General features: G+C 43.9%; 1 protein-coding gene and 5 pseudogenes across 1 annotated transcript; 3 read left to right on the forward strand and 3 right to left on the reverse strand.

The window, feature by feature from the left end:
• Positions 1–19,399: 19,399 nt before the first annotated feature.
• On the reverse strand, positions 19,400–19,816 carry LOC148163025 (histone H2B pseudogene; annotated as a pseudogene).
• An 8,156-nt stretch (positions 19,817–27,972) lies between these two features.
• Positions 27,973–28,386, forward strand: LOC148163026 (histone H2B pseudogene; annotated as a pseudogene).
• A 5,166-nt stretch (positions 28,387–33,552) lies between these two features.
• On the reverse strand, positions 33,553–33,972 carry LOC148163027 (histone H2B 1/2-like). The gene has a single exon (XM_088028962.1). The coding sequence runs from the start codon at positions 33,970–33,972 to the stop codon at positions 33,553–33,555; it is 420 nt and encodes a 139-aa protein (XP_087885088.1).
• Positions 33,973–45,867: 11,895 nt separating this feature from the next.
• On the reverse strand, positions 45,868–46,313 carry LOC114204191 (histone H2B type W-T pseudogene; annotated as a pseudogene).
• A 732-nt stretch (positions 46,314–47,045) lies between these two features.
• Positions 47,046–47,459, forward strand: LOC114204192 (histone H2B type W-T pseudogene; annotated as a pseudogene).
• Positions 47,460–57,007: 9,548 nt separating this feature from the next.
• Positions 57,008–57,421, forward strand: LOC148163028 (histone H2B pseudogene; annotated as a pseudogene).
• The last annotated feature ends 14,668 nt before the right edge of the window (positions 57,422–72,089 follow it).

Here is a 72,089-nt window from a genome sequence, read left to right on the forward strand (position 1 = left end):
CAATGCAGGGAACACGTCGCTATGTCAGGCCACGTCACATGTGCATTTGATTGCACACCCTTCTGCGTCCCATCCACCAATCACAGTGGGATTCTGGCATCTTCTAAACTTCGTGTTGCCTCTATCAGAAACATGCCACATAGAGTTATAGGTCATCTGGACCACAAACTGGTTCATGCCTGCCATATGGAACAACAAATTCTACCTCTTTTTAGAGTGGCTGAACATTAGTTGAGGCTTTAACAATATACCTACAGATTAAGTCCTCCTAAACAAGGACATAATCCAAAGGCAGGCCACTGTCAGTAGTATCAATAAGCCACACTGTATCTAGTAAAGGCTTATTATCAGATATAAATTATTAAAATATGTTTAACCTATTTAAGTAAGCGATAAGATACCTAAAACATGAGGAAGAAATATCTAATTACTTACAAGAGCAAAGTATTTTGAAGAAACATTTATGTTCTAGAACAGAACCTCATAACCACTGGAATAAAAGATTGAAGAAATTCTGGACAGCATATAGGACACAGCTGGATAGAGAATTGGTGAATTAAAACAGGTGGAAGAGATTGTGCAGAACACCTTATAGAGAGACAAAGAGAAAGAAAAGTTTAAAGAGAGCCCAAGAGACTTAGGAAATGGCCTAAGAAGTAATAAAGTACATGTCCTAGGCATCCCAGAAGCAACACACTGGGTGAATTTTGGAAAAGGTCATACAGATAAAGGTCATCCGTCACATTGGCTGATTTATGCCTACACCATTTTCACCTTAAGATGTCACCAAAGCAACCAAATTGTACTGATTTCATTTTCAGGTCCCAGAGAGAGTGTGAGTCCCATAACTAGAGTTCCCAATGCCATGAGAATGACTCTATCAGGGCCCACTGCTGGGGCATTTTCTTTCCTCCCAATATCATAACAGTATTTCATAACAATGTTATAACAGTATAAATGATATTCCACTATTTTCAGTAAATGATATTGGGAAAACTGGACAGCTATAGGCAAAGGAATGAAACTGGACCACTTTCTTATACCATGCACAGAAATAAACTCAAAATTAATTGAAAAGCTAAGTGTGAGACTTTAAATCATAGAACTCCTAAAAGAAAACATAAGCAGTAATCTCTTGGACATAGGCCTTAGCAACATATTTATGGATATGTCTCCTCGGGCAGGGAAAACAAAAGCAAAAATAAAAAGCTTTTGCACTGCAAAGGAAACCATTAACACAAGAAAAAGTCTAACTAGTGAATGGGAGAGGATATTTGCAAATGATATATTCGGTAAGTGGTGAATATCCAAAATATATAAAGAACTCAAACAACTAAAAAAGAAAAACACAATCTGATTAAAGAATGGACAGAGGACCTAAGGAGACATTTTTCCAAAGAACACATACAGATGACCAACAGACCCATGAAAGGATGCTCCACCTCATTACTCATCAGAGAAATGCAAATCAAACCACAATGTGATATCACCCCACACACCAATCAGAAGGCGAGTATCAAAAAGTCCAGAAAATACAAGTGTTGATGAGGATATAATGAAAAGGGAGCCCTCATGCACTGTTGGTAGGAACAAGACTTGGCACAAACACCGTGGAAAACAGTATGGAGGTTCCTCAAAAAATTAAGAAGTAGAACTATCATATGATCCAGTAATTTCACTACTGGGTATTTACCCAAAGAAACCCAAAACCACTAATTTCAAAAGATGTGTGCAACCCTATGTTTATTGCAGCATTATTTACAATTGCCAAACTGTGGAGGCAGCCCAACAGTCCATCAGGAGATGAATGGATAAAGAAGATGTGATATGGGGGCACCTGGATGGTGCAGTTGGTTAAGTATCCAACTCTTGGTTTCGGTACAGGTTCTGATTTCAGTGTCGTAGGATGGAGCCCCATGTGGGGCTCTGTGCTCAGCGCAGAGCCTGCTTAGGATCCTCTCTCCCTCTCCCTCTGACTGCCCCCCCACATGCTCGTGCACACTTGTGTCTCGTGTGTGTGTGTGTGTGTGTGTGTGTGTGTGTGTCTCAAATAAGTAAATCTTTAAAAAAGAAGAAGTGTGGTACAGATATAGATAATGGAATATTATTCAGCCATAAAATATAACTAAATCTTGCCATTTGCAACAACACGGATGGAGCTAGAGAATGTATGAAAAGCAAAATAAGGCAGTCAGAGAAAGACAAATGCCATATGATTTCACTCACATGTGGATTTTAGGAAACAAAACAAATGAGCAGAGGGGTAAAAATGCGAGAGAGAGAGAGAGAGACAGAGACAGAGAGAGACAGAGACAATCCAAGAAACAGACGCTTAAATGTAGAAGACAAAGCGATGCTTACCAGAGGGGAGGTGGGGGGGGGGGATTGGTGAAATAGGTGAAGGGGATTAAGAGTACACTTATCTTGATGAGCACTGAGTAATACATTGAACTGTTGGATCACTATATTGTACACCTGAAACTAATATTACACGGCATGTTAACTACACTGAAATTAATATTAAAAGAAAACAAGAAAAAAATTTAAAATTAACTAGAAATGGGTCAAAGATCAAAATATGAGTTTAAAATATAAAACGATTAGGAGGAAACATAGAGGTAAATCTTCATGACCTCAGATTTGGCAACAGAATTTTAGATATGATACCACAAGCAATAAAAGAAAAACATAGGTAATGTGAACCTCATGAAAATTTAAAAATTCCATGCTTCAAAAAAACATCACCAAGAAAGTGAAAACCCACAGAAGGGGAGAAAATATTTACAAGTATATGTGCATATATCTGATAAGGGACTTGTCTCTACAATATAGGAAGAACACTTACAGCTCTGTAATAAAGTGACAAATAACCACATTAACAAATGGGCAAAGGATCTGAATGCACATCTCTTCAAAGAAGATACACAAATGTCCACTAAGCAAATGAAAAGATGTTCAACATCATTAGTCACTGGGGAAAGACAAATCAAAACCACAATGAGATACCACTTCACACCTACCAGGATGGCTACAATCAAAAACACAGATAATAATAACAAAGTGTTATCGAGGATGAGGAGAAAGTGGGACTGTCATTTGTTGCCGGTGGGAAAGTAAAATCACGCAGCCACTTTGTGACCAGGCTGGCAGTTCCTCAAAACGTTAAACATAGAGATAACGTATAACCCAGCAATTTCATCCCAAAGTATATACCTAAGAGAAATGAAAATCTATGTCCACATAAAATCTTATAAAAGAATAGTTATAGCAGCATTTTTTATAATATCCAAAAAGTGGGGGAAACCCAAATGTCCAGCAACTGATGAATGGATAAACAGATGTGGTATGAAGGGAATATTATTCAGCCATAGAAATGAATGGAGTACTGATACATGCTGCAACCTGGACGAAACTGAAGTCATTTTGTAAGTGAAAGGAGCCAGTCAGAAAACGCTACATATCGTATGATTCCATTCTTATGAAATGTCCGGAACAGGCAAAACCGCAGAGACATAAAACAGAAATAGCGGTTGCCTATAGTTGGGGAGATGAGGAGAATGGGGAGTGATGTCTCTGTTGCTGTGTCTGAAGGACTGCTACCCACCTCAGGGACCTCCTTCTGTCCATGGCTAACAGGGGAAGACAGGCTTCAGGTGGATGCAGTGGCAGGCTTGCCGGGGGAGCACGTCTTTCAGCACCTGGAGTGAGAAGACCTGAGTTTGAGCCCCTCCTCAGATGCTCACACCCAGCATCCTTCAGGCAAGACACTTCCATCACATTGCTACTCAAAATGTGCCCCCTGGGCTGGTGCTGATCCACAAACTGTTACCTTCCCACAACAGCGTAAACACAGAAATTGAAAGCAGCATTTACAAACCTCGACAGCAATCTGACAGAGTGGCTTTATGGATGTTGAATTTAAGAATAAACAGGTTGTGCTCATTAAAAAAAAACTCGGCGGTGCTTCCCTCTCAATCTCCCAGGTGGAATGACCAAGGAAGACACGTATTGGCTCATCTTGAGACACCTCCTCACGCATAGGAACAATGGCGGTGGCTCAGAGGCTGCAGGTCCATCAGAGGCCGATTCAGAAGCGTGGGGCTGCGCTAATCGGATGCTCCACAATACCCACAATACCCTAAGTAACTAAGGCCTGACCTTTCAAGAACAAAAGGTTGTAGCCTGAAAAGAACAGTCAGGTAAATCTGAATGACTTAAGAGTAGCAGCCTCAGTTGGGAGGGGTCCTGAATACTTGTTGTTTCTTGAACTTTTGGATTTAGATATTTCCGTACTGAGTTTGGGTCCTTGCTTATGCTTTTCAAAGAATTTCACACTATGACTAGCATTGAAAAAGTCTGATTCGTATATGCCTGTCCTATTACTGCTATTTCCCCCGTGTTGTTGCTTATACTTTGTTAGTGAAGCAGTAGCCATTCCCCTTACTTCATCTCAGTAACCACAGCATTACACCATGATTGCTCACTAGGTACCTTTTACTTCAATCATCCACTCATAGGAATAATCGGATGTACTCCTTTCCCACTCTGGTCTTTGACATCAAACCCCATTTTCCTTTCTCCTTCCCAGATTTCATGTGTATCTCTCACACTTCCACTCCAAATGTCCCATCCACAGTCCAAATATGGTGCATTTAATGTTGTTTCCCAGTCCTCCCAATTGATTTCCGAAATTACAAACGCAACACACACACACATACTCTAGCGGATTGAGGTTCTGAAAATTACATTTTACATACTACAACGTGTATGACACCGATATGCATGAGTAACTTTGAAAAGTATCCATATGTCATATTGACAAACATGGGCATTTTGAACCACTAGCATTTAGCTTGATTGAATTTAAGAGACTTAGTGAAATTCAGTTTTCCTTTTCTGAACGGTCCACAGTTCTTTCTCTGAAAAGGCAAACGGCTCCGCAAGGAGTCTTAGGCTTCTAAAATTTTCTTCACACTATATATGGCAATTTCTAGGTACCACCCACAAGGATTTACTTCCACTGGATTTCGTTGAGGCTTTTCTAGGGTTTTTATGAAGCAAGCTCTTTTTCTCCCCCCTGGAATGCTTTTGGCTTTTTCTCTCTTCTAACGGGCTCCAGAAAAGGTTGGATTGCTGTAATTTACCTAGCTTTTGTTTCGGGGAATGACATCTTTCACAGGTTTCTACATTCAAATCAAAGGTTATTTAGAATTTAGTTTAGAAGTTCACATGGAACACATAGCAAACATAAAAAAAAAATAGTGGGTTTTCTTGCAACTTGTAACAAATTGCCAAGGATTGGAGTTCCCACCCCAACCCTGCCACTGTGTTCTCTCTTCACAGGTATATAGGAAGCTAGAAATCATTGAAATGGAAAGCTCTTGGATAATCACCAACTACTTTGCAATTCAGCATGTACCTATAGGAAAAGGGAAGAAAGGAAGAAAAAAAGGCCATGCACCAAGAAGGAAAACACAATGGGTATTAAAGTGCATTACCATTATCCTAAGCCCTCCTACCCGTCAAATCACTTGAGGTTAGAGGAAGGAGTCACCTTTGTCCTCTTAATTGCCAAAGGGCCTCCTCTTATTTTGATGCAAAACGATAGGGACAGGTCCCACGGTGACATCTGCATGTTTCCACTTCCACCACCCTGGTTAAAAGGAAGAGCTTCAACAGAAACCCATAGGCAGGCAATCACACCACCTTCCCCCTCAATCTCCAGGCTGCATGACACGGGAAAGCTGTTATTGGTTCAGCCCTGGTCACCCCACCACCCTTGGGGCCAGTGGCTGTGGATCCTGCGCTGCCAGTTGCTTATTGGCTGCTGCTAGGGGAGGAGGCTGGGAGCACAGCTGCTCTCACTGGACGTCCCCGTCATCCAGGCAAAATTGCAGGGCAGGAAGCCCTTTGTGTCAAAGGGAAGATGGTAGGCTACCAAGGCGCAGAATCAGAGAAATTTGAATGAAGCAAAGTAGGCCTTTCACAAGGTCAGGGGCTTGAGCATGGCATTTTCCTAGACCGTTTGATTGAGTTTTCTGCACGGTGTTTGGGTCCTCTTTTATGCATTTATGTGAATTCGGATAACGGGATATGTTAAAGGAGTCTGAATGGGGTAAGTGTGATTGTTTTAACTGCTACTGCACTTTCATTATTGCTATACCACACATTTTGAAAACAAAATCTCTCGGTGATACGACTGTACACAGGTGGGAGAATGACAATGCGTGAGGTAAATAAAATTCTTGTGCAAATAGTTTTGACCGTAGAGATCCCTGAAGAGGCCGACCTAAGGGAATACCTAATAGAAATGACCATTTTGAAAAGTGCTGAAATGCAGTATGGTTAAGAAAAATTCATAACAAACTGCACTGAAGACATATATAAAGTTGAGCGGATAATGTTTTTAACATTTCTTTCACAATAAGAATTTTTAAAACTCGGCAGAACGGCACAGGTCCAACACTAGAGTCGACTGCACTTTGGAGGGCCACAGGTCTTTTTCTGCCATGTGAGGTGGCTCAGAAAAGAGCCTTTGGTTTGCGGTGTGGTCAGGTGCTCCTGAGGGAGCTCATTGGCCTCTGGTGTACCGAATGACGTCCTCAGTGGCCTCAGACACGGCATGCTTGCCAGTTTTCCTGGGCAAGAGCAGGTGTTCCGCTGTCTGGATCTCTCCGGAGGTGATGGCAGAGTACTTCCTGTAGTGGTATGAGGTGATGTCCTTGGACACAACCCATTATCCAAGTGATTCATAATCCTGTGTTTAGTTCTATCTTGTTAACATTTTTCTTAAATTGCCATAATCAGTATAATTATTTTATGCCATCAAAGTATCATTTACCTCATTTGCCAGTTCATTCTATTATCATTCCTTCTTACATCCCACATCTTCTTCTATCATCCTCAATTACATTCTTTACAATTTGTGTTCATTTGGTGTCAGTTGGTGTAATACTCTGAGTTATCATTTTTTCTTAAATGTCTTTACTTCCGAGTTAAAGTCTTAAGGTAACCAGAATTGAGATGGGGTAAGGTGTGCAAGGCATTAAATAGGTATTTAATCTTCTGAAATCCTGAAAGGTGTCAATTATGTACCTACCTCTTCTTACGCGATATTCCTACAGAGGCAATGGTGAAAAATGTTAACCCATGGGAAATGGAATTAGACAGGGTCCATATCACTTTGGGTGGCTTTGAGGCTAAACCGGGTATATTGTCACACACCCGTGGGAATTTTGGTTAAGGAAAAACCACGTGCATAATTATTGTGCTGATTATAATAATTGGACTGGCATAATGAATATTCTTTCACTTTTAGGAACTCAGTGTTCTTCCTCACATGGGGTAATTTCAGACATTGGAGAAAAATGGAGATATGGGGATCTCAGCTTTCCCATTCCTCGACAGCATCAGTGATTAGATGGTGGTTCGTGAACAAAACCCATCTGGGAGACCTCTCCATTCCACTGAGGCGGCGCTAGCCCTAGTGTCAACCAAACAACCAAGCAGAGCAGAATTACACAAGAAGTGAAGGAAGTCAAATTCCTTTTCCCTGCATCATTCCATCCCTCAAGCTAGCATTGTTCTGGGCCAAGAAGAAATGTCCCAGCTAGTAAGAATTCCTCTCACCAGGGAAGGAAATGTGGAGTGAGTGCCCAGCTTCTCTAGACTGTCCTGGCACTGCATGAAGGTCTACCGTCAGTTTTACCGCACCAGTGGCAGCAAAGAGAGTTGGCGAGGGACAAGGAATAAAAGCAGAGACTATTATTAGCACATACACAGCTGGACTGACTGCAGTTTATGGAGAATTTTGTGCAGACAAACTCAGCAGCTTCCACCACTGATGGATTCACTGGCTGGGTACACAGATGCTGACAACCATCCCCGTGATATTTAGGTTCCTAAAGCCAGGCATACGTCAGCATGTGGGCCTCCCTTGCCCCGGACCTCTCTCCAAACAACACCCCTACACAGACCCCACCCTGCCAGTGCCCAGAAACACATGAATAACCATCCAAACTCTCTGAAGCTGCACAAGAATAGAACAATAGCCACCTGGATCCTTTCCCACCTCAACCAGAATCCAGGAGTTAAGCTTACAGGCAATCCATTTTTCTAGCAGCTGTGCAAGAGCAAGACACCATCTTAGGTACCCTTGTCAGACCCACCAGCTTGCATGCACTTGGGGCTAGCCCCTCTAACTATCTATGCACATGCATGCCATGGCCTGGTGCCTGTCATTGACATCTGCTATGGCAGGTATGCACACAGAGGGGACTGTGCAGTGATAGGTGAACACTCTAACAGCCAGGCCCCTGCCAACAGCTGCTTATGGATTGGAATCATGCTCAGGCTCCTGTCACTGCCCTGCAACACCATGCCCAACTACAGAGAGCACCTCTAGAAGGCTCACTCTGGCAGATCTCCCACCACTGGCACTCACTGTACCGCACAGGCACAGGAGAAAGATGGTGTGGCCACAGGACAGCATACTGACATCTAGGAACCCCCTCCCCCAATGTCCTCGTGGGTCTGTTTCAGGCCCTGTCATCTGTTACTGGCCAGCAATACCACACACACCTGTAGATAGTCCCTGGAGCTGTGTACCTTTAGACCCCGAGCCCTACCTCCATCACTGGCTTTCAACTCAGTATGCAGGCCCAGGGGAAGAGACTGCAGCTGTACAAGAGCCCACCATCATCCAGGGTCCCTGTAGCTGACTGTGGGCTCAGATCAGGCTCTGCCATCTGTCAGTGGCTGACATCACCATGCCCATGGGTAGCTTTTCCCTCCAGGTTTGGACCCGCATGACCCTCAACCAGACCCCATCACTGGACTCCACTGCTGTCTCCATACCTGGGGGTAGAGCATGAAGCCACTGGCACCCAGGCACTCTACAGATGCCACTGAATGTACAGTTCGCCTTGGCTTTTGCTACCTCCCTGGCCCCCATCACCACAAATGTGTCTGCAGGTGACACCTGCAGTAGACCCTCACAGCCTAGTGTGTGTACACCACTGGCTCTGGCCACCATTACTGCCTACCCTGGTCCCTAGCTATGGGTCCTGGGGTCACCACTTATGAGCCCAACAGCCCTTCTAGACACTGCATTCTCTCTGCCATGCTCATCGACAAACACACAGATGTTGACACTGTGGACACTCAGTGCCCTGAACTGAAGAGACATCAAGCCCCCTATGTCCTGCTGCTGCCATGTGCCCCTATACATAGCACCTTGTGCCAGTAGATGCAGGGGCATAGAACAAGCCAGTATGCTGCACATCCATACTGCATAATGACTCCATAAAGTCTGGAAGACCTGACTGCTTCCTCAAATGCACAGACACTTACACAAGGCAACAGTGATGAGAATGAGGGAAACCTGTGTCTACCAAAGGAATACCATAAACCTCCAGTAATTGGCCCCAAAGAAGTGGAGATCCGGGAATCCTCTGACGAACAATTCAACCCAAATTGTTCTATAAAGACTCACAGGGCTATAAGAGAACACAAATAAACAAATTAATGATATCAGGAAAACAATGCAAGAACAAATCTGAGAAGTTCAACAAAGAGAAAGAAAAAGAACTAACCTGAAAATTTGGAGCTAAAGAACACAATGAACTGAATAATTCAATAGAGAACGTCATCAGCAGACTTGAATGATCAAAGGGGAGACTCAGTGAGCTCAAAGATATATCAATTGAAATCATACAACTAGAAATGGGAAAAGAATAAAAAACAATGAAAAGAAATGAAGAAAGCCTATGTGAGTTATGGGATACCATCAAAAATAATAATGTGGGAATCATTGGCACCCCAAAGGAGAAGAGAGGGAAAAAGGAGTACAAAGCTTATTGAAAGAAATAATGACTGAAAACTCCCCAAACATGGGGAGAGATGTGGATATCCAAGTTCATGAAGCTAATAGGTCACCTCAAAATTACAATCCAAAACATGCTTCACTGAGACACATAACAATCAAATTGTCTAAATCCAAAATCAAAGAGAGAGTTTTAAAAGCATCAAGAGAAAAAAATTTTTTCTCTCATACAAAGGAAACCACATAAGGGTATCAGTGGAGGGCGCCTGGGTGGCTCAGTTGGTAAGCGACTGCCTTCGGCTCAGGTAATCAACCTGCGGTCCCAGGATCGAGTCCCGCATCAGGCTTCCTGGTCAGCGAGGAACCTGCTTCTCCCTCTGGCCCTCCCCCCTCTCATGTGCTCTCTCTCTCTCATTCTCACTCTCTCAAAATAAATAAATAAATCTTTAAAAAAAAAAGGCTGTCGGTGGATTTTTCAGCAGAAGGCTTAAAGGCCAGGAGAGGATAGGATGATTGATATATTCAAACAGGTAAAAGAAAGAAACTGCCCACCAAAAATACTTGACCCAGCAATGCTGTCCTTCAGAATTGAAGGTGAAATAAAGACTTTCCCTAATAAATAAGAGCTGAGGGAACCTGTCATGACTAAACCTGGATCACAAGAAATGCCGAAAGGAGTTCGTCAAGCTGAAAAAAAAGGACACTAATTGGAACACCAATACATTTTACACACTGGTAAAGGCAAGCATATAGTCAGATTCAGAATACCCAAATACTGTGAATGCGCAGAGGTACTGACTGGGTAACCTAAGAATAAAGGATAAAAGATAAATGGATTGAAATTTGCGTAGTTTTAACAAATTGTTAATGGATACACAGACACACACACAGAGACACACACCCAAACAATGATGTAATAAAAGTAAAAGGGTGGGGAATAACAATATGGAGTTGGGGCTGTGACCAAAGTTAAGCTGTTCTCAGTGTAAAAGAGAATGTTATACCTACAAGATGTTGTATGTAAACCTCACAGGAGTCACAAAGCAAGGATCTACCATAGATACACAAAAGGTAAAGAGAAAGGAATCAAAGCACACCAGTATGGAAAATGGTCAATTTACAAAGGAAGGCAACAAGAAAGGAAGAAGGGAAAAGTAGAATTACAAAACAGCCAAGAAACAAATAATAAGGTGGCATTAGTAAGTCCTATCAATAATTACTCTTTTAATGGAGTGAATTCTCCAATCAAAAGACGTACAGTGGCTTAGTGATCAAAAAGCAAGATTTAACGAAAGGCTGCCTACAAGAGACTCACCTCAGCTCTAAGGACACACAGAGGTAAAAAGTGAAGGGTTGGCAAAAGATATTCCATGCAGGTGGAAACCAGAGAGAGCAGGGTTAGCAATACTAATGTCGGACAAAATAGACTTTAAGCCAAAATGTTAACAGGAGACAGAGATGGTCATTAGGTAATGACGAGGGGATCAATTCTTCAGGAAGATATAACAATCATAAATATGCACTCCACACTGGAGCAACGAAATATATTGAGCAAATCCTTAAAAAACCGAAAGGAAAATAGAAAATAATACAATAATAAAAGGAGACTCCAATATACAAATTTCTTAAATTTTATTTATTCATTGGACAAAGAGAGTGGGTACAAGCAGGGAGATTGGCAGGTAGACGGAGAGGGAGAAGCAGGCTCCCGACTGAGTAGGGAGCCCAACGAGTGGCTCGATCTCAGGAACCTGGGATCATGATCTGAGCTAAGACAGACACTTAACTGACTAAGTCATCCAGGCGCCTCCAATAGCCCACTCTCAATATTGGATGGGTCCTCCAGACAGAACATCAATAAGGAAACATTGGACTTGAGCCATTCTGTAGGCAAAATGGACTTAAAAGACATATATGGAACACTTCATCCAACAACAACAGAATACACATTATTCTCAGGTGCACACAGAGCGTTCACCAAGATAGATCGCAAAACAACCCTTAGCAAATGTAAGAATATTAAAATCATACTATTTTTTCCAACTACAAGTGTATGAAATGAGATATCACTAACAGGCAAAAAGGTAGAAAATTCACCAGTATGTGGAAATTAAACAACATGCTTCTTGATAACACTTGGGTCAAAAAGAAATCAAAAGGGGAAATCCAGAAGCAAATGCAAATGAAATCACAGCATATCAAAGCATATAGGTTGCTGCTAAAGCCGTTCTAAGAGGGAAACATACAGTGACAAACACCTACATTAAGAAACAAGAATGACCTCAACCTAACTTTTCACCTCAAGGTGCTAGGAAAAAGAACAAACTAAACACAAAGGCAGGAGAAGGGAGAAAGTAACAAAGATTCGAGAGGAAATAAATGTACCAGAGAAAGGAGGAAAGGATGGACAACATAAGTGAAAGTAAGAGCTGGATATTTGAAAAGAGAAATAAAATTGGTGAAACTTTTGCTAGGCTAGCTCTGAAAAACAGAGAGAGGACTCAAATGAATAAAATCAGTAATCAAAGAGGAGACATTACAACTGACACCACGGAAATACAAAGGACCATGAGAGATTACTACAAATGGTTATATGCCAACAAATGGATCACCTAAAAGAAATGGATAAATTCCCAAAACACACAACCCACCAAGACTGAATCATGAAGAAAGAGAATCTGACAGGCCAATATCAAGTACAGAGATTGAATCATTACTCAAAACCTACCAAAGCAGAAAATCCCAGGAACAGATGTGTCCCTGGTGACTTCTACCTAAACTTTTAAAGAACCAGCACCAACAGTTCAGAAATTCTTCCCAAACACTGGAGAGGAAGGAATCCTCCCAAACTCATTTTACAAGGACAGCATTACTCTGACCCCAAAACCGGATCAGACCACTATAAGAAATGAAAATGACAGACTAATATCCCTGATGAATATTGACACAGATATCCTCAATAAAAGAAAAACCATTAGCAAACGGAATCCAAGAGCACATTAAAAAAAAATCATTCACCAGGATCAAGTTGAATTGATCTCTGTGATTCAAGGATGGTGCAACATAGGCAAATCAATAATTGTGATACACAGCATTAACCAGACAAAAGATAAAATCATATAACCGTCTTAGTAGATGCAGCAAAAAGTATTTGATAAAACTTAATACCCTTTTCTGATTTCAATAAATAAAAATAAAACCTCTCAGGAAGTGGGGATGGAGGGGACACACCTCAACATAGTAAAGGCCATGTGTGACAAGCACAGAGCCAACATCATACTCAATGGTGAAAAGCTGAAAGCAATTTCTCTGAGATCAGAAACAAGATCAAGACGCCCAAATTGCCACTTTTATTCTGCAAAATATTGAAAGTTCTAGCCAGAGCATTTAGGCCAGCAAAGAAATGAAAACCCATCCAAATTGTAAGGGAAGAAGTAGAACTGTCACTATTTGCAGACGACTTAATATCACATATAGAAAACCCTAGAGACTCCACCAAAACACTGTTACAACTAATAAATGCATTCAGTAAAGTTACAGGAAAATCAAACTGCAAAAATCTGTTGGATTTCTGCACACTGAAAATGACCTATAAGAAAGAGAAATCAAGAAACCAATCCAACTACACTCGTATCATAAGGAAGAAAATAACCGGGATTAAATTTAACCAAGGAGGCAAAAGACCTGTGCACTGAAAACTATAAGATGATGAAGAAAAAATTGAAGAAGACACAAATAATTGGAAAGATATTCCATCTTCGGGGATGGGAAGAGTTGGTATTGTTAAATGTCTAACCTACCCAAAGCAATCTACCAGTGCACTACCCAGTGCAATCTTTACCGAAACTCAATGGCATTTTTCACAAGAACAGAATAAAGAATCCTAAACTTTGTATGGAACCACAAACAATCGATCAATCAAACAAACACAAACCCGAAAATAGGCAGCGCAGTCCTGAGAAAGAAGAACAAAGCTGGAGGCCTCACACTCCTGCATTTCAAACACTTTTACAAAGCTATAACAAACAAAACAGTATGCTATCGGCATAAAAACAGATGCCGATAGCAACCGATGAGACTATAGAGAGCTCAGAAAGAAAGCCATACATATACGGTCAATTAATTTAGAAAAGGAACCAAGAATATACAACGGAGGAAAGAACAGTCCCTTCAGTGCTATTGGGAAACCTGAACAGCCACATGCAAAAGAATGGAATGGGATCACCGCCTTACACCATGGGCTAAAGATTAAACGTAAGACGGGAAACCATAAAACGCCTGGAAGAAATCATAGGTGGTAAGCTTCTTGACACCAGTGTTGGCAATGTATTCATTTATTTATTTTGGAGCTGACGCCTAGCGGAAGGACAATGGCAACAAATATAAACACATGGTGCTACATCAAACTAAAAAGCTTCTGCACAGCAAAGGAAATTGTCAACAAAATGAAAAGGCAACCTGTCCAAGGGGAGAAAATACTTGCAAATCATGTATCTGATAAAGGGTTAATATCCAAAATACAAAATGACGTCCAAAAACTCAAGAGCATGAAAAAGAAAAATCAAACAACTTGATTAAAAACTGGGCAAAAGATCCGAATAGACATTTTTTTCATAGAAGCCTTACTGATTCCCAACAGTTACGTGAGAAGGTCTTGTATATCACTAATCAAGGAAAGACAAATGAAAAGCACAACAAGGAAAAACTTCCCACCAGTTAGAATAGCTATAACCAAAAAGACTAGGAATAGCAAATGCTTGTGAACAGGACGGAGGGAAAAAGGAAGTCTCGGGCACTGTCGGTAATGTATGCAATGTAAATTGGTGCACCACTGTAGAAAACAGCATGGAGGTTCCTCAAAAAATTAGAAGTACCGTGTGATGCAACCATTCCACTTTGGAGGTATTTACCAGAGAAAACGGGTACAATGGGCACTAACATGTACATTGCAGCATCATTTACGACAGCCAAGATATGGAAACATCCTAAGTATCTCTTTCAGTCCGCAGGATATAGCCTGGTTTTACATGATATGAAGTCAGACCGACCTGGGTACAAATCCTAGCTTTACTATTTACCAGTTGTATGCCACTAGGGAAGTTGCCTGAGCCTGTGCTGTCTCATCAGTAAAAAAGGGAATGAAAGTAGTACCCACGTCAGAGGGTGGTTATGAGCATTAAATGAGATGGTGGAAGTAAAAGGCTTAACACAAAAGAGGTAATGAGCACTCAATAAATTTCGGCTGTACCATTTCCTCCCACATGGCACACGAAGTCAGCCCATTGACCCAGCCCTGGCCTTCCTCCCCAAGTCTGGTTAATTTCCCTCAACCAGGTCCCTGGGAAGTGGGTATAAGGAGGGCTTTGTTGGACGCTAAGCACCCTCAAACACTCCCTTCACCTGTGAGGTTTTAGCCTTGGCAGAAAAGGTGTACATGGCTTGCTTTTGCATTCCAACCAGTAAAACTCAGTGTTTTACTGACAACTGTGGTGGGTTGAGATCTCTGACATGTCTTTCGAGCACGATCCAAGGCTATCCTGCCAACTCCAGCAGGCACTTTACCAGTTGGCCCCTCCTGTTCTTCAGCACATGTTTTAGTAGAGAGCCCACTCTGCTTCTCTTCTCCTTCCTAAGACAGTAGTGTTTTGCCACAAAACTAAAACGTTCTAAAAGAGTCGATCAGAGTTTTCGTTAGCTCTGCTGTGTATGGTGAATGATTCCCTGGAACTAGCCGTCCACTTCTCCCCACCAAACATCACTGCAATGCAAGTAATGTTCTGACCAGTGGGTTGTGAGCAACCTAGGAACTCCACTCAATGTATGTCTTTCTGAGTCCAGGAAGGAAACCAACATCCCCTGTGATTTTTAGGAAAAGGGGTCTGAACAGAACTTTGGGGATGAAGGGTGGGCCGTGGGTGAAAAGTGTTATGGAAGGCAATACATCCCCAAGTGTGGTATACATGCCCCTGCAGGCACACGAGATGGTTTTAAGTGGCACACAGATTTTTTTTCTTACACTTAAGCAGTTTACTTAGTGTGAATTTAAAATACACAAACACCATGTTATCCTGTGACGTTGCAGATATTACGGCTTAGGAAAATGTTTTCAAATATCTTGAAAATAAGTTCCTTAAAATAGCTCTATTCAATAAACAATTGGATTGGTGATATGCACATGTAGCAAAAAGCTTGAAACTGACTTTACATGCCATCCAAATGGTTATAAGCTTCCGAGTCAGAGAAACCTCATTCAAACCTGGTCTACCACTTACCAGCTGTGTGACTTTAGGAAAGTAACCTAATTTCTCTGAGCCTCAGGGGAAAATGGAGGAGAATAATAGTAGCAGCTTCACTAGACTGTTGTCAAGCTGAAGCCAGGAGCTTTACACTGTAGTGGTGTGAGGGCCCAAAACCTAGCGCCGGGTGTTCTGGGTTCCAATGCTACCTCTTCTGCTGAATAGCTCATTGAAATTGAGGAACTTACTTCATCTTTCTGTGCCTTAGTCTCCCCGTCTGGAACATGGGACTCTTAGAGGGTAAAATGAGTTACCACATTTGAAGTGCTTAGAAATATTTCTAGTATATATGAGGCATTATGTGTTTCTTAGATTAAAAATACCTGCATATAAAGCTCCTGACACCTGACTCCTAGTAAGTCCTCCTGAAATGTTCCCCATTGCTGGTGCTTTGTGTTGCCAGCGCCTGGAACAAAGAAATGTACAGTCAGAGTTTGATTAAGAAGCAGCATTTAATTGCTGAATGCCACACAGCCTATACATGACAGAGCTCAGAAGAATGCTATCTTGATGGAGAACTTGCAGCCCAAGTGGAGGAATAGAGAACTGGTGCACTGGGGTTCTGATGAAAGGAGTAATTAATGGAAATTCCTATGGTAGAGGTATGGTGATGATGATATTAATGTAACAGCAACACCATTACCTGAGATTCAGCCAGTATTACAGACTACCTCTAGACATTTTCCTATCTCCCAGTCCTAAAATAAAGCCCCTCTTCTGTGATACCATTAACACTCTCTTCCTACTTCCTGACCGGTATCCCTTTTCTTTGAAAGAGTACCCGATTTCTATCTCCATTCCTCATCTACCTCATCTCACTCCTCAACCCACTGCGGTTTGCATTTTCTATCCCAACCCGTCACCGCCTCTTCTGGGACTCTAGAACATCTGCTCTCATCCGTCTTCCCGTATTTATTCACCAACTACTGAGTCCCTACCAAGCGCCATACATGGTACTCCCTCCTGATATATGACAGCAAAGGAGACAAGGTCTCTCTTCTCAGGAAGTTCACATTCCCGGTTTTGTTTTTACCGGGATCTGCTTTACTTGGATCTGCTGACTGAGTGCTCTCAAAAGTAGTTCACTCGATGATGGAGACGATCACTAACAGCGGGGCACATGATGGTCATACCCTCAGAATAGATAATGTCATCAGGGAGAACCTGTTTGAGCACCTTCTAAAGGTAGGTACAGCAGAAAGCTTCAGGCAGCACATTGACATTCTTAATCTTAGGGCATCTTGGAGCCCTTCGTGTGAGAAAATGCAAAATCACTCACTCAGGGATTGTGACAACAACTCCTTTTGAAGAAAGAGGAATCAGTTGGAGAATGAAGCAGGGTGATTAGTTTCGGGCTTGCATTTCAATGAGGTTAAGAAATAGTTGTGAATGCTCATAAAATTGGGAGTAATGAAAGAGCTCAGATGAACTTACAGCTTTCAGATCACTTCTGATTGGGGAAGGTAGGCCTAAACGACATCAGCAAACAAACCATACAATACCTATGTCCAGGCTACAAACTTCTTCGAAGTGCCTCCGATGAAGGGGTTCCCTTCCACAAATTTAAGGAAATTTTAATATTGGAACATCGATAACTTACTTAAATAAACCAAGAGAAAAGAGTGTTTGCAATGGCTGCTGAAGCTACTGGAAGGGCATGTTGGATATCTAATAAGTTACCTGAAATGTCTTAGAAAAGCAAAATTGTCATTCTGAGCACATAGATCTCAAACAAAATCTTAATACCACCTATGCTGATGAAATGCTCCTATCCTTCTTATTAGAGCCAGAAAGTGACAAGAAATCTCTTTATCAGCATTACAGTCGAAAGGTATCTGTGAATATTTGGAAATTAAATTTTAAAAAGATGTAAACGCTAAAAAAAAAAAGAGAACCTAAATAGTTTTAGTTGATCTGATTGCCCTGCAAATGAGTAAATACCTAGGACAGCTTTATCTTGGGAAACTTTACGCCTCTTAGAAAGAAACAGGAACCTTAGCGTACTGTAAGCAAATGCAACCTGAAGTAGGGATGGCTCTTATGTTTGTTTGTTTGTTTGTTTGTTTGTTTGTTTACACATAGACATATTTGCAGTGTCTATTCCAGATATAGTAGATACCAAGGATTCTGTTGAGTGAATGAATGAGCCATATTTTCAATCTTAAGGTAGTAAGAATGGTGGGGGTGGGGTGAGAAGATAAAGGAGATGACGAATTTAAATGAGAGGTAAGAAGTAACCAAATACAGTTTTCTTCAGCACCAGGAAAATTACATCAATTGTATCTCTTTTCTCCACATTTTCTTATGGACCCTGGTGAAGCGCGTGGCTCTCCTGCCTTCAAGAACTGACCTTGCACTTACGAGTCTTGGGAGTCTGTGCTCTCTGGATCTGAATTGCTTCTGTAATAAACTAGTTATGATGGCATTGTTGTAAACACCAGATAAAAGAGTACCTGTACAATTATGCTGTAAACTAACAAACATTGTATAGTGCTATGGTGATATTATCACAAATAGGACAGTACTGCTTTCTCTGCTGTTGAAATAAAAGACCTGATTAAAAAAACACACAAAACAAAAAACAAGTAAATAAATAAAGAGGAACCACCGAAGCTGTACTGTCAATAACATCTGCCAATATTTACTGTACAAAATATTAAGACAGAAATGTTCATATGTATTCCAGAATCCATTTAAAAATTATACTAGGAACCCATTATATCACGTTAACATAAATTTCAAATGCATATGAAAAATATCTTTTCTATAAGAGCATAAAGGATATTGACGTTGCTTCAGATACTTAAAAATCCCTTCAATAACCCGCCTAACAGAAGTCAGACAGATTCTGATTTCAGCTTCTGCACTTTATCTGTTGCCATATCACCCATAACGAACCTCTGGAAAATTCACCACACGCTCATGAGAGAATGAGAGAGAAAAAGGTAAACATCATTATAACAAAAATAACCCCCATTGAGGCGGACCTACAGAAATATCAAACAGAAATGATCGCATAGGAAAGCCCAGAAAAGCGGCATGGTTAAGCAGAGTCCACAGTTGTCCAAGGGAAAAACTGCACGCAAATATAGATGAAAGCAGTGCCGATCATGTTTGGTTCAAAGTAAAACTACTTTAAATATCCACAGAATGCCACAACGAGAACAAAAACTCTAGAGTTTGTCCCACTTTTTAAAGCCTACAGGCCTTTTCCCGCCAAGTGAGGTGGCTCTGAAAAGAGCCTTTGGTTTGCAAGGTGGTCAGGTGGTCTGGAGGCAGCTCATCGGCAGACGGTGTACCTGATGATGGCTTTGGTGGCCTCGGACTCGGCGTGCTTGCCAATCTCCCCGGGCAGCAGCAGGCGCACGGCTGTCTGGATCTCCCTGGTGGTGATGGTGGAGCACTTGGTGGAGCGGGCCAGGCGAGAGGCTTCGTCGGCGATGCGCTCGAAGATGTCCTTAACGAACGAATCCAAGATGCTCACGGTCTTCTGCGAGAGGCTCAGGCCCTCGTGAACCTGCTTCAGAACCCTGGGGAAGTAGGCGGCGAAACTGTTGGGGCGGCGGCGGCGGCGGCGGCGGCGGCGGCGGCATTGGCGGCTTGGCTGCTCGTGCTTCGGGCTCTTCGGGTCCGCTGCTGTGGGTTCCTCCGTGCCCGGGCATTCCCCAGAAGGGGTCTCACAGCCAGGCTCAGCCATGTGGGGCTCGCCTTCCCGACAGCCTGGAAGGAAGGACAATGGCGGCTGCCGAGGGGGCGCTGGCCCATTTACAGTCGCTGCATTTCCTGACGTCACGGGCAACCTCCATATCTGATTGGACAAAATGTAACGCAGGGGAGCGGGACTCTATGCCAGGCCGTGTCCCCTGTGACGGCATACCCTCGAGCTTCACATCACATCGGACAATCGGAGAAGGAATTCGCCCATTCCAGCAACAATGCAAAGGCCAAATTTCATCTAAATATCCTGTACACCAGATGAGGGTGCATTTCCAGCTCTGATTAATGCTGAGGCGTAATTCCTGCCCAGCTGAGAATGTGTGACAGGAGACAAGAAGTTACCTGCTGCCAAAACACAATGGACGGACAGGCACAGGACAGTCACTACTATTCCAAAATCAAGGTATTGGAAAGGGAAACAAGGGTTCGTGGGCCCAGAGCAAGTTTGGGTCCTAGTAGGAAACATTATATTAGATCATAAGGGTGGAAAAGAATCCTCTTTGGCTCTAGGTCCCGAGCTCTGCTCCCAAAAGGGGTGGCAGCCCCACACTCTTTGCCATGGGAAGTGACGGCCTCCAACCTATCCAGGGCTGCTGCAGTACCTTCTTCTGAAGGCCAAGTATTCCTAAACTTTGGAACCCAGGAGGTGGCCTCGTTCTCAGGAATCAAGGAGAAGATGGCTCTACAGATCCTGGCATTGCGCCTCTGGGTCTGTAGTGGCAGTGGCAGCCCTGCCAGCCACTGAACCTTCTGTGGGGTCATTTGCCCCCTTTCCTGAAGAATAGCCCATGTTCCCAGTGAGATATAGCTGTGGGCCCTTTTCTCGCCTGCCGAATCCCAGCAGTCCCAACAGTCTTCCTTCGTGTTGTCTGTCCCATCTCTTTCCCTTGAGTTCCGGCTAGCCACCTTTCAGCCAGCATCAAATTCTCAGAATAAGACACCTGTTGGCTTTCCCTACATTCCAAAGGGTTCAAGCTATTGCACAGTAGGGTCCTCCACACGTTTGTCTTGCATAACAGTATCTCCATTCCTGGCTCCTGCTGAGATGGTCGATTGGACCCACGTGTCACATGCCTAAGCTCCCAACTGATCGTTTTCCAGGCACGCCCGTGGCCCTTTTTCCAAAGCAGGCTACCTGGTTAGGCTGAGAAGGTTGCAAATCATCGCATGCTAGTTTCATCTCATTTCACGCTACATTCTTCAATTTAGGTCTCTCCTCTGGCATTTACTATGAGCAGCAAGGGGAGACCAGGCCATGCCTTCAACCCTGTGCTTACAAATCCCCTCAGCTTATCTGTCCCAGCTCATCATGTGAACGTTCTAGTCTTCACCAAACACAAAACACTGGCACATGGTGAGGGCAAATACTCTGTCACCTGATAACAAGGATGGCCATTCCTCAAGTTTCCAATAACATGCCTCTAATTTCCATCTGCTATCTCAGCAGAAGCACCCTTCTCACTCACATTTCTAGCAACATAATTTTCATGATGCTCTATGTATTCTCTAAGATGATAAAGTCTTTCCCCATAGCTCTCCTCTTTTCTGTATGAGCCCTCACCTGAAATACACTTCATGTCCATATTTCAACCAAAAGTCCCTCAAAGCAATCTCAGCTTGTTCTGCCATGTATCTCAAAATGCTACCATCCTTACCCATTACCCAGTTTCTTCCCGCCCTCACATTACCCAGTTTCAGAGTCACTCCCAACTCCCTAAGCCTTTGTTAAAACATCATCCCACTTTGGCATCAAGATCTGCATAAGTGTGCTAAGTCTATCCTTACAAAGTACCACAGACTGGGAAGCTTAACAGAAATGTATTGTTTCAGTTCTGGAGGTTAGAAGTCCAAATCAAGGGTTGTGGGCCAGGTTACATCCTTCTGAGATGTGTGAGAGAAGAATCAGATCCTGGTACCTCTCTCGGGCTCATAAATTACTGACTCTTCCTATTGTTTTGTTTTGTTTTTTTTCCACATTTTCTTCTCTATGCGCATGTCTTTGTGTTAACATTCCCCCCTTTTATACAGGCAAAAATCATTTTGGATTAGTGTGCATACGAAAGACGGTATTTTAGCTTGATTGCCTCATTAAGGATTCTATCTCCAAATATGATCCCATTGGAGGTCCTGGGGGTTAAGGATGTCTTCATATGATTTTGGTGCAGGTGGAGGGTGGGATGGGGTATAGAACAACCCATCTGAGATGCGAAAACCGAGCTGTACATGGGCACATGCACTGCTTCTTCCATCATATAGATTACTTGTTGTCCCGTTAGAGAAGTGAGGTGACCTCATTCACCACCTTTTTCCTCAAGATGGTATTAATGTTGCTTAATTTTATCATATTTTTCATTTTTCTAGCTTCCAATCTCTGCAAAAGTGAATATACTCTGATTTCAATTTTTAGAAATTGATTACGGTATTTTTGGCAATCCATCTTTGGTCGATATTTTGAGAATGGCTTTTGTACTCTTGAAATACTTTGTAAATGCCCCTGTGAACGATGACATTCCCTGCCAAACAAATCTGGATAATCTCCAAAAATCCAAAAACTTTCCTTAGCCCATCAGAAGTGCCCCAGGAACCTCCTGAAGTGTCACATCACAAAATTTATTTAGCTATGGCAGAACAATATGACTTCCAGAAAAATAGGGTGGGCAGTTGCAGAAAACGAAGGATACCAGAGAAGGCTTTTGTGTGTAGCAAAGACGTGAAGGGGTGCAATGCCTCTTCCATCACTAGGTGCCAAGTCCGGGTTCTTTGTTGTTGTTTTGTTCTTTGTTTGTTCCAATGTAGAAGAACTCGGATGAGCCATTATATGTCCGGAGTTCTCCTTGGGATCGTTACAGTAAGAATTTAAGATCAGTGGCCACCCTCGCAAGGTTTCTTGCTTATTGTTTCTCTGGAATAATTAAAAAATCTAATGAAAGGATTTGGAAAAGTATGGAATGTATTCTCTAAGGCCAGTGGGAAACATTATGAGGAAATCACAGCCAGTAATTTGTCCTTGGTAGTGCCTCAAGATGGGGAAAACTATTTGGGGAGCTAAAGGCTCTTCACCACCATGCCCGTTTTCAAAGATACAACGGTGAGCCTCTTTGCTTAAGCAGCATTCAACTGAGGCACTTCCTTTCTGTCATGCTCATTGTTGCTGTTTCAAAGTCCCCGTGTTTGTCCATGTGACACACAAAGGTTTTCCGTCTTGCTCTTACATACCAGTCTCATATGTAGCGTTTTATGTGAGAAGTCATAATAAGAAATGGAATCCATTAGGACAGTATGGCACTCCTTTGGGTGCTTTGGTCCGTACTTTCAGAAATCAAATAGGAGCATGAGTAAAACAACACTGAATGCACCACATAGACCGAGAAGACTGGGAGTGTGAAGGTGAGGGACAGATACAAACTCCAAGATGCAGTGAGGGAAAATGGATGTTGAGGCCTAGGCAAAATGGAAATGAGTACCCCTGATCACTTCTGAAGGCAACTGAGGACACAGGCCATCTGGTGAGCATTCATTCTCTAATAGTGTGGTTAACGGTAAAGACTGATTGAGAGAAGTGGATTTGTCACTTAAGTAACAAATTATAAGCAACAACCCTGGGAAACTAGTACTAATAAGTCGACCATCCCCAATCAAACTTTTTTTTAAAGGATTTATTTATTTATTTGATAGAGAGCGAGAGTGCAAGTGTGAGGACAAGTAGGCAGAGCAGCAGGCAGAGGGAGAGGAGAAGCCGGCTCCCCACTGACCAGAGAGCGTGATGAGGGGCCTGATCCCAGGACCCTGGGATCATGACGTGAGCCAAAGGCAGCCGCTTAAACAACGCAACCCCCACGTGCCCCCCAATCCAACTTACTCAACATTACTTTTCTTATGGAATTCATGGAAAAACAGAAGACAGGACCCAATCTAGGTACAGAAATCGCTAAATCAGAAAGTTCAGGAAACAATTCCTATTCCAGGGTCCCTAGTAACTGGAGCTAACACTTTAAGTAGGCCAGATTTAGCTAATTCTATTCTTCCCAAGGCTGTAATCTTTTCTTGTGGAAATCACAAACCTTCAGGATTTGCAGATGGGATTCATGAGGATGATGGAGGCTTCTAGGCAAGGCAACTCAAGCTTCAGTCAGCTGTGAGTTAGCCATTCAGAGATGTGGAGCCGCTGACCCGCAGCATTGGGCCTAGGGTGCGGTCAGGTGTCTCAGGCTGAACCAGTAAGAGTCCTACTGGGTACTCAGCCTCTGTGATTGAGTGGGAAATTGGAATTATACTTTACCTGCTGTTTGTTTCTTTGTTTGACTAGTTGTATGCTTTTAACCATGAGGAGAAGGATATGAATTCAGGCCTGTGCGTGGACGTCTCTCTCACCACTTCCATCAGGTCAGAGGAGAATTGCTCAGATTAATAGTAGTAAAACGATTTCCCTTGATGCCGACCATGTATCTGAACTCAGGCTATTTGAATGTACACTTTGTTATTATTGTTGTTGTTGTTGTTTACCTCTTGCTACATGGGCCTGAGCAAGTAAGAACCATCGCATTACATACTCGGCTTTGCGTGAAGTGGTGCTTGAATGACCACAGACTTTGAGAAAACTGGACTCTTTCCTACTGGGAAAAGGAGATGCCAAGGAAAATTCTATTCCCGGTCCTTAGTTCTGAGAGAGGGGGGGAAAAATTCCCTGAGAATGTGCTTTCACACGAGTGTCCTGGTGTAGCTCTGGGGTTCGGGTTAGCACTGCCAGCATGATGCCAACAGTTCCTAGTCAGAAACCCAGACACATGGCAAATGCACTTCTAATCCTTCCTGGAGGAGTAACCTTAATTGAGGCTGTTACAGGATTCCTGCAGATAAAGTCCTCCTACACAAGCAGACAATCCCAAAACAAGCCGCCCCTCTCAAAATTAAACAAGAAACCAAACTGGAAAGTTCCAAAGAATTATGACCAAATGCCAACTTCCAAACACGGTTAAAACTTTCATATAAATAATTAGGAGAGGGACGCCTGGCTGGCTCCCTCGGTTAAGCATCTGCCTTCAGCTCCGGTCATGATACCAGGGTCCTGGGATCGAGTCCCACATCACGTTCCCTGTTCAGCGGGGAGCCTGCTTCTCCCTCTGCCTGCCGCTCCCCCTGCTTGTGCGCTCTCGCTCTCTGACACATGAATAAGTAACATCTTGAGAAAATAATTACAAGACATGTAAAATGTGAGTAGGAAGCGACTCGTTATCAAAAATGTCTTAAATGGTTGTCTAGTCTTGAAAATACTAAGCGCTAGATTAAAAGATCCACCAAAGTTTACACAACAAAGGACACATACCAGATAGAGAGAATGGGTGTGCTAGAAGAGAAGTGAAAGAAATAAGACAGAACGCCTCATAGAAGGCTAAAGACAAAAATGGGATGGAAGTGAGGCAAAGAGACTTAAGGAAAGGGGTAAGTAGTTATTAAATGCATCTCAGCGGCATTCCAGAAGCAGAAACTTGGATGAATTTTGGAAGAATAATATTCAAAGACAAATGTCTGGTAATTTCCCCAAATTTAAGGCAGCCATGATATCCCTGATTCAGGAAGCACACGTGGATGCATTGTAGTAAAGCCAGGATATAAGCATAGAGAGCAAGCTAGCAGACCACAGGGCACGGTGCCTAAAAATGGAATACCAAACAATGTGATAACATACCTCTTTTCACCAAAAATGGAAGCCAAAGCTAGTGCTGAGAGAAAACCACTGTCAAACTACGGTTGCCTGGGTGGCCAGAGTATCATTTGATAATGAGGCTATCATAGACATGAAGATGTTCCAACCAGAACTCTCCTCAAAGACAGACTCTGCTTCAGCTGCTGAGAGTGCAGTCAGCTGGTAGTCCTCGGCCATTAGCCCTTTTAGGCGCTCCCTCCACTACAGAAAGCTGCCTTGTCCGAGCTCTGGGACTTCCCCTGCTGGCCACATCCAATGTCGGATCAACAAGAGTTGAGTAATATAGGTCCCTCTGGTGGTTTCCTAGACAATTTGGGTAAATTGGTGTTTTGTTTTGTTTCGTTTCGTTTTGTTTTGTTTTGTTTTCCAGCCAACAACACTTATATTTGGTCAGCAATTCTAGTGTGCGGGTATTGTTTTTACAACCTAACTACTGTTAAGAAAACAATTTTAAACTTGGAAAATGCTGATAAAATCACTAAAAACCTTTCTGGTGTTTTTATCTGTATGACTACCTCTTTGTGTGCTGTGTTTGGAGACTATGGTCTTTGCCGTTTCTCCTGAGGGTCTCTGTCAGGACTCGGGGCAGGGGCTCGTCAATTATGTCTCTTGATTTGCACCAGCACTCTGCTGGCCATGGGAGAGTTCCTGCCCAAGCCATGGTGACTTAGCCCAGGACAACAGTCCATTCTGAGTAGTAGGAGAAATGGCCCCAAATTGGCCAGTCATTCCTCTGGAACTAGGGGCCTGGGATATGGAGGTCAGACTCTCTCAGTAAGCCAAAGCTGAAAAGCCTACCATTTTGGTGCTTCTGGTGAAGTCTTCCCGAAGCTCCCCTGCTGGGGCATCAGGGAACAAGTGTTGTTGGTTGACCTTTCTTCTCACTGGCGTGCTTTTGTGGTACTTCTGAGAGAGGGAACAGGAAGCTTAATACCAACTCTGATTAGTTGATACAATGCCTGGAAAGCCAGAAGAGGGGAAAGGATCTTCAGGGGGACCCATCTGTGCTAGCTGCAGGTTCCAGGCTGTCAGGAGGAAGAGGACTTTGCAGTACACTGGGAATGCGCCCTCTGGGACTTGTCCTTCTCCCTCTCCTCTCCTGTAGTGGCACCTGTTGAGTTAGGCTGAGCAGCTGACAATGATAGTAGTGACTTGGAAAGGTAAGTAAACCGGTCCTGACAAACTGGCCTGTGTGCCCAGGCCTGTTCTGATTTATTTGTGAGTAGTGGTTTTGCCATCTGAGAAGATCAGCATCTGGTTGCTTGGCAAGAAAATTGAAAAGGTATGCCAGTGACTGTGACAGAATGGAGGCTCGCTGGGGATTCGTGGCTGCTTGACTTTCTCTCCATTCTACTCTGGGCACTACTGGGCACTACGCTGGTCTTGCCCCACTGGGGCAGGCCAGGCACGCACAGGAGAGCTCTGCTTGAGAATTTCTGGGATCTTTGGTTATCTCTTGTGGACACACCTGAAGGATCACAGGGCCCCAGGCATTTCAGCATTTCGACAGACAGCCACCCCAATCTCACATACTCACCTCTCGCTTTGTGCAGAAAACATGGGGAAATAAGATTCAGCTCTGGTTTATCCCATTCTGTTGGCCCTTCCTTACAGCATTTACAAACTAGCACCACCAGGAGCTATTATAAGATGTGTAATTACTTATGACCAGTTGAAATACCCCCCCACACACCTCTTAATTGTAATTTCTTAATATACTGCCTTTGGGTAGATAAATGAAAATGGATTTGTCCAATTTATGCCTCTCTTTCTTGTGTGCTGCTCCCCACCTGCCAAAAAATTTGCCCCCCCCCCACACACAAAGCAATTGAATAGAAAGGGAAGGTGCTCCAATATTGCTACCTCCTGTTACACATGCCTGTTTAAACCCAGGCATCATTTTCTTCCTCTCTCCCTATGTACTCGTGTGTTTCCAACACCACCACTTTACATTTGGTGTCATTTTAAGAGATGGACACATTGACTCTGGGTCTCCAGAGCGTCCTGGTTTCTAGCATGTCCTGATCCAATGGCACTTACTGCTTATCAGAAATATGGTAATGATGTGCAATATAACGTATTCCAATAAAAACAGGACTCTCCTAAGATCTGTTACTGTTTTGATGTTGAAAATGAGCAGACAAAAGGCACAATGAAATGGAATGTTTGAAAGATCTTCTAACCGAAGTCCCAACAAGTTAAGTGGGCACTGGATCCTTCTCTGATTGTCCGATGTGATGTGAAGCTCGAGGGTATGCCGTCACAGGGGACACGGCCTGGCATAGAGTCCCGCTCCCCTGCGTTGCATTTTGTCCAATCAGATATGGAGGTTGCCCGTGATGTCAGGAAATGCAGCGACTGTAAATGGGCCAGCGCCCCCTCGGCAGCCGCCATTGTCCTTCCTTCCGAGTTGTCGAGAAGGCGAGCCCCACATGGCTGAGCCTGGCTGTGAGACCCCTTCTGGGGAATGCCCGGGCACGGAGGAACCCACAACAGCGGACCCGAAGAGCCCGAAGCACGAGCAGCCAAGCCGCCAATGCCGCCGCCGCCGCCGCCGCCGCCGCCGCCCCAACAGTTTCGCCGCCTACTTCCCCAGGGTTCTGAAGCAGGTTCACGAGGGCCTGAGCCTCTCGCAGAAGACCGTGAGCATCTTGGATTCGTTCGTTAAGGACATCTACGAGCGCATCGCCGACGAAGCCTCTCGCCTGGCCCGCTCCACCAAGTGCTCCACCATCACCACCAGGGAGATCCAGACAGCCGTGCGCCTGCTGCTGCCCGGGGAGATTGGCAAGCACGCCGAGTCCGAGGCCACCAAAGCCATCATCAGGTACACCGTCTGCCGATGAGCTGCCTCCAGACCACCTGACCACCTTGCAAACCAAAGGCTCTTTTCAGAGCCACCTCACTTGGCGGGAAAAGGCCTGTAGGCTTTAAAAAGTGGGACAAACTCTAGAGTTTTTGTTCTCGTTGTGGCATTCTGTGGATATTTAAAGTAGTTTTACTTTGAACCAAACATGATCGGCACTGCTTTCATCTATATTTGCGTGCAGTTTTTCCCTTGGACAACTGTGGACTCTGCTTAACCATGCCGCTTTTCTTGGCTTTCCTACGCGGTCATTTCTGTTCGATATTTCTGTAGGTCCGCCTCAATGGGGGTTATTTTTGGTATAATGTTGTTTATCTTTTTCTCTCTCATTCTCTCATGAGCGTGTGGTGAATTTTCCAGAGGTTCGTTATGGGTGATATGGCAACAGATGAAGTGCAGAAGCTGATATAAGAATCTGTCTGAGTTCTGTTAGGCGGGTTATTGAAGGGATTTTTAAGTATCTGAAGCAACGTCAATCTCCTTTATGCTCTTATAGAAAAGATATTTTTCATATGCATTTGAAATTTATGTTAACGTGATATAATGGGTTCCTAGTACAATTTTTAGATGGATTCTGGAATACATATGAACATTTCTGTCTTAATAATTTGTTTAGTAAATATTGGCAGATGTTATTGACAATACAGGTTTCGTGGTTCTCTTTATTTATTTACTTGTTTTTGTTTTGTGTGTTTGTTTCATCAGGTCTTTTATTTCAACAGCAGAGAAAGCAGTACTGTCCTATTTGTGATAATATCACTGTAGTACTATACAATGTTAGTTTACAGCATAATTGTACAGGTACTATTTTATCTGGTAGTTACAACAATGCTATCATAACTAGTTTATTACAGAAGCAACTCAGATCCAGAGAGCACAGACTCCCAAAACTCATATGTGCAAGATCAGTTCTTGAACGCAGGAGATCCACACGCTCCGCCAGGGTCCATAAGAAAATGTGGAGAAAAGACATACAATTGAAGTCATTTTCCTGGTGCTGAAGAAAACTGTATTCGGTTAATTCTTACCACCTCTCATTTAAATTCGTCATCTCTTTTATCTTCTCACCCCACCCCCACCATTCTTACTACCTAAAGATTGAAAATATGGCTCATTCATTCACCCAACAGAATCCTTAGTATCTACTCTATCTGGAATAGACAGTGCAAATATGTCTATGTGTAAACAAACAAACAAACAAACATAAAAGCCATGCCTGACTTCAGGTTGCATTTGCTTAGAGTCTGCTAAGGTTCCTGTTTCTTTCTAAGAGTGTAAAGTTTCCCAAGATAAAGCTCTCCTAGGTATATACTCATTTGCAGGGCAATCAGATCAACTAAAACTATTTAGGTTCTCTTCTTTTTTAGCGTTTACATCTTTTTAAAATTTAATTTCCAAATATTCACAGATACCTTTCGACTGTAATGCTGATAAAGAGATTTCTTGTCACTTTCTGGCTCTAATAAGAAGGATAGGAGCATTTCATCAGCATAGGTGGTATTAAGATTTTGTTTGAGATCTATGTGCTCAGAATGACAATTTTGGTTTTCTAAGCCATTTCAGGTAACTTACTAGATCTCCAACATGCCCTTCCAGTTGCTTCAGCAGCCATTGCAAACACTCTTTTCTCTTGGTTTATTTAAGTAAGTTATCGATGTTCCAATATTAAAATTTCCTTAAATTTGTGGAAGGGAACCACTTCATCGGAGTCAATTTGAAGAAGTTTGTAGCCCGGAGATACGGATTGTGTGATTTGTTTGCTGATGTCGTTTAGGCCTACCTTCCCCAATCAGAAGTGATCTGAAAGCTATAAGTTCATCTGAACTCTTTCATTACTCCCAATTTTATGAGCATTCACATCTATGTCTTAACCTCATTGAAATGCAAGCCCGACACTAATCGCCCTACTTCATTCTCCAACTGATTCCTCTTTCTTCAAAAGGAGTTGTTGTCACAATCCCTGAGTGAGTGATTTTGCATTTTCTCACACGCAGGGCTCCAAGATGCCCTAAGATTAAGAATGTCAATGTGCTGCCTGAAGCTTTCTGCTGTACCTACCTTTAGAAGGTGCTCAAACAGGTTCTCCCTGATGACATTATCTATTCTGAGGGTATGACCATCATGTGCCCCGCTGTTAGTGATCGTCTCCATCATCGAGTGAACTGCTTTTGAGAGCACTCAGTCAGCAGATCCAAGTTTTGTTTTTACCGGGAATGTGAACTTCCTGAGAAGAGAGACCTTGTCACCTTTGCTGTCATATATCAGGAGGGAGTACCATGTATGGCGCTTGGTAGGGACTCAGTAGTTTTTGAATAAATACGGGAAGACGGATAAGATCAGATGTTCTAGAGTCCCAGAAGGGCGGTGATGGGTTGGGAAAGAAAAGGCAAACCGCAGTGGGTTGAGGAGTGAGATGAGGAAGATGAGGAATGGAGATAGAAATCGGGTACTCTTTCAAAGAAAAGGGATACTGGTCAGGAAGTAGGAAGAGAGTGTTAATGGTATCACTGAAGAGGGGTTTTATTTTAGGATTGGGAGATAAGACAATGTCTAGAGGTAGTCAGTAATAGTGGCTGAATCTCAGTTACTGGTATTGCTGTTACATTACTATCATCATCACCATACCTCTACCATAGGAATTTCCGTTATTTACCCCTTTCATCAGAATCCCAGTGCACCAGTTCTCTATTCCTCCACTTGGGCTGTGAGTTCTGCTTCAAGATAGCATTCTACCGAGCTCTGTCATTTATAGGCTGTGTGGCGTTTGGCGGCCTGCATAATTTCTCTGAAACTTAATTTCCTTTTCTATTCATTGGAATGACCCACACCTATTTTAACAAGATAAAGAAAGCTAGCTTGGGGCCTCTCTCCAACCCCACTCCTGGCAGTCCTTTAAGAAGGCCCACCCTCCATGGCCACGGCCCTGTGTTTTGATTTTTACTGCAGAAGGGTGCTGGGCCCTGTCAATTCTGCATGAGTCCTGGGCAATTAAATGCTGCTTCTTAATCAAACTCTGACTGTACATTTCTTTGTTCCAGGTGCTGGCAACACAAAGCACCACCAATGGGTAATGTTTCACGAGGACTTACTAGGAGTCAGGTGTCAGGAGCTTTACATGCAGGTATTTTTAATCTATGAAACACATAATGCCTCATATATACTAGAAATATTTCTAAGCACTTCAAATGTGGTAACTCATTTAACCCTCTAAGAGTCCCATCTTCCAAACAGGGAGACTAAGGCCCAGAAAGATGAAGTAAGTTGCTCAATGACAATGAGCTAGTCAGCAGAAGAGGTAGCATCGGAAACCAGAACACCCGGCGCTAGATTTTGGGCCCTCACACCACTACACTGTAAAGCTCCTGGCTTCAGCTTGACAACAGTCCAGTGAAGCTGCTACTATTATTCTCCTCCATTTTCCCCTAAGGCTCAGAAAAATTAGGTTCCTTTCCTAAAGTCACACAGCTGCTAAGTGGTAGACCAGGTTTGAATGAGGTTTCTCTGACTCGGAAGCATATAACCATTTGGATGGCATGTAAAATCCTTCCTCTAACAGTTTCAAGCTTTTTGCTACATGTGCATATCACCAATCCAATAGTTTATTGAATAGAGCTATTTTAAGGAACTTATTTTCAAGATTTTTGAAAACATTTTCCTAGCCATAATATCTACAACGTCTCAGGATAACATGGTGTTCGTATATTTTATATTCACACTAACTACACTGCTTAACTGTAAGAAAAAAAATCTCTGTGCCACTAAAACCATCTCATGTGCCTGCAGAGGCAGGTGTACCAGACGTAGGGATGTATTGCATTCCATAACAGTTTTCACCCACGGCCCACCCTTCATCCCCCAAGTTCTGTTCAGACCCCTTTTCCTAAAAACCACGGAGGATGTTGGTTTCCTTCCTGGACTCTGGGAGACGTACATTGAGTGGATTTCCTAGGTTGCTCACAACCCACTGGTCAGAACATTACTTGCATTCCAGTGATGTTTGGTGGGGGGAGGTGGATGGCTAGTTCCAGGGAATCATTCACCATATACAGCAGAGCTAACGAAATCACTGATCGACTCTTTTAGAATGTTTTAATTTTGTGGCAAAACACTGCTGTCTTAGGAAGGAGAAGTGTAGCAGAGTGGGCTATCTATTAAAAAATGTGCTGAAGAACAGGAGGTGCCAACTGGTTAAGGCCTGCCGGAGTTGGCAGGATAGCCTTGGATGGTGCTCGAAAGACATGTCAGAGATCTCAACCCACCACAGTTGTCAGTAAAACACGTGTGGCGAGGAGTGCAAAAGCAAGCCATGTACACCTTTTCTGCCAAGGCTAAAACCTCACAGGAGAAGGGAGTGTGGGAGGGTGCTTAGCGGCCAACAAAGCCCTCCTTATAACCACTTCCCAGGGACCTGGTTGAGGGAAATTAACCAGACCTTGGAGAGGAAGGCCAGGCCTGGGTGAATGGGCTGCCTTCCTGTGCCATGTGGGAGGAAATTATTCAGCCCAAATTTATTGAGGGCTCAATATTAAGACAGCAATGTTCATATGTATTCCAGAATCCATTTAAAAATTGTACTAGGAACCCATTATATCACGTTAACATAAATTTCAAATGCATATGAAAAATATCTTTTCTATAAGAGCATAAAGGATATTGACGTTGGTTCAGATACTTAAAAATCCCTTCAATAACCCGCCTAACAGAAGTCAGACGGATTCTGATTTCAGCTTCTGCACTTTATCTGTTCCCATATCACTCATAACGAACCTCTGGAAAATTCACCACACGCTCTTGAGAGAATGAGAGAGAAAAAGGTAAACATCATTATAACAAAAATAACCCCCATTGAGGCGGACCTACAGAAATATCGAACAGAAATGACCGTGTAGGAAAGCCAAGAAAAGCGGCATGTTTAAGCAGAGTCCACAGTTGTCCAAGGGAAAAACTGCACGCAAATATAGATGAAAGCAGTGCCGATCATGTTTGGTTCAAAGTAAAACTACTTTAAATATCCACAGAATGCCACGAGAACAAAAACTCTAGAGTTTGTCCCACTTTTTAAAGCCTACAGGCCTTTTCCCGCCAAGTGAGGTGGCTCTGAAAAGAGCCTTTGGTTTGCAAGGTGGTCAGGTGGTCTGGAGGCAGCTCATCGGCAGACGGTGTACCTGATGATGGCTTTGGTGGCCTCGGACTCGGCGTGCTTGCCAATCTCCCCGGGCAGCAGCAGGCGCACGGCTGTCTGGATCTCCCTGGTGGTGATGGTGGAGCACTTGGTGGAGCGGGCCAGGCGAGAGGCTTCGTCGGCGATGTGCTCGTAGATGTCCTTAACGAACGAATCCAAGATGCTCACGGTCTTCTGCGAGAGGCTCAGGCCCTCGTGAACCTGCTTCAGAACCCTGGGGAAGTAGGCGGCGAAACTCTTGGGGCGGCAGCGGCGGCGGCAGTGGCGGCGTCGCCGGCATTGGCGGCTTGGCTGCTCGTGCTTCGGGCTCTTCGGGTCCGCTGCTGTGGGTTCCTCCATGCCCAGGCATTCCCTAGAAGAGGTCTTACAGCCAGGCTCAGCCATGTGGGGCTCACCTTCCCGACAGCTCGGAAGGAAGGACAATGGCGGCTGCCGAGGGGGCGCTGGCCCATTTACAGTTGCTGCATTTCCTGACGTCACGGGCAACCTACATATCTGATTGGACAAAATGCAACGCAGGGGAACGGGACTCTATGCCAGCCCGTGTCCACTGTGACGGCATACCCTCGAGCTTCACCTCACATCGGACAATTGGAGAAGGAATTCAGGTGCGCACTAAACTTGTTGGGACCTTGGTCAGAATATCTTTCAAACATTTCATTTCATTCTGCATTTTGTCTGCTGATTTTCAATGTCAAAACAGTAACAGATCTTAGGAGAGTCCTGTTTTTATTGGAATACGTTATATTGCACATCATTACCTCATTTCTGATGAGCAGTAAGTGACATTGGATCAGGACATGCTAGAAACCAGGATGCTCTGGAGACCCAGAGTCAAAGTGTCCATCTCTTAAAATGACACCAAAGGTAAAGTGGTCGTGATGGAAACACATGAGTACATAGGGAGAGAGGAAGAAAATGATGCGTGGGTTTAAACAGGCATGTGTAACAGGAGGTAGCAATATTGGAGCACCTTCCCTTTCTATTCAATTGCTTTGTGTTGGGGGGGCAAATTTTTTGGCAGGTCGGGAGCAGCACACAAGAAAGAGAAGCATAAATTGGACCAGTCCCTTTTCATTTATCTACCCAAAGACAGAATATTAAGAAGTTACAAATAAGAGTTGGGGGGTATTTCAACTGGTCATAAGTAATTACACATCTCATAACAGCTCCTGGTGGTGCTAGTTTGTAAACGCTGTAAGGAAGGGCCAGCAGAATGGGATAAACCAGAGCTGAATCTTATTTCCCCATGTTTTCTGCACAAAGCAAGAGGTGAGGATATGAGATTGGGGTGGTTGTCTGTGGAACTGCTGAAATGCCTGGGGCCCTGTGATCCTTCAGGTGTGTCCACAAGAGATAACCGGAGATCCCAGAAATTCACAAGCAGAGCTCTCCTGTGCGTGCCTGGCCTGCCCCGGTGGGGCAAGAGCAGAGTAGTGCCCAGTAGTGCCCAGAGTAGAATGGAGAGAACGTAAAGCAGCCATGAATCCCCAGCGAGCCTCCATTCTGTCACAGTCACTGGAATACCTTTTCTTTATTCTTGCCAAGCAACCAGATGCTGATCTTCACAGATGGCAAAACCAATACTCACAAATAAATCAGAACAGGCCTGGGCACACAGGCCAGTTTGTCAGGACCGGTTTACATACCTTTCCAAGTCACTATCATTGTCAGCTGCTCAGCCTAACCCAACAGGTGCCACTACAGGAGAGGAGAGGGAGAAGGACAAGTCCCAGATGGCGCATTCCCAGTGTACCGCAAAGTCCTCTTCCTCCTGACAGCCTGGAACCTGCAGCTATCACAGATGGGTCCCCCTGAAGATCCTTTCCCCTCGTCTGGCTTTCCAGGCATCGTATCAACTAATCAGAGTTGGTATTAAGCTTCCTGTTCCCTCTCTCAGAAGTACTACAAAAACACGCCAGTGAGAAGAAAGGTCAACCAACAACACGTGTTCCCTGATGCCCCAGCAGGGGAGCTTCGGGAAGACTTCACCAGAAACACCAAAGATTGTAGGCTTTTCAGCTTTGGCTTACTGAGAGAGTCTGACCTCCATATCCCAGGCCCCTAGTTCCAGAGGAATGACTGGCCAATTTGGGGCCATTTCTCCTACTACTCAGAATGGACTGTTGTCCTGGGCTAAGCCACCATGGCTTGGGCAGGAACTCTCGCAAGGCCAGCAGAGTGCTGGTGCAAATCAAGAGATATAATTGACGAGCCCCTGCCCCGAGTTCTGACCAAGACCCTCAGGAGAAATTGCAAAGACCATAGTCTCCAAACACAGCACACAAAGAAGTAGTCATAGAGATAAAAACACCAGAAAGGTTTTTAGTGTTTTTATCAGCATTTTCCAAGTTTAAAATTGTTTTCTTAACAGTAGTTAGGTTGTAAAAACAATACCCACACACCAGAATTGCTGACCAAATATAAGTGTTGTTGGCTGGAAAACAAAACAAAACAAAACACCAATTTACCCAAGTTGTCTAAGAAACCACCAGAGGGACCTATATTACTCAACTCTTATGATCAGACATTGGATGTGGCCATCAGGGGAAGTCCCAGAGCTGGGACAAGGCAGCTCTCTGTAGTCGAGGGAGCGCCTAAAAGGGCTAATGGCCAAGGGCTGTCAGCTGACTGCACTCTCTGCAGCTGAGGCGGAGTCTGTCTTTGAGGAGAGTTCTGGTTGGAACATCTTCATATCTATGATAGCCTCATTATCAAATGATACTCTGGCCACCCAGGCAACTGTAGTTTGACAGTGGCTTTCTCTCAGCACTAGCTTTTGGCTTCCATTTCTTGGTGAAAAGAGGTATGTTATCACATTATTTGGTATTCCATTTTTAGGCACCCTGCCCTGTTGTCTGCTATCTTGCTGTCTATGCTTATATCCTGGCTTTACTACAATGCATCCACATGTGTTTCCTGAATCTGGGATGTCATGGCTGCCTTAAATTTGGGGAAATTACCAGACATTTGTCTTTGAATATTATTCTTCCAAAATTCATCCAAGTTTCTGCTTCTGGAATGCCGCTGAGATGCACTTAATAACTACTTACCCCATTCCTTAAGTCTCTTTGCCTCACGTCCATCCCATTTTTGTCTTTATCCTTCTATGAGGTGTTCTGTCTTATTTCTTTCACCTCTCTTCTAGCTCACCCATTCTCTCTATCTGGTATGTGTCCTTTGTGTAAACTTTGGTGGATCTTTTAACCTAGAGGTTAGTATTTTCAAGACTAGAAAACCATTTAAGACATTTTTGATAACGAGTCACTTCCTACTCACATTTTACATGTCTTGTAATTATTTTTTAAAGATGTTACTTATTCATGTGTCAGAGAGAGAGAGAGCGCACAAGCAGGGGGAGCGGCAGGCAGAGGGAGAAGAAGGCTCCCCGCTGAGCAGGGAGCCTGATGTGGGACTCGATCCCAAGACCCTGAGATCATGACCGGAACTGAAGGCAGATGCTTAACCGACGGAGGCAGCCAGGCGTCCCTCTTCTAATTATTTATATGAAACTTTTAGCCGTGTTTGGAAGTTGGCATTTGGTCATAATTCTTTGGAACTTTCCAGTTTGGTTTCTTGTTTAATTTTGAGAGGGGCGGCTTGTTTTGGGATTGTCTGCTTGTGTAGGAGGACTTTATCTGCAGGAATCCTGTAACAGCCTCAATTAAGGTTACTCCTCCAGGAAGAATTAGAAGTGCATTTGCCATGTGTCTGGGTTTCTGATCAGGAACTGTTGGCATCACGCTGGCAGTGCTAACCTGAACCCCAGAGCTACACCAGGACACTCGTGTGAATGCACATTCTCAGGGAATTTTTTCCCCCCTCACTCAGAACTAAGGACCGGTAATAGAATTTTACTTGGCATCTCCTTTTCCCAGTAGGAAACTGTCCAGTTTTCTCAAAGTCTGTGGTCATTCAAGCACCACTTCACGCAAAGCCGAGTATGTAATGCGATGGTTCTTACTTGCTCAGGCCCATGTAGCAAGAGGTAAACAACAACAAGAACAACAACAACAAAGTGTACATTCAAATAGCCTGAGTTCAGATACATGGTCGGCATCAAGGGAAATCGTTTTACTACTATCAATCTGAGCAATTCTCCTCTGACCTGATGGAAGTGGTGGGAGAGACGTCCACGCACGGGCCTGGATTCATATCCTTCTCCTCATGGTTAAAAGCATACAACTAATCAAACAAAGAAACAAACAGCAGGTAAAGTATAATTCCAGTTTCCCACACAATTGCAGAGGCTGAGTACCCAGTAAGACTCTTACTGGTTCAGCCTGAGACACCTGACCGCACCCTAGGCCCAATGATGTGGGTCAGTGGCTCCACATCTCTGATTGGCTAACTCACAGCTGACTGAGGCTTGAGTTGCCTTGACGAGAAGCCTCCATCATCCTCCTGAATCCGATCTGTAAGTCCTGAACGTTTTTGACTTCCACAAGAAAAGATTACAGTCTTGGGAAGAATAGAATCAGCTAAATCTGGCCTACTTAAAGTGTTAGCTCCAGTTACCAGGGAGCCTGGAATAGGAATTGTTTCCTGAACTTTTTGATTCAGCGATTTCTGTACTGAGTTTGGGTCCTGTCTTCTGTTTTTCCATGAATTCCGTAACAAAAGTAATGTTGAGAAAGTTGGATTGGTGGGGCACGTGGGGGCTGCGTTGTTTAAGCGGCTGCCTTTGGCTCCCGTCATGATCCCAGGGTCCTGGGATCGGGCCCCTCATCAGGCTCTCTGCTCAGTGGGGAGCCGGCTTCTCCTGTCCCTCTGCCTGCCGCTCTGCCTACTTGTCCTCACTCTCGCACTCTCGCTCTCCATCAAATAAATAAATAAAACCTTTAAAAAAAAGTTTGATTGGGGATGGTCGACTTATTGTACTAGTTTCCCAGGGTTGTTGCTTATAATTTGTTACTTAAGTGACAAATCCACTTCTCTCAATCAGTCCTTGCCATTAACCACACCATTAGAGAATGAATGCTCACCAGATGCCCTTTGTCCTCAGTTGCCTTCAGAAATGATCAGGGGTGCTCATTTCCATTTTGGCTAGGCCTCAACATCCATTTTCCCTCACTGCATCTTGGAGTTTGTATCTGTCACTCACCTTCACACTCCCAGTCTTCACGGTCTATGTGGTGCATTCAGTGTTGTTTTACTCATACTCCTATTTGGTTTCTGCAACCCTGGAGCAAAGCACCCAAAGGAGTGCCAAGCTGTCCTAACAGATTCCATTTATTAATATGAGTTCTCACATAAAATGCTACATATGAGACCGGTACGTAAGAGCAAGACGCAAAACCTTTGTGTGTCACATGGACAAACACGGGGACTTTGAAACACCAGCAGTGAGCATGACAGAAAGGAAGTCCCTCAGTGGAATGCTGTTTATGCAAAGAGGCTCACCGTTGTATCTCTGAAAACGGGCATGGTGGTGAAGAGCCTTTAGCTCCCCAAATATTTTTCCCCATCTTGAGGCACTACCAAGGACAATTTACTGGTTGTTGATTTCCTGATTATGTTTCCCACTGGCCTTAGAGAATAAATTCCGTACTTTTCCAAATCCTTTCATTAGATTTTTCAAATATTCCAGAGAAACAATAAGCAATAAACCTTACGAGGGTGGCCACTGATCCTAAATTCTTAGTGTAATGATCCCAAGGAGAACTCCGGAGGTATAATGGCTCATCCGTGTTCTTCTACATTGGACCAAAGAAACAACAAAACAACAACCAAAAGCCAGACTTGGCACCTAGTGATGGAAGAGGCATTGCACCCCTTCACGTCTTTGCTACACACAAAAGCCTTCTCTGGTATGCTTCGTTTTCTGCAACTGCCCACCCTATTTTTCTGGAAGTCATAATGTTCTGCCATAGCTAAATAAGTTTTGTGATGTGACACTCCAGGCGGTTCCTGGGGCACTTCTGATGGACTAAGGAAAGTTTTTGGAATTTTGGAGATTATCCAGATTTGTTTGACAGGGAATGTCATCGTTCACAGGGGCATTTACAAAGTATTTCAAGAGTACAAAAGCCATTCTCAAAATATCGACCAAATATGGATTGCCAAAAATACCGTAATCAATTTCTAAAAATTGAAATCAGAGTATATTCACTTTTGCAGAGATAGGAAGCTAGAAAAATAAAAAATACGATAAAATTAAGCAACATTAAAACCGTCTTGAGGAAAAGGGTGGTGAATGAGGTCACCTCACTTCTCTAACGGGCCAAGAAGTAATCGATATGATGGAAGAAGCAGTGCATGTGCCCGTGTACAGCTCGGGTTTCGTATGTCACATGGGTTGTTCTATCCCTCACCCCACTCCCCACGTGCACCAAAATCATATGAAGACATCCTTAACCCCAGGACCTCCAATGGGATCATATTTGGAGATAGAATCATTAATGAGGCAATCAAGCTAAAATACCCTCTTTCGTATAGACACTAATCCAAAATGACTTTTGCCTGTATAAAAGGGGGGAATGTTAACACAAAGCCATGCGCATAGAGAAGAAAATGTGGAAAATAACAAAACAAAACAATAGAAGTCAGTAATTTAAGAGCCCGAGAGAGGGACCAGGATCTGATTCTTCCCTCACACATCTCAGAAGGAAGTAACGTGGCCCATAACCCTTGATTTGGACCTCTAACCTCCAGAACTGTGAGAGAATACATTTCTGTTAAGCTTCCCAGTCTGTGGTACATTGTAAGAATAGACTTAGCACACTAATGCAGATTTTGATGCCGGAAGTGGGATGATGTTGTAACAAAGACTTAAGGAGTTGGGAGTGGCTCTGAAACTGGGTAATGTGGAGGGGGGGAGAAACTGGGTAATGGGTAAGGATGGTAGTGTTTTGAGATACATGACAGAACAAGCTCACATTTCTTTGAGGGACTGTTGGATGAAATATGAACATGAAGTGTATTTCAGGTGAGGGCTCATACAGAAAAGAGGAGAGCTATGGGGAAAGGCTTTATCATCTTAGAGAATACATAGAGCATCATGAAAATTATGTTGCTAGAAATGTGAGTGAGAAGGGTGCTTCTGCTGAGATAGCAGATGGAAATTAGAGGCATGTTATTGGAAACTTGAGAAATGGCCATCCTTGTTATCAGGTGACAGAGCATTTGCCCACACCATGTGCCAGTGTTTGTGTTTGGTGAAGACTAGAAGGTTCACATGATGAGCTGGGACAGATAAGCTGAGGGGATTTGTAAGCACAGGGTTGAAGGCATGGCCTGGTCTCCCCTTGCTGCTCATAGTAAATGCCAGAGGAGAGACATAAATTGAAGAAGGTATCATGAAATGAGAAGAAACTAGCACGCAATGATTTGCAACCTTCTCAGCCTAACCAGGTAGCCTGCTTTGGAAAAAGGGCCAAGGGTGTGCCTGGAAAGCCATCAGTTGGGGGCTTAGGGATGTGACACGTGGGTCCAATCAACCATCTCAGCAGAAGCCAGGAATGGAGATAGGGTTATGCGAGAAAAACGTGTGGAGGACCCTACTGTGCGATAGCTTGAACCCTTTGGATTGTAGGGAAAGCCAAAAGGTGTCTTCTTCTGAGAATTTGATGCTGGCTGAAAGGTGGTTAGCCGGAACTCAGGGGAAAGAGATGGGACAGAAAACACGAAGGAAGACTGTTGGGACTGCTGGGATTCCGCAGGCGAGAAAAGGGCCCACAGCTATATCTCACTGGGAACATGGGCTATTCTTCAGGAAAGGGGGCAAATGACGCCACAGAAGGTTCAGTGGCTGGCAGAGCTGCCACTGCCAATACAGACCCAGAGGCGCAATGCCAGGATCTGTAGAGCCATCTTCTCCTTGATTCCTGAGACCGAGGCCGCCTCCTGGGTTCCAAAGGTTAGGAACACCTGGCCTTCAGAAGATGGTACTGCAGCAGCCCTGGATGGGTGGGAGGCCGCCACTTCCCATGGCAGAGAGTGTAGGGCTGCCACCCCTTGTGGGAGCGGAGCTCGGGGCCTAGAGCCAGAGAGGATTCTTCTCCATCCTTATGATCTAGTATAATGTTTCCTACTAGAACCCAAACTTGCTCTGGGCCCACGAACCCTTGTTTCCCTTTCCAATACCTTGATTTTGGAATAGTAATGACTGTCCTGTGCCTGTCTGTCCATTGTGTTTTGGAAGCAGGTAACTTCTTGTCTCCTGTCACACGTTCTCAGCTGGGCAGGTATTATGCCTTCAGCTTTAATCAGAGCTGGAAATGCACCCTCATCTGTTGTACAGGATATTTAGATGAAATTTGGGCTTTGCATTGTTGCTGGAATGGGTGAAGTCTTTTGGTGACATTCACATAGGATGAATGCACTGTGGACATGAAGACATGAATTTGGGGGGTGAGAGGGCTGACTCTTATGGGTTGAACTTTGTGCTCCCATAATGGATATGTTGTATTCCTGATCCCTCCTTCTTCTAAATGTGACCTTATTTGATGGTAGACTACTACCCTGGCATTACCCTGGTGGTCGTGTGCAGGTGAAATCATTAAGGTAGGCCTCACCCAATAGGACTGTTGTCCTTAGGAAAAGGAGAGATTTGGAGTCACAGACACTCACAGAGGGAAGACCATGTGAGTAGATATTTTGAGAACGTGGCTATTTTAGGACAAAGAGATCGACTTATGAAAAATGCTTGCCTCATAGCCCAGAGACTCACCGACCCATCAGACAATCAGTTTGGACCTCTAGCCTCCAGGACTGTGAGGCAATAAATGGACATGTCATTTTAGTTGACCAGTCCCTGGTATTTGATTTAGCAGCCCTACAAAGCTAATATTACATCCTTAAATCACCACGATTAAAACACCTATGACTAAGCCATCAAGCAAATAAGAAATAGCCGGTAAAGACTAACAGCTCTTTCTCCCATCCCCCCCACCACCGATCTCCAAGGTGGCACAACCAAGGAGGTCTCCTGTGGCTCACTTTGGGACAGCTTCTCACACATGGGGCCAATAGCTGTGTCTCAGAGGATGTAGGTCCCCTCATTGGCTGACTCAGAAGAGTGTGGGGCTTGAGCTGCTCTGAACAGAGTCTCCCATCATCCCCATGATGAGGTGTTGCACGTCATGAAATTTTAAATTTCTCAAATACAAAAGTTTGTAGCCTGAAAGGAACAGAGTCAGATAAGTCTGGATGTGTCAGAACAGTAACTTCAGTTTCTAGGGAGCCTGAATAGTTTTTCTTTCTTGAACTTTTGGATTTAGGTATTTCTGTACTGGGTTTCGATCCTTGCTTCTGTTTTCCAATGAATTGCAATGAATTCCAGTGAATTCCAATGAAGCAATTCCAATGAATTGAATTAATATGAGTAGTGCTTAGAAGAAATTGACTTGGGGGGCATCTGCGTGGCTCAGTCGGTTGGGTGTCTGCCTTCAGCTCAGGTCATGATCCCAGGGTCCTGGCATCGAACCCGGCATCTGGTTCCCTGCTCATTAGGGAGCCTGCTTCTCCCTCTCCCTCTGTGGCTCGTCCTGTTTGTGTGCTCTCTCTCTCTCTCTCTCTCTCTCTCTCTCAAATAAATAAATAAATCTTAAGAAAATAAAAGAGAAGAGATTGACTTGGGTATGCTTGTCCTATTAATACTATTTTCCGGTGTTGATGCTTATGACGTATTAGCGAAGCAGGAGCCCTTCCCTTATATCATCTTCTTGGTAACCACAGCATTAGACCATGACTGCTCACCAGGTACATTTTTCCTGACTCACCCACTGAAGGGAATAGTCAGACGTATTCACTTTCCACTCTGGACTTCAACATCGAACCCCATTTTCTTTCTCCCTTCCCAGATTTCGTGTGTGTCACTCACACTTGCATTCCCAGTCTTGCATCCACAGCCCATTTTAGGTGCATTTTAACCTTGTTTTCCTAGAGCTCCCATTTGATCCGAAATTACAAATGCAAAAGAGCCACGTGTGCCCTCCCTCCCCGAAACATATCACACATATCCTAATGGATTCCCATTCTTTTTTTTTAAGTTTTTTTTTTTTAAATTCCAGTTGGTTAACACACAGTATTAGATCAGTGCAGAGTCAGCTGACTTTCAAAGCTCCAGGCTCCAAATCCCACTGGTTATACAAACTCAGGGTATTCAGCCCTTCTGGTTTCCACAGCCAAACAGTATGGGTATTAGCTTCCCCCGTGTGAGCTCCCTAGTGCGAGGGTCCATTTCTCTGCCCTCTCCCCATGCTCAGCTCCCTCCTTCCTGCTGGCAGCTTCTCTCCATGTTTCTGACCTTCCTAACATTTCAGATGCAGCTTCTTCCCTATATTTAGTTGTGGGGTTTCTTCTTCCAGTCCGTGGGGTGCTCTCTGGTTTATTTAATTTTTCTGTTTGATATCTAGTTTTAAATGTGGGACGGGATGAGCTCAGGCTCCTCCTACTCTGCCATCTTCCCAAGCTCCTCTGGATTCACGGTCTTAAAATGACTTTTTAAATAACATGATATGTGTGAGACCAATGTGCATGAGTAACTTTGAAAAACCATGGTATGTCATATGGACAAATAGGGCCTTTTGAATCAGCAGCAATCAGCAGGATAGAAATTAATTGACTTCGTGAAACACGATTTTATTTTTCTAAATGGTCCATAGTCCTTTCTCTGAAAAGGCATATGGCTCTGAAAAGAGCTTTTGGCTTCAAAACTTCAGTTCCCCATGTAAATGGCCATTTCTAAGGACCACCCACAGCGATTTACTGGCACTTTATTTTATGGTAGCTTTCCTTGGGTCTTTATGCAGCAAGTCCCCCATCCCTTTCCATATCCCATTGGCTTTATCTCTCATCTAATGGGCTCAAGACAAGGTTGGATTGCTGTAGTTTACCGAGATTGTGTCTCACTGTTCGGCTCAGAGTAACGCCATTCACTGGCTTCTACATTAAAATCAAAGGTCATTTAGAATTTATTTTAAGAGTTCACAGGGAACACAGGGGAATCATAATGAAATAGTGGGTTTTCATGCAACTTGTAACAAATTTCAAAGGATGAAGCCCCCCAACCCAGACCTACACTGTGTTCTCCCTTCACAGATATATGGGAAGCTGGAAATCAATTAAATGGAAAGCAGTTGGATAATCACCAACCACCTTGAAATTCAGCATGTACCTGTAGGAAAACTAAACAAAGAAAGGAAAAATGCCCATGTGCCAAGAAGAAAAACACATTGAGTGTTAGAGTGCATTAACATTACCCTACGTCTTCCTTCCCATGAAATCACCTGAGGTAGAGGAAGGAGTCACCTTAGTTCCCTTAATTGCCAAGCAGCCTCCTCTTATTTTGATGCAAAATGATAGGGACAGGTCCCACTGGGACATCTGCATGTTGACACTTCCACCACCCTGGTTCAAAGGAAGCGCTTCAACAGAAACCCACAGGCAGACATGCCGATGATCACACCAGCTTGCCCCTCAATCTCCAGGCACAGGAAGGCTATTATTGGTTCAGCCCTGGTCACCCCACCACCCTTTGGGCCAATGGACGTGGATCCTGCACTGCCAGTTGCTTATTGGCTGCTGCAAGCGGAACCTGGAAGCACAGCTGCTCTCATTGGATGACCCTGTCATCCAGGCATAATTGCAGGGCAGGAAGCCTTTTGTGTCAAAGGTAAAGATGGCATGCTACCAAGGCACAGATTCAGATAAATTTTTAATGAAGTAAAGTAGGCCTTTTTTTAAATTTTATTTATTTCTGTTAGGTTCATCACCTAAAGTAGGCCTTTCACAAGGTCGGGAGATTGACTAGGGCACAGTTCTAGATAGGTTGAGTTTTCTGCACGGTATGTGGGTCCCCTTCTATGTATTTAACTGAATTGAGATGAGGGGATACATTGAGGGAATGTGAATGGGGTAAGCGTGAGTTTTGTATCTGCTACAGTGCTTCACTTCTTGCTGTATCAACACACTCGGAAATTCTCTATAGGATACTATTCGAAACAAGTGGGAGAAGGAGAATACAAAAGGCAAGTAAAATTATTGTGTACCCAGCTGTTACCATAAAGAGTCGCGGAGACGCTGACCTGAAGGACTGGGCCACTTAGGAATGTGATGAAATGCGACATGGTCGAGGAAATCTTAACTGACTGCACCACACACATGTATTAAAGTGGACTTGCTCACGGTAAAGGTGTTTTAAGAACAGGCAGAATGGCACGGGTCCAAACGCTAGAGTAGGCGGGTCTCTGGAGAGTTACAGGACTCTTGTGCCAAGTGACGTGGCTCTGAAAAGAACCTTTGGTTTGCGAGGTCCTCAGGCGGTCTGGAGGCAGCTCATTTGCGTCCGTAGAACCTGATGACGGCCTTCATGGCCTCGGACATGGTGTGCTTGCCAATCTCCCCAGGCTGCAGCAGGCGCACATCTGTCTGGATCTCCCTGGTGGTGATGGTGGAGCGCTTGGTGAAGCGGGCAATGCGAGAGGCCTCCTCGGCGCTGCGCTCGAAGATATCCTTGACGAACGAATCTATGACGCTCACGGCCTCCTGTGAGAGGCTGAGGCCCTCGTGCACATGCTTCAGAACCCTGGCGAAGTAGGTGGCGAAACTGTCGGGGCAGTGGCGGCGGCGGTGGCTGACACGGCGGTGGTAGTCGCGGCACGGCCACGGCGGCAGTCTCCGCGCCTAGGCTGCGTCTGCTTCGGGCTCATCGGATCCCCTGCTATCGGCTCCTCGGTGCTGAGGCTTTCCTCAGAAGAGGTCTCACAGCCAGGTTCAGCCATGTGGGGCTCACCTTCCCGACAGCTCAGAAGGCAGGGCACTGGCGGCAGCTTGAGCAGCAAGGGCCCATTTATAGTCGCTGCATTTCCTGACGTCACCGGCAAGTCCTATCTGATTGGACAACATGCAAAGCTAAGAAGCACGTCACTGCGCCAGGTCTTGTCAGATCCGACTGCTTCCCCTCGAGCTTCACGTCTCTTCAGTCAGAGTCGGAATCAGGCGTCCTCTAATTTTCTTGTGATAGCCACTAGAAAAATGTTCAAACATTCCATGTAAAGGTGTAGTTTCCTCCAGATTTCCAATATGAAAATTTTTTTTCAAGGAGAGTCAGAGAGAGAGGGAGGGGAGTAGGGGAATGGGCAGGGGGAGAGGGAGCGACTCCCAAGCGGGGTCCAAGCTCAGCACAGAGCGTGATGTTACTCAGTATTTCACAACCCTGAGACCATGACCCGACATCTGGAGGTAAACTACAACTTTACATGGAATGTTTGAACGTATTTCTGGCGGCCGCCACAAGAAAATTAGAAGTCGCCTGATTTCGATGTCAAGCTCGAGGGAAGCAATCAGATCTGACAAGACTTGGCTCAGTGACTCGCTTCTTGTCTTTGCATTTTGTCCAATCAGATAGGACTTGCCAGTGACGTCAGGAAATGCAGCGACTATAAATGGGCTGGCACTCCCTTAAGCTGCCGCCAGTGCCCTTCCTTCTGAGCTGTCGGGAAGGCGAGCCCAACATGGCTGAACCTGGCTGTGAGACCTCTTCTGAGGAAAGCCTCGGCACCGAGGAGCCCACAGCAGCAGATCGGAAGAGCCCGAAGAGGAAGCAGCCGAGGCGCAGAGGCCACCATGGTGGCCGCCGCCGCCGCAGCCCGGACAGTTTCGCCACCTACTTCCCCAGGGTTCTGAAGCAGGTTCATGAGGGCCTGAGCCTCTCGCAGGAGGCCGTGAGCGTCATGGATTCGTTCGTCAAGGACATCTTTGAGCGCATTGCCGAGGAGGCCTCTCACCTGGCCCGCACCACCAAACGCTCCACCATCACCACCAGGGAGATCCAGACAGCCGTGCGCCTGCTGCTGCGCGGGGAGATTGGCAAGCATGCCGAGTCCGAGGCCACCAAGGCCATCATCAGGTTCACCTTCCGCCAATGAGCTGCCTCCACACAGCCTGACCACCTCGGAAACCAAAGGCTCTTTTCAGAGCCACCTAACTTGGCACAAGAGACCTGTAACTCCCCAGACACCCACCTACGCTAGCGTTTTGACCTGTGTCATTCTCCCCGTTCTTAAAACACCTTTACTGTGAGCAAGTCCACTTTAATATATGTGTGTGGTGTAGGCTGTTATGATTTATCTTGACCATGTCGCATTTCATACCTTTCCTAAATGGTCCCTTCCATCAGGATCAACTTCTTCGGGACTCTTTACGGTCACAGCTGGGTCCACAATAATTTTACTTGCCTTTTGTATTCCCCTTCTCCCACTTGTGTCGAGTAGTGTCCTATAGAGAATTTCCGAGTGTGTTGATATAGCAACAAGTGAAGCACTGTAGCAGATACAAAACTCACCCTTACCCCATTCACATTCCCTCAACGTATCCCCTCATCCTAATTCAGTTAAATACATAGAAGAGGACCCAAACACCGTGCAGAAAACTCAAACTATCTAGAACCGTGCCCTACTCAACCGCCCGACCTTGTGAAAGGCCTACTTTAGGCGATTAACATAACACGAAAAAATAAAAATAAATAAATAAGTAAATAAATTAAATAAAATAGTAAGGCATACTTCACTTCCTTCAAATTTATCTGATTCTGTGCCTTGGTAGCCTACCATCATTCCCCTTTGAGACAAAAGGCTTCCTGCCCTGCAATTATGCCTGGATGACTGGTTAGTCCAATGAGAGCAGCTGTGCTCCCAGCCTCCGCTGGCAGCAGCCAATAAGCAACTGGCAGTGCAGGATCCACGGCCATTGGCCCAAAGGGTGGTGGGGTGACCAGGGCTGAACCAATAATACCCTTCCTGTGCCTGGAGATTGAGAGGTAAGGTGGTGTGATTGTCGATATGTCGGCCTGTGGGTTTCTGTTGAAGCGTTTCCTTTTAACGAGGGACTCAACATGCAGATGTTACAGTGGGACCTGTCCCTATCCTTTTGCATCAAAATAAGATGAGGCTGCTTGGCAATTAAGGGAACTAAGATGACTCCTTCCTCTACCTCAAGTGATTTGATGGGTAGGAAGACTTAAGGGTAATGGTAATGCACTCTAACACTCATTGTGTTTTTCTTCATGGCACATGGGCTTTTTTCCTTTCTTGGTTTCCTTTTCCTATAGGTATATGCTGAATTTCAAAGTGGATGGTGATTATCCAAATGCTTTCCATTTAATTGATTTCCAGCTTCCTAAATATATGTGAAGGGAGAACACATTATAGGGCTGGGGCCGGGGGGCTTCAATCCCTTGAAATTTGTTACAGGTTGCACGAAAACAATATCTACTCACATGGTCTTCCCTCTGTGAGTGTCTGTGACTCCAAATCTCTCCTTTTCCTAAGGACAACAGTCCTATTGGGTGAGGCCTACCTTAATGACTTCACCTGCACACGACCACCAGGGTAATGCCAGGGTAGTAGTCTACCATCAAATAAGGTCACATTGAGAAGAACGAGGGATCAGGAATACAACATATCCATTATCGGAACACAAAGTTTAACACATAAGAGTCAGCCCTCTCGCCCACCAAATTCATGTCCTCACTTCCACGCTGCATTCAACCTATGTGAAGGTCACCAAAAGTCTTCACCCATTCCAGCAGCAATGCAAAGGCCAAATTTCATCTAAATATCCTGTACACCAGATGAGGGTGCATTTCCAGCTCTGATTAATGCTGAGGCGTAATTCCTGCCCAGCTGAGAACATGTGACAGGAGACAAGAAGTTACCTGCTTCCAAAACACAATAGACGGACAGGCACAGGACAGTCATTACTATTCCAAAATCAAGGTATTGGAAAGGGAAACAAGGGTTCGTGGGCCCAGAGAAAGTTTGGGTCCTAGTAGGAAACATTATATCAGGTCATAAGGATGGAAAAGAATCCTCTCTGTCTCTAGGCCCCGAGCTCTGCTCCCACAAGGGGTGGCAGCCCCACATTCTCTGCCATGGGAAGTGGCGGCCTCCCACCTATCCAAGGCTGCTGCAGTACCATCTTCTGAAGGCCAAGTATTCCTAACCTTTGGAACCCAGGAGGTGGCCTCGGTCACAGGAATCAAGGAGAAGATGGCTCTACAGATCCTGGCATTGTGCCTCTGGGTCTGTAGTGGCAGTGGCAGCCCTGCCAGTTACTGAAATTTCTGTGGGGTCATTTGCCCCCTTTCCTGAAGAATAGCCCACGTTCCCAGTGAGATATAGCTTTGGGCCCTTTTCTCGACTGCCGAATCCCTGCAGTCCCAACAGTCTTCCTTCGTGTTGTCTGTCCCATCTCTTTCCCTTGAGTTCCGGCTAGTCACCTTTCAGCCAGCATCAAATTCTCAGAATAAGACACCCGTTGGCTTTCCCTACAATCCAAAGTGTTCAAGCTATCGCACAGTATGGTCCTCTACACGTTTTTCTCGCATAACCATATCTCCATTCCTGGCTTCTGCTCAGATGGTCAATTGGGCCCACGTATCACATGCCTAAGCTCCCAACTGATGGCTTTCCAGGCACACCCTTGGCCCTTTTTCCAAAGCAGGCTACCTGGTTAGGCTGAGAAGGTTGCAAATCATTGCGTGCTAGTTTCTTCTCATTTCATGATACCTTCTTCAATTTATGTCTCTCCTCTGGCATTTACTATGAGCAGCAAGGGGAGACCAGGCCATGCCTTCAACCCTGTGCTTACAAATCCCCTCAGCTTATCTGTCCCAGCTCATCATGTGAACCTTCTAGTCTTCACCAAACACAAACACTGGCACATGGTGTGGGCAAATGCTCTGTCACCTGATAACAAGGATGGCTATTTCTCATGTTTCCAATAACATGCCTCTAATTTCCATCTGCTATCTCTGCAAAAGCACCCTTCTCACTCACATTTCTAGCAACATAATTTTCATGATGCTCTATGTATTCTCTAAGATGATAAAGCCTTTCCCCATAGCTCTCCTCTTTTCTGTATGAGCCCTCACCTGAAATACACTTCATGTTCATATTTCATCCAACAGTCCCTCAAAGAAATGTGAGCTTGTTCTGTCATGTATCTCAAAACACTACCATCCTTACCCATTACCCAGTTTCTCCCCCCCTCCACATTACCCAGTTTCAGAGCCACTCCCAACTCCTTAAGTCTTTGTTACAACATCATCCCACTTCCGGCATCAAAATCTGCATTAGTGTGCTAAGTCTATTCTTACAATGTACCACAGACTGGGAAGCTTAACAGAAATGTATTCTCTCACAGTTCTGGAGGTTAGAGGTCCAAATCAAGGGTTATGGGCCACGTTACTTCCTTCTGAGATGTGTGAGGGAAGAATCAGATCCTGGTCCCTCTCTCGGGCTCTTAAATTACTGACTTCTATTGTTTTGTTTTGTTATTTTCCACATTTTCTTCTCTATGCGCATGGCTTTGTGTTAACATTCCCCCCTTTTATACAGGCAAAAGTCATTTTGGATTAGTGTCTATACGAAAGAGGGTATTTTAGCTTGATTGCCTCATTAATGATTCTATCTCCAAATATGATCCCATTGGAGGTCCTGGGGTTAAGGATGTCTTCATATGATTTTGGTGCACGTGGGGAGTGGGGTGAGGGATAGAACAACCCATGTGACATACGAAACCCGAGCTGTACACGGGCACATGCACTGCTTCTTCCATCATATCGATTACTTCTTGGCCCGTTAGAGAAGTGAGGTGACCTCATTCACCACCCTTTTCCTCAAGACGGTTTTAATGTTGCTTAATTTTATCGTATTTTTTATTTTTCTAGCTTCCTATCTCTGCAAAAGTGAATATACTCTGATTTCAATTTTTAGAAATTGATTACGGTATTTTTGGCAATCCATATTTGGTCGATATTTTGAGAATGGCTTTTGTACTCTTGAAATACTTTGTAAATGCCCCTGTGAACGATGACATTCCCTGTCAAACAAATCTGGATAATCTCCAAAATTCCAAAAACTTTCCTTAGTCCATCAGAAGTGCCCCAGGAACCGCCTGGAGTGTCACATCACAAAACTTATTTAGCTATGGCAGAACATTATGACTTCCAGAAAAATAGGGTGGGCAGTTGCAGAAAACGAAGCATACCAGAGAAGGCTTTTGTGTGTAGCAAAGACGTGAAGGGGTGCAATGCCTCTTCCATCACTAGGTGCCAAGTCTGGCTTTTGGTTGTTGTTTTGTTGTTTCTTTGGTCCAATGTAGAAGAACACGGATGAGCCATTATACCTCCGGAGTTCTCCTTGGGATCATTACACTAAGAATTTAGGATCAGTGGCCACCCTCGTAAGGTTTATTGCTTATTGTTTCTCTGGAATATTTGAAAAATCTAATGAAAGGATTTGGAAAAGTACGGAATTTATTCTCTAAGGCCAGTGGGAAACATAATCAGGAAATCAACAACCAGTAAATTGTCCTTGGTAGTGCCTCAAGATGGGGAAAAATATTTGGGGAGCTAAAGGCTCTTCACCACCATGCCCGTTTTCAGAGATACAACGGTGAGCCTCTTTGCATAAACAGCATTCCACTGAGGGACTTCCTTTCTGTCATGCTCACTGCTGGTGTTTCAAAGTCCCCGTGTTTGTCCATGTGACACACAAAGGTTTTGCGTCTTGCTCTTACGTACCGGTCTCATATGTAGCATTTTATGTGAGAACTCATATTAATAAATGGAATCTGTTAGGACAGCTTGGCACTCCTTTGGGTGCTTTGCTCCAGGGTTGCAGAAACCAAATAGGAGTATGAGTAAAACAACACTGAATGCACCACATAGACCGTGAAGACTGGGAGTGTGAAGGTGAGTGACAGATACAAACTCCAAGATGCAGTGAGGGAAAATGGATGTTGAGGCCTAGCCAAAATGGAAATGAGCACCCCTGATCATTTCTGAAGGCAACTGAGGACAAAGGGCATCTGGTGAGCATTCATTCTCTAATGGTGTGGTTAATGGCAAGGACTGATTGAGAGAAGTGGATTTGTCACTTAAGTAACAAATTATAAGCAACAACCCTGGGAAACTAGTACAATAAGTCGACCATCCCCAATCAAACTTTTTTTTAAAGGTTTTATTTATTTATTTGATGGAGAGCGAGAGTGCGAGAGTGAGGACAAGTAGGCAGAGCGGCAGGCAGAGGGACAGGAGAAGCCGGCTCCCCACTGAGCAGAGAGCCTGATGAGGGGCCCGATCCCAGGACCCTGGGATCATGACGGGAGCCAAAGGCAGCCGCTTAAACAACGCAGCCCCCACGTGCCCCACCAATCCAACTTTCTCAACATTACTTTTGTTACAGAATTCATGGAAAAACAGAAGACAGGACCCAAACTCAGTACAGAAATCGCTGAATCAAAAAGTTCAGGAAACAATTCCTATTCCAGGCTCCCTGGTAACTGGAGCTAACACTTTAAGTAGGCCAGATTTAGCTGATTCTATTCTTCCCAAGACTGTAATCTTTTCTTGTGGAAGTCAAAAACGTTCAGGACTTACAGATCGGATTCAGGAGGATGATGGAGGCTTCTCGTCAAGGCAACTCAAGCCTCAGTCAGCTGTGAGTTAGCCAATCAGAGATGTGGAGCCACTGACCCACATCATTGGGCCTAGGGTGCGGTCAGGTGTCTCAGGCTGAACCAGTAAGAGTCTTACTGGGTACTCAGCCTCTGCAATTGTGTGGGAAACTGGAATTATACTTTACCTGCTGTTTGTTTCTTTGTTTGATTAGTTGTATGCTTTTAACCATGAGGAGAAGGATATGAATCCAGGCCCGTGCGTGGACGTCTCTCCCACCACTTCCATCAGGTCAGAGGAGAATTGCTCAGATTGATAGTAGTAAAACGATTTCCCTTGATGCCGACCATGTATCTGAACTCAGGCTATTTGAATGTACACTTTGTTGTTGTTGTTCTTGTTGTTGTTTACCTCTTGCTACATGGGCCTGAGCAAGTAAGAACCATCGCATTACATACTCGGCTTTGCGTGAAGTGGTGCTTGAATGACCACAGACTTTGAGAAAACTGGACAGTTTCCTACTGGGAAAAGGAGATGCCAAGTAAAATTCTATTACCGGTCCTTAGTTCTGAGTGAGGGGGGAAAAAATTCCCTGAGAATGTGCATTCACACGAGTGTCCTGGTGTAGCTCTGGGGTTCAGGTTAGCACTGCCAGCGTGATGCCAACAGTTCCTGATCAGAAACCCAGACACATGGCAAATGCACTTCTAATTCTTCCTGGAGGAGTAACCTTAATTGAGGCTGTTACAGGATTCCTGCAGATAAAGTCCTCCTACACAAGCAGACAATCCCAAAACAAGCCGCCCCTCTCAAAATTAAACAAGAAACCAAACTGGAAAGTTCCAAAGAATTATGACCAAATGCCAACTTCCAAACACGGTTAAAACTTTCATATAAATAATTAGAAGAGGGACGCCTGGGTGGCTCCATCGGTTAAGCATCTGCCTTCAGTTCCGGTCATGATCCCAGGGTCTTGGGATCGAGTCCCACATCAGGCTCCCTGCTCAGCGGGAGCCTTCTTCTCCCTCTGCCTGCCGCTCCCCCTGCTTGTGCGCTCTCTCTCTCTCTGACACATGAATAAGTAACATCTTTAAAAAATAATTACAAGACATGTAAAATGTGAGTAGGAAGTGACTCGTTATCAAAAATGTCTTAAATGGTTTTCTAGTCTTGAAAATACTAACCGCTAGATTAAAAGATCCACCAAAGTTTACACAAAGGACACATACCAGATAGAGAGAATGGGTGAGCTAGAAGAGAGGTGAAAGAAATAAGACAGAACACCTCATAGAAGGATAAAGACAAAAATGGGATGGACGTGAGGCAAAGAGACTTAAGGAATGGGGTAAGTAGTTATTTAGTGCATCTCAGCGGCATTCCAGAAGCAGAAACTTGGATGAAGTTTGGAAGAATAATATTCAAAGACAAATGTCTGGTAATTTCCCCAAATTTAAGGCAGCCATGACATCCCAGATTCAGGAAGCACTCGTGGATGCATTGTAGTAAAGCCAGGATATAAGCATAGAGAACAAGATAGCAGACAACAGGGCACGGTGCCTAAAAATGGAATACCAAATAATGTGATAACATACCTCTTTTCACCAAGAAATGGAAGCCAAAGCTAGTGCTGAGAGAAAGCCACTGTCAAACTACAGTTGCCTGGGTGGCCAGAGTATCATTTGATAATGAGGCTATCATAGATATGAAGATGTTCCAACCAGAACTCTCCTCAAAGACAGACTCCGCCTCAGCTGCTGAGAGTGCAGTCAGCTGACAGCCCTTGGCCATTAGCCCTTTTAGGCGCTCCCTCGACTACAGAGAGCTGCCTTGTCCCAGCTCTGGGACTTCCCCTGATGGCCACATCCAATGTCTGATCATAAGAGTTGAGTAATATAGGTCCCTCTGGTGGTTTCTTAGACAACTTGGGTAAATTGGTGTTTTGTTTTGTTTTGTATTCCAGCCAACAACACTTATATTTGGTCAGCAATTCTGGTGTGTGGGTATTGTTTTTACAACCTAACTACTGTTAAGAAAACAATTTTAAACTTGGCAAATGCTGATAAAAACACTAAAAACCTTTCTGGTGTTTTTATCTCTATGACTACTTCTTTGTGGGCTGTGTTTGGAGACTATGGTCTTTGCCATTTCTCCTGAGGGTCTTGGTCAGAACTCGGGGCAGGGGCTCGTCAATTATATCTCTTGATTTGCACCAGCACTCTGCTGGCCTTGCGAGAGTTCCTGCCCAAGCCATGGTGGCTTAGCCCAGGACAACAGTCCATTCTGAGTAGTAGGAGAAATGGCCCCAAATTGGCCAGTCATTCCTCTGGAACTAGGGGCCTGGGATATGGAGGTCAGACTCTCTCAGTAAGCCAAAGCTGAAAAGCCTACAATCTTTGGTGTTTCTGGTGAAGTCTTCCCGAAGCTCCCCTGCTGGGGCATCAGGGAACACGTGTTGTTGGTTGACCTTTCTTCTCACTGGCGTGTTTTTGTAGTACTTCTGAGAGAGGCAACAGGAAGCTTAATACCAACTCTGATTAGTTGATATGATGCCTGGAAAGCCAGACGAGGGGAAAGGATCTTCAGGGGGACCCATCTGTGATAGCTGCAGGTTCCAGGCTGTCAGGAGGAAGAGGACTTTGCGGTACACTAGGAATGCGCCATCTGGGACTCGTCCTTCTCCCTCTCCTCTCCTGTAGTGGCACCTGTTGGGTTAGGCTGAGCAGCTGACAATGATAGTGACTTGGAAAGGTACGTAAACCGGTCCTGACAAACTGGCCTGTGTGCCCAGGCCTGTTCTGATTTATTTGTGAGTATTGGTTTTGCCATCTGTGAAGATCAGCATCTGGTTGCTTGGCAAGAATAAAGAAAAGGTATTCCAGTGACTGTGACAGAATGGAGGCTCGCTGGGGATTCATGGCTGCTTTACGTTCTCTCCATTCTACTCTGGGCACTACTGGGCACTACTCTGCTCTTGCCCCACCGGGGCAGGCCAGGCACGCACAGGAGAGCTCTGCTTGTGAATTTCTGGGATCTCCGGTTATCTCTTGTGGACACACCTGAAGGATCACAGGGCCCCAGGCATTTCAGCAGTTCCACAGACAACCACCCCAATCTCATATCCTCACCTCTTGCTTTGTGCAGAAAACATGGGGAAATAAGATTCAGCTCTGGTTTATCCCATTCTGCTGGCCCTTCCTTACAGCGTTTACAAACTAGCACCACCAGGAGCTGTTATGAGATGTGTAATTACTTATGACCAGTTGAAATACCCCCCAACTCTTATTTGTAACTTCTTAATATTCTGTCTTTGGGTAGATAAATGAAAAGGGACTGGTCCAATTTATGCCTCTCTTTCTTGTGTGCTGCTCCCGACCTGCCAAAAAATTTGCCCCCCCCAACACAAAGCAATTGAATAGAAAGGGAAGGTGCTCCAATATTGCTACCTCCTGTTACACATGCCTGTTTAAACCCACGCATCATTTTCTTCCTCTCTCCCTATGTACTCATGTGTTTCCATCACGACCACTTTACCTTTGGTGTCATTTTAAGAGATGGACACATTGACTCTGGGTCTCCAGAGCATCCTGGTTTCTAGCATGTCCTGATCCAATGTCACTTACTGCTCATCAGAAATGAGGTAATGATGTGCAATATGAAGTATTCCAATAAAAACAGGACTCTCCTAAGATCTGTTACTGTTTTGACATTGAAAATCAGCAGACAAAATGCAGAATGAAATGAAATGTTTGAAAGATATTCTGACCGAGGTCCCAACAAGTTTAGTGCGCACCTGAATTCCTTCTCCGATTGTCCGATGTGAGGTGAAGCTCGAGGGTATGCCGTCACAGGGGACACGGCCTGGCATAGAGTCCCGCTCCCCTGCGTTGCATTTTGTCCAATCAGATATGGAGGTTGCCCGTGACGTCAGGAAATGCAGCGACTGTAAATGGGCCAGCACCCCCTCGGCAGCCGCCATTGTCCTTCCTTCCGAGCTGTCGGGAAGGTGAGCCCCACATGGCTGAGCCTGGCTGTGAGACCTCTTCTAGGGAATGCCTGGGCACGGAGGAACCCACAGCAGCGGACCCGAAGAGCCCGAAGCACGAGCAGCCAAGCCGCCAATGCCGCCGCCGCCGCCGCCGCCGCCGCCGCCCCAACAGTTTCGCCGCCTACTTCCCCAGGGTTCTGAAGCAGGTTCACGAGGGCCTGAGCCTCTCGCAGAAGACCGTGAGCATCTTGGATTCGTTCGTTAAGGACATCTTCGAGCGCATCGCCGACGAAGCCTCTCGCCTGGCCCGCTCCACCAAGTGCTCCACCATCACCACCAGGGAGATCCAGACAGCCGTGCGCCTGCTGCTGCCCGGGGAGATTGGCAAGCACGCCGAGTCCGAGGCCACCAAAGCCATCATCAGGTACACCGTCTGCCGATGAGCTGCCTCCAGACCACCTGACCACCTTGCAAACCAAAGGCTCTTTTCAGAGCCACCTCACTTGGCGGGAAAAGGCCTGTAGGCTTTAAAAAGTGGGACAAACTCTAGAGTTTTTGTTCTCGTTGTGGCATTCTGTGGATATTTAAAGTAGTTTTACTTTGAACCAAACATGATCGGCACTGCTTTCATCTATATTTGCGTGCAGTTTTTCCCTTGGACAACTGTGGACTCTGCTTAACCATGCCGCTTTTCTTGGCTTTCCTACACGGTCATTTCTGTTCGATATTTCTGTAGGTCCGCCTCAATGGGGGTTATTTTTGGTATAATGTTGTTTAACTTTTTCTCTCTCATTCTCTCATGAGCGTGTGGTGAATTTTCCAGAGGTTCGTTATGGGTGATATGACAACAGATGAAGTGCAGAAGGTGATATAAGAATCTGTCTGAGTTCTGTTAGGCGGGTTATTGAAGGGATTTTTAAGTATCTGAAGCAACGTCAATATCCTTTATGCTCTTATAGAAAAGATATTTTTCATATGCATTTGAAATTTATGTTAACGTGATATAATGGGTTCCTAGTACAATTTTTAGATGGATTCTGGAATACATATGAACATTTCTGTCTTAATAATTTGTTCAGTAAATATTGGCAGATGTTATTGACAATATAGGTTTTGTAGTTCTCTTTATTTATTTACTTGTTTTTGTTTTGTGTGTTTGTTTAATCAGGTCTTTTATTTCAACAGCAGAGAAAGCAGTACTGTCCTATTTGTGATAATATCACTGTAGTACTATACAATGTTAGTTTACAGCATAATTGTACAGGTACTATTTTATCTGGTAGTTACAACAATGCTATCATAACTAGTTTATTACAGAAGCAACTCAGATCCAGAGAGCACAGACTCCCAAAACTCGTAAGTGCAAGATCAGTTCTTGAACGCAGGAGATCCACACGCTCCGCCAGGGTCCATAAGAAAATGTGGAGAAAAGACATACAATTGAAGTAATTTTCCTGGTGCTGAAGAAAACTGTATTCGGTTAATTCTTACCACCTCTCATTTAAATTCGTCATCCCCGTTATCTTCTCACCCCACCCCCACCATTCTTACTACCTTAAGATTGAAAATATGGCTCATTCATTCACCCAACAGAATCCTTAGTATCTACTCTATCTGGAATAGACACTGCAAATATGTCTGTGTGTAAACAAACAAACAAACAAACATAAAAGCCATGCCTGACTTCAGGTTGCATTTGCTTAGAGTCTGCTAAGGTTCCTGTTTCTTTCTAAGAGTGTAAAGTTTCCCAAGATAAAGCTCTCCTAGGTATATACTCATTTGCAGGGCAATCAGATCAACTAAAACTATTTAGGTTCTCTTCTTTTTTAGCGTTTACATCTTTTTAAAATTTAATTTCCAAATATTCACAGATACCTTTCGACTGTAATGCTGATAAAGAGATTTCTTGTCACTTTCTGGCTCTAATAAGAAGGATAGGAGCATTTCATCAGCATAGGTGGTATTAAGATTTTGTTTGAGATCTATGTGCTCAGAATGACAATTTTGGTTTTCTAAGCCATTTCAGGTAACTTACTAGATCTCCAACATGCCCTTCCAGTAGCTTCAGCAGCCATTGCAAACAGTCTTTTCTCTTGGTTTATTTAAGTAAGTTATCGATGTTCCAATATTAAAATTTCCTTAAATTTGTGGAAGGGAACCCCTTCATCGGAGTCAATTTGAAGAAGTTTGTAGCCCGGAGATACGGATTGTGTGATTTGTTTGCTGATGTCGTTTAGGCCTACCTTCCCCAATCAGAAGTGATCTGAAAGCTGTAAGTTCATCTGAGCTCTTTCATTACTCCCAATTTTATGAGCATTCACATCTATGTCTTAACCTCATAAAATGCAAGCCCAACACTAATCGCCCTACTTCATTCTCCAACTCATTCCTCTTTCTTCAAAAGGAGTTGTTGTCACAATCCCTGAGTGAGTGATTTTGCATTTTCTCACACGAAGGGCTCCAAGATGCCCTACGATTAAGAATGTCAATGTGCTGCCTGGAGCTTTCTGCTCTACCTACCTTTAGAAGGTGCTCAAACAGGTTCTCCCTGATGACATTATCTATTCTGAGGGTATGATCATCATGTGCCCCGCTGTTAGTGATCGTCTCCATCATCGAGTGAACTACTTTTGAGAGCACTCAGTCAGCAGATCCAAGTTTTGTTTTTACCGGGAATGTGAACTTCCTGAGAAGAGAGACCTTGTCTCCTTTGCTGTCATATATCAGGAGGGAGTACCATGTATCGCGCTTGGTAGGGACTCAGTAGTTTTTAAATAAATACGGGAAGACGGCTAAGAGCAGATGTTCTAGAGTCCCAGAAGAGCGGAGATGGGTTGGGAAAGAAAAGGCAAACCGCAGTGGGTTGAGGAGTGAGATGTGGAAGATGAGGAATGGAGATAGAAATCGGGTACTCTTTCAAAGAAAAGGGATACCGGTCAGGAAGTAGGAAGAGAGTGTTAATGGTATCACAGAAGAGGGGTTTTATTTTAGGATTGGGAGATAAGACAATGTCTAGAGGTAGTCAGTAATAGTGGCTGAATCTCAGTTACTGGTATTGCTGTTACATTACTATCATCATCACCATACCTCTACCATAAGGAATTTCCGTTATTTACCCCTTTCATCAGGATCCCAGTGCACCAGTTCTCTATTCCTCCACTTGGGCTGTGAGTTCTGCTTCAAGATAGCATTCTACCGAGCTCTGTCATTTATAGGCTGTGTGGCGTTCGGCGGCCTGCTTAATTTCTCTGAAACTTAATTTCCTTTTCTCTTCATTGGAATGACCCACACCTATTTTAACAAGATAAAGAAAGCTAGCTTGGGGCCTCTCTCCAACCCCACTCCTGGCAGTCCTTTAAGAAGGCCCACCCTCCATGGCCACGGCCCTGTGTTTTGATTTTTACTGCAGAAGGGTGCTGGGCCCTGTCAATTCTGCATGAGTCCTGGGCAATTAAATGCTGCTTCTTAATCAAACTCTGACTGTACATTTCTTTGTTCCAGGTGCTGGCAACACAAAGCACCACCAATGGGTAATGTTTCACGAGGACTTACTAGGAGTCAGGTGTCAGGAGCTTTACATGCAGGTATTTTTAATCTATGAAACACATAATGCCTCATATATACTAGAAATATTTCTAAGCACTTCGAATGTGGTAACTCATTTAACCCTCTAAGAGTCCCATCTTCCAGACAGGGAGACTAAGGCCCAGAAAGATGAAGTAAGTTGCTCAATGACAATGAGCTAGTCAGCAGAAGAGGTAGCATCGGAAACCAGAACACCCAGCGCTAGATTTTGGGCCCTCACACCACTACAGTGTAAAGCTCCTGGCTTCAGCTTGACAACAGTCCAGTGAAGCTGCTACTATTATTCTCCTCTATTTTCCCCTAAGGCTCAGAAAATTTAGGTTCCTTTCCTAAAGTCACACAGCTGCTAAGTGGTAGACCAGGTTTGAATGAGGTTTCTCTGACTCGGAAGCTTATAACCATTTGGATGGCATGTAAAATCCTTCCTCTAACAGTTTCAAGCTTTTTGCTACATGTGCATATCACCAATCCAATTGTTTATTGAATAGAGCTATTTTAAGGAACTTATTTTCAAGGTTTTTGAAAACATTTTCCTAGCCATAATATCTACAACGTCTCAGGATAACATGGTGTTCGTATATTTTATATTCACACTAACTACACTGCTTAACTGTAAGAAAAAAAATCTCTGTGCCACTAAAACCATCTCATGTGCCTGCAGAGGCAGGTGTACCAGACGTAGGGATGTATTGCATTCCATAACAGTTTTCACCCATGGCCCACCCTTCATCCCCAAAGTTCTGTTCAGACCCCTTTTCCTAAAAACCACGGAGGATGTTGGTTTCCTTCCTGGACTCTGGGAGACGGACATTGAGTGGATTTCCTAGGTTGCTCACAACCCACTGGTCAGAACATTACTTGCATTCCAGTGATGTTTGGTGGGGGGAGGTGGATGGCTAGTTCCAGGAAATCATTCACCATACACAGCAGAGCTAACGAAATCACTGATCGACTCTTTTAGAATGTTTTAATTTTGTGGCAAAACACTGCTGTCTTAGGAAGAAGTGTAGCAGAGTGGGCTATCTATTAAAACATGTGCTGAAGAACAGGAGGTGCCAACTGGTTAAGGCCTGCCGGGGTTGGCAGGATAGCCTTGGATGGTGCTCGAAAGACATGTCAGAGATCTCAACCCACCACAATTGTCAGTAAAACACGTGTGGCGAGGAGTGCAAAAGCAAGCCATGTACACCTTTTCTGCCAAGGCTAAAACCTCACAGGAGAAGGGAGTGTGGGAGGGTGCTTAGCGGCCAACAAAGCCCTCCTTATAACCACTTCCCAGGGACCTGGTTGAGGGAAATTAACCAGACCTTGGAGAGGAAGGCCAGGCCTGGGTGAATGGGCTGCCTTCCTGTGCCATGTGGGAGGAAATTATTCAGCCCAAATTTATTGAGGGCTCATTACCTCTCTTGGGCTAAGCATTTTACTTCCACCATCTCATTTAATGCTCATAACCACCCTCTGAGGTGGGTACTACTTTCATTCCCTTTTTTACAGATGAGACAACACAGGCTCAGGCAACTTCCCTAGTGGCACATAACTGGTAAATAGTAAAGCTGGGATTTGTACCCAGGTCGGTCTGACTTCAAATCATGTAAAACCAGGCTATATCCTGCGGACTGAAAGAGATACTTAGGATGTTTCCATATCTTGGCTGTCGTAAATGATGCTGCAATGAAACTCTTAGTGCCCATTCATTGCACCCGTTTTCTCCGGTAAATACCCCCAAGGTGGAATGGTTGCATCATACTGTACTTCTAATTTTTTGAGGAACCTCCATGCTGTTTTCCACACTGGTGCACCAATTTACATTCCATACATTACCGACAGTGCACAAGACTTCTTTTTTCCCTCCGTCCTCAGAAGCATTTTTTATTCCTAGTCTTTTTGGTTATAGCTCTTCTAACTGGTCGGAAGTTTTTCCTGTTGTGGCCTTTATTTGTCTTTCCCTGATTAGTGATATAGAAGACCTTTTCACGTACCTGTTGCGCATCTGTAAGGCTTCTGTGGAAAAATGTCTATTCGGATCTTTTGCCCAGTTTTTAATCAAGTTGTCTGATTTTTCTTTTTTCTGCTCTTGAGATTTTGGATGTCATTTTGTATTTTAGATATTAACTCTTTATCAGATACATGATTTACAAGTATTTTCTCCCATTGGACAGGTTGCCTTTTCATTTTGTTGACAATTTCCTTTGCCGTGCAGAAGCTTTTTAGTTTGATGTAGCCCCATGTGTTTATATTTGTTGCCGTTGTCCTTCCCCTAGTTGCAGCTCCCAAATAAATAAATTAATAAATTGCCAAGACTGGTGTCAAGAAGCTTACCACCTATGATTTCTTCCAGGCGTTTTATGGTTTCGCGTCTTACGTTTAATCTTTACTCCATGGTGTAAGATGGTGATCCCATTCCATTCTTTTGCATGCAGCTGTCCAGGTTTCCCAATACCACTGAAGGGACTGTTCTTTCCCCGTTGTATATTCTTGGCTCCTTTTGTAAATTAATTGACCGTATATGTATGGCTTTCTTTCTGAGCTCTCTATAGTCTCATCGGTTGATCTGGGCATCTGATTTATGCCGATAGCATACTGTTTTGATTGTTATAGCTTTCTAAAGGTGTCTGAAATACAGGAGTGTGAGGCCTCCATCTTTGTTCATCTTTCTCAAGACGGCGCTTCCTATTTTCGGGTTTGTGTTTGTTTGATTGAACGATTGTTTGTGGTTCCATACAAAGTTTAGGATTGTTTGTTCTATTTTTGTGAAAAATGCCATTGAATTTCGGTAAAGATTGCACTGCCTCTCTAGATTGCTTTGGGTAGGAGAGACATTTAACGATACCAACTCTTCCCGTCCCCAAGGATGGAATATCTTTCCATTTATTTGTGTCTTCTTCAATTTTTTTCTTCACCGTCTTATAGTTTTCAGTGCACACGTCTTTTGCCTCCTTGGTTAAATTTAATCCTGGTTATTTTCTTACTTATGATACGAGTGTAAATGGATTGGTTTCTTGATTTCTCTTTCTTATGGGTCATTTGCAGTGTGCAGAAATGCAACAGATTTTTACAGTTTGATTTTCCTGCAGTTTTACTGAATGCATTTATTAGTTCTAACAGTGTTTTGGTGGAGTCTCTAGGGTTTTCTATATGTGATATTAAGTCGTCTGGAAATAGTGACAGTTCTGTTTCTTCCCTTACAATTTGGATGCCTTTTCAATTCTTTGCTGGCCTAAATGCTCTGGCTAGAACTTTCAATATTTTGTAAAATAAAAGTGGGAAATTGGGCGTCCTTATCTTGTTTCTGATCTCGGAGAAATTGCTTTCAGCTTTTCACCATTGAGTATGACTTTGGCTGTGGGCTTGTCACACATGGCCTTTACTATGTTGAGGTGTGTCCCCTATATCCCCACTTCCTGAGAGGTTTTATTTTTATTTTTTTAAATCAGAAAAGGGTATTAAGTTTTACCAAATAATTTTTGCTGCATATACTAAGACGATTATATGATTTTATCCTTTGTCTCATTAATGCTGTGTATCACAATTATTGATTTGCCTATGTTGCACCATCCTTGCATCACAGAGATAAATTCCACTTGATCCTGGTGAATGAATTTTTTTTAATGTGCTCTTGGATTCCGTTTGCTAATGGTTTTTCTTTTATTGAGGATATCTGTGTCTATATTCATCAGGGATATTAGTCTGTCATTTTCTTTCCTTATACTGGTCCGATCCAGTTTTGGGGTCAGAGTAATGCTGGCCTTGTAAAATGAGTTTGGGAGGATTCCTTCCTCTCCAGTTTTTGGGAAGAATTTCTGAAGTGTTGCTGCTGGTTCTTTAAATGTTTAGGTAGAAGTCACCAGGGACACGTCTGTTCCTGGGATTTTCTGCTTCGGCAGGTTTTGATTATGACTCAATCTCTGCACTTGATATTGTCCTGTCAGATTTTCTGTTTCTTCATGACTCAGTCTTCGTGGGTTGTGTGTTTTGGGAATTTATCCATTTCTTTTAGGTGATCCATTTGTTCGCATATAACCATTTGTAGTAATCTCTCATGGTCCTTTGTATTTCCTTGGTGTCAGTTTTAATGTCTCCTCTTTGATTACTGATTTTATTCATTTGAGTCCTCTCTCTGTTTTTCTGAGTTAGCCTAGCAAAAGTTTCACCAATTTTATTTCTCTTTTGAAATATCCAACTCTTAGTTTCACATATCTTGTCCGTCCTTCCCTTGGTCTCTGGTACATTTATTTCCTTTCGGATCTTTTTTACTTTCTCCCTTCTCCTGACTTTGTGTTTACTTTGTTCTTCTTTTTCCTAGCTCCTTGAGGTGAAAAGTTAGGTTGAGGTCATTCTTGTTTCTGAATGTAGGTGTTTGTCACTGTAAGTTTCCCTCTTAGAATCGCTTTAGCAGCAACCTCTATGCTTTGATATGGTGTGATTCCAATTGCATTTGCTTCTGGATTTCCTTTTTGACCCAAGTGTTATCAAGAAGCATGTATTTTAATTTCCACATACTGGTGAATTTTCTACCTTTTTGCCTGTTAATGATATCTCATTTCATATGCTTGTAGTCAGAAAAGATAGTATGATTTTAATATTCTTACATTTGCTAAGGCTTCTTTTGTGATATACCTTGGTGAACGCTGTGTGCACCTTAGAAGAATGTGTATTCTGTTGCTGTTGGATTAAGTGTTCCATATATGACTTTTAAGTCCGTTTTGCCTACAGTATGACTCAAGTCCAATGTTTCCCTGTTGATGTTATCTCTGGAGGACCCATCCAATATTGATAGTTGGCTATTGGAGGCGCCTGGGTGGCTTAGTCGGTTAAGTGTCTGTCTTAGCTCAGGTCATGATCCCAGGGACCTGGGATCGAGCCCCTCGTTGGGCTCCCTACTCAGCCGGGAGCCTGCTTCTCCCCCTCCCTCTCCCTCTACCTTCCATTCTCCCTGCTTGTGCTCACACTCTGTGTCCAATAAATAAATAAAATCTTAAGAAATTGGGGTATTGGAATCTCCTTGTATTATCATATTATTGTCTATTTCTCCTTTCGGTTTTTTAAGGATTTGCTTAATATATTTCGCTGCTCTAGTATGGAGTGCATATTTATGATTGTTATATCTTCATGAAGAATTGACCCCCTCGTCATTATGCAATGACCATCTCTGTCTCCTGTTACTATTTTGGCTTAAAGTCTATTTTGTCCGACATTAGTATAGCTAACCCTGCTCCCACTGGTTTCCACCTGCATGGAATATATTTTGCCATCCCTTCACTTTGTACCTCTGTGTGTCCTTAGAGCTGAGGTGAGTCTCTTGTAGGCAGCATTTGGTTAGATTTTGCTTTTTGATCACTAAGCCACTGTAGGTCTTTTGATTGGAGAATTCACTCCATTAAGAGAGTAATTATTGATAGGACTTACTAATGCTACCTTATTATTTGTTTCTTGGCTGTTTTGTAATTCTACTTTTCCCTTCTTCTTTTCTTGTTGCCTTCCTTTGTAAATTGACCATTTTCCATACTGGTGTGCTTTGATTCCTTTCTGTTTACCTTTTGTGTATCTATGGTAGATCCTTGCTTTGTGGCTCCTGTGAGGTTTAAATACAACATCCGTTAGGTAAAACATTCTCTTTTACACTGACAACAGCTTAACTTTGGTCACTGCCCCAACTCCTTCCTGTTATTACCCCCCCTTTTACTTCTCCTACATCATCATTTACGTGTGTGTGTGTGTGTGTGTGTGTGTATCTATTAACAAATTGTTGAAACTACGGCAAATTTCAATACCTTTATCTTTTATTCTTTATTCTCAGGTTACCCGGTCAGCACCTCTCTGCATTCACAGTATTATGGCATTCTGAATCTGACTATATGCTTAACTTTAGCAGTGTGTTGTATATCTCCATATGTTTTGGTGTTACCAATTAGTGTCCTTTTGTTTCAGCTTGAAGAACTCCTTTCAGCATTTCTTCTGATCCAGGTTTAGTCATGACAGGTTCCCTCAGCTCTTATTTATTAGGGAAAGTCTTTATTTCACCTTCAATTGTGAAGGACAGCATTGCTGGGTCAAGTATTTTTGGTGGGCAGTTTCTTTCTTTTAGCTGTTTGAATATATCAATCATCCTATCCTCTCCTGGCCTTTAAGGCTTCTGCTGAAAAATTCACCGATACCTTTATGGGGCTTCCTTTTTATGAGAGAAAATATTTTTTTCTCTTGCTGCTTTTAAAACTCTCTCTTTGATTTGGATTTAGACAATTTGATTCTTATGTGTCTCAGTGAAGCATGTTTTGGATTGTAATTTTGGGGTGACCTATTAGCTTCATGAATTTGGATGTCCATATCTCTCCCCATGTTTGGGGAGTTTACAGTCATGATTTCTTTTAGTAAGCTTTCTACTGTTTTTCCCCCTCTTATCCTCCTGGGGTGACAATGATTCCTACATTATTATTTTTGATGGTATCCCATAACTCACATAGGCTTTCTTCATTTCTTTTCTTTGATTTTTTTTCTTTTTGCATTTCTAGTTGTATAATATCAATTGATATGTCTTTGAACTCACTGAGTCTCCCCTTTGCTCATTCAAGTCTGCTGTTGATGTTCTCTATTGAATTATTCAGTTCATTGTGTTCTTCAGCTCCAAATTTTCAGGTTAGTTCTTTTTCTGTCCCTTTGTTGAACTTCTCAGATTTGTTCTTGAAATGCTTTCCTGATATCATTAATTTGTTTATTTGTGTTCTCTTATAGCCCTGTGAGTCTTTGTGGAGGTTTACGGTATTCCTTTTGTAGACACAGGTTTCCCTCATTCTCATCACTGTTGCCTTGTGTAAGTGTCTGTGCATTTCAGGAAGCAGTCACGTCATCCAGACTTTCTGTAGTGATTATGCAGTATGGATGTGTAGCATACTGGCTTGTTCTATGCCCCTGCATCTACTGGTGCAGGGTGCTATATACAGGGGCACATGGCAGCAGCAGGACATAGGGGGCTGTGATGTCTCTTCAGTTCAGGGCCCTGAGGGTGCACAGTGTCAACATCTGTGTGTTTGTCGATGAGCATGGCAGAGAGAATGCAGTGTCTAGAAGGGCTGTTGGGCTCCTAAGTGGTGACTCCCGGACCCATAGCTAGGGACCAGGGTAGGCAGTAATGGTGGACAGAGCCAGTGGTGTACACACACTAAGCTGTGAGGGTCTACTGCAGGTGTCACCTGCAGACACATTTGTGGTGAGGGGGGCCGGGGGAGGTAGCAAAGGCTAAGGCCAACTGTGCACTCACTGGCATCTGTAGAGGGCCTGTGTGCCAGTGTACTCTCCTATGGCTTCACACTCTACCCCCAGGTATGCAGACTGCAGTGGAGTTCAGTGATGGGGTCTGGCTGAGGGGCATGTAGGTCCACACCTGGAGGGACAAGCTACCTGTGGGCATGGTGATGCCAGCCAGTGACAGATGGCAGAGCCTGATCTGAGCCCACTGATAGCTACAGGGACCCTGGATGATGGTGGGCTCTTGTACAGCTGCAGTCTTTTCCCCTGAGCCTGCATACTGATTTGAAAGCCAGTGATGGGGGTCGGGTCGGGGGCCTATAGGTACATAGCTGCAGGGACTATCTACACGTGTGTGTGGTATTGCTGGCCACTAACAGATGACAGGGCCTGATACAGACCCATGAGGACATTAGGGAGATGGGTCCTGGATGTCAGTATGCTGTCCTGTGGCCACACCATCTTTTCCCCGTGCCTGTGCATTTTAGTGAGGGCCAGTGGTGGGAGACCTTTTAGAGTGAATCTTCTAGAGGTGCTATCTGTAGGTGGGCATGGTGTTGTAGGCCAGTGAGGGGATCCTGAGCATGATTCCAATCCATAAGCAGCTGTTGGAAGGGGCCTGTTTCTTGGTTTGTCTCTCTCTCGCGCGCGCACGCACGCATTTTTTTCAATTCTGCTCATTTGTTTTGTATCTTAAAATCCACATGTGAGTGAAATCATATGGCATTTGTCTTTCTCTGACTGGCTTATTTTGCTTAGCATATATTCTCTAGCTCCATCCGTGTTGTTGCAAATGGCAAGATTTTGTTGTATTTTATGGCTGAATAATATTCCATTATCTATATCTGTATCTCACATCTTCTTTTTTAAAGATTTACTTATTTGAGAGAGAGACACACACACACAAGACACAAGTGTGCACGAGCATGTGGGGGGGGCGGTGAGAGGGAGAGGGAGAGAGGATCCTAAGCAGGCTCTGCGCTGAGCACAGAACCCTACATGGGGCTCCATCCTACGACACTGAGATCAGAACCTGTACCGAAACCAAGAGTTGGATACTTAACCAACTGCACCATCCAGGTGCCACCATATCACATCTTCTTTATCCATTCATCTCCTGATGGACTGTTGGGCTGCCTCCACAGTTTGGCAATTGTAAATAATGCTGCAATAAACATAGGGTTGCACACATCTTTTCAAATTAGTCATTTTGGGTTTCTTTGGGTAAATACCCAGTAGTGAAATTACTGGATCATATGATAGTTCTACTTCTTAATTTTTTGAGGAAACTCCATACTGTTTTCCACGGTGTTTGTGCCAAGTCTTATTCCTACCAACAGTGCATGAGGTCTCCCTTTTCATTATATCCTCATCAACACTTGTATTTTCTGGACTTTTTGATACTCGCCCTTCTTATTGGTGAGAGGTGATATCACATTGTGGTTTTGATTTGCATTTCTCTGATGATTAATGAGATTGAGCAACATTTCATGGGTCTGTTGGTCATCTGTATGTGTTCTTTGGAAAAATGTCTCCTTAGGTCCTCTGTCCATTCCTTAATCAGATGGTGTTTTTCCTTTTTATTTGTTTGAGTTCTTTATATATTTTGGATATTAACCACTTACCGCATATATCATTTGCAAATATCCCCTCCCATTCACTAGTTGGACTTTTTCTTGTGTTAATGGTTTCCTTTGCAGTGCAAAAGCTTTTTATTTTTGCTTTTGTTTTCCCTGCCCGAGGAGACATATCCATAAATATGTTGCTAAGGCCTATGTCCAAGAGATTATTGCTTACGTTTTCTTTTAGGAGTTCTATGATTTAAAGTCTCACACTGAGCTCTTCAATTAATTTTGAGTTTATTTCTGTGCATGGTATAAGAAAGTGGTCCAGTTTCATTCTTTTGCCTGGAGCTGTCCAGTTTTCCCAAAATCATTTACTCAAAAGACTGTCTTTTCCCCATTGTAGATTCTGGCCTCTTTGTTATAGATTCATCAAGCAACAGTGATACTTTCCTTGCTATCTGTTCTTTGATTAGTTATAGGTTTTTAATCATGGAAATTGAAGGATATTATATTAGTTTCTAGTGATGTTATGTTAGTTTCCTCAGGCTGCTAAACAAACAGCAGGGACTGGCCAAATCAAATAATATATCATTTATGGCCTCACACTCCTGGATGCTAGAAGTCGAAAATCATGGGTCAGAGGGTTGGGTGAGTCTCAGCACTATGAGGCAAGCATCTTTTAGATTGGCTTAAAATAGCCATGTCCTCACAATATGTGCTCACATGGTCATTTCTCTGACAGTGCCTACAACTCCAGTTGTTTCCTTTCTATAAGGACACCAGGAATATTGGATGAGGCCTACCGCAATGATTTCACTTGAACATGATTACCTCGGTAAATTCCCTATCACCAAATAATCTCACATTCTGAAGGACTGGGGGGTCAGGATTACAGCATCTATATTTTAGGAGCACAAAATTCAATCCATGATAGTCAGACTCTGGACCCCCAAAATTCACGTTCTCTACACACGATTCACCCAGTCCAGCATCAATGCTAAGGTGAAATCTCATCTAAATATCCTACACATCAGATAAGGATGAGATCCAGCTAGGATTATTGCTGAGGCAAATTTCCTTTCCAACTGAGAATGTGTGACAAAAGACCAGAAGTTATCTGCTTCCAGTGTACGATGACTAAACAGTCCCAGGATACACGTTACTATTCAAAAATCAAGAAATCGAAAGGAAACAAGCACTCATTGTTCCAGAGCAATTTTAAAAGTAGTGGGGGAAATTATATTATATTTTAAAGATTTGGAAGAATCCTCTTTGGCTCTAGGCTCTGACCTCTGAGCCCACAAAGGTGACAGCCCCACGTTCTCTGCCATGATCTCCCACCTGTCCAGGACTGCTGTAGTACCTTCTACTGAACACCATAGGTGGTCCTGAACTTTGCAGTCCAGGAGGCGGCCTCGGTCTCAGGAATCAAGGAGGAGATGGCTCTACAGACCCTGGCATTGTGCCCCTGGGTCGGTAGTGGCAGTGGCAGCCCTGCCAGCCACTGAACCTTCAGTGGGGTCCTTTGCCCCCTTTCCTGAAGAATAGCGCCTGTTCCCAGGGAGATATAGCTGTGGGCCCTTTTCTTGCCTATAGAATTCTGGCACTCCAACAGTCTTCCTTCCTTTTGCCCCATCTGTTTCCCCTTCAATCCAAGCTGGCCTTGTTTCTCCTGGCATTAAATTCACAAAATGAAACACCTGTTGGCTGCCCCTGAGCTTCAGAGATTTCAAGCCATCACATATGAGGGTCCTCCACACATCTTTCCTGGATAACCATATCTCTATCCCTGGCTTCTGCTGAGATGGTTGATTGGACCCACGTCTCACAAGCCTAAGTTCCCAACTAATAGTTTTCCCCCAGGCACACCCTTGGCCCTTTTCCCAAAGGAGGCTATCTGGATAGGCTGAGAAGGTTGCAAAGTATTATGTGATCATTTCTTTTTGTTTCATGGCACCTTTAATTTATCTCCGCTGGCATTTATTATATAGCAGGAAGGATTAACTGGGCTGCTTCTTCAACCCTGTGCTTTGAAATCTCCTCAGCTTACTGTCCTAGTTTATCATGTGAAAGTTCTACTCTCCACGAAACACTAGAATATAATTCAGCCATGTGGTCTGACACTTGATAACAAGGATGGCCATTTCTCAAGTTTCCAATAACATGCTCCCAATTTCCATCTGCTATCTCACCCTTGACACTCACATTCCTAGCAACATCTTTTTCATGATGATATATGCATTCTGTAAGCTGATGGAGGCTTTCCCTACAGCTCTCCTCTTTTCTGTATGAGCCCTCACCTGAAATATATTTAATGCCCCTATTTCAGCCAACAGTCCTCTAAGGCAATCTCAGCTTGTTCTATCATGCACCTTGAAACTCTACCACCTTAAACCATTGCCTAATTTCAGAGCCGCTCCCAATTTATTGTTTGTTACATCATCACCGCACTTCTGGAAACAAAATCTAGTGTGCTAGGGCTATCATTTTAAAGTACCACAGACTGGGGAGCTTAAGAAGAACAGAAACATGTGATCTCACGGTTCTGGAGGCTAGAAGTCCAAACCAAGTTTTGCGGGCCAGATTGCTTCCTACTGAGTTGTATGAGGGGAGGTTCTTTCCTTGGCCTCTCTCCTAGGCTCTCAGAAGGCGGACTCCTGCCATTGTCTTGTCCCATTTTCTTCTCTATACACATGTCCCTGTGTCCACGTGTCCTCCA

This window comes from Eumetopias jubatus, unplaced genomic scaffold (assembly GCF_037043125.1).
Source record: "Eumetopias jubatus isolate StellerSeaLion01/CBP00866 unplaced genomic scaffold, mEumJub1_p1.0 scaffold_11, whole genome shotgun sequence".
NCBI classification, from domain to species: domain Eukaryota; kingdom Metazoa; phylum Chordata; class Mammalia; order Carnivora; family Otariidae; genus Eumetopias; species Eumetopias jubatus.

Excerpts from the sequence above, each read along its gene's own strand:
- LOC148163027 (XM_088028962.1), bottom strand. The coding sequence starts at position 33,972 with ATGGCTGAGCCTGGCTGTAAGACCTCTTCTAGGGAATGCCTGGGCATG.